The sequence below is a fragment of the Argiope bruennichi genome, chromosome X1, assembly GCF_947563725.1.
Source record: "Argiope bruennichi chromosome X1, qqArgBrue1.1, whole genome shotgun sequence".
NCBI lineage: Eukaryota > Metazoa > Arthropoda > Arachnida > Araneae > Araneidae > Argiope > Argiope bruennichi.
The window spans coordinates 120,687,807-120,759,895 of NC_079162.1; the positions used below are offsets into that span (position 1 = coordinate 120,687,807).

At 27.1% G+C, this 72,089-nt stretch overlaps 2 protein-coding genes across 3 annotated transcripts; both read right to left on the reverse strand.

The window, feature by feature from the left end:
* Positions 1 to 9,884: 9,884 nt before the first annotated feature.
* On the reverse strand, positions 9,885 to 20,134 carry LOC129959028 (acireductone dioxygenase-like). The gene is made up of 4 exons (XM_056071799.1): positions 19,776 to 20,134; positions 15,515 to 15,634; positions 12,254 to 12,433; positions 9,885 to 10,145 (listed from the first exon to the last, which is right to left on the reverse strand). The coding sequence occupies exons 1-4, from the start codon at positions 19,896 to 19,898 to the stop codon at positions 10,026 to 10,028; spliced, it is 543 nt and encodes a 180-aa protein (XP_055927774.1). The 5' UTR covers positions 19,899 to 20,134; the 3' UTR covers positions 9,885 to 10,025.
* An 8,783-nt stretch (positions 20,135 to 28,917) lies between these two features.
* Positions 28,918 to 34,826, reverse strand: LOC129958922 (uncharacterized). Of its 2 annotated transcripts, XM_056071665.1 has the most exons (4): positions 34,800 to 34,826; positions 33,927 to 33,980; positions 29,829 to 30,617; positions 28,918 to 29,538 (listed from the first exon to the last, which is right to left on the reverse strand). In XM_056071665.1, the coding sequence occupies exons 3-4, from the start codon at positions 30,158 to 30,160 to the stop codon at positions 29,130 to 29,132; spliced, it is 741 nt and encodes a 246-aa protein (XP_055927640.1). In that variant the 5' UTR covers positions 30,161 to 30,617; positions 33,927 to 33,980; positions 34,800 to 34,826; the 3' UTR covers positions 28,918 to 29,129. The 2 variants fall into 2 exon arrangements, with proteins under 2 accessions (XP_055927640.1, XP_055927639.1); XM_056071664.1 differs by lacking the exon at positions 34,800 to 34,826 and having other exon boundaries at positions 33,927 to 34,025.
* Between the last annotated feature and the right edge of the window lie 37,263 nt (positions 34,827 to 72,089).

Sequence of the window (72,089 nt, forward strand, 5' to 3'; positions counted from 1 at the left end):
TATAAATATGACTCTCTACTATTTATCTTCACATAAAGACTAATAGATGGCAGCACACAAGATCCATACATCTACATATTTCTAATGTTTCTTCAAAAAGGTACGATTATCGTTTTTCTTATCCTGCATTTGCGCATCTCCCTATTTGGAAATCTTGACGCTTTTTATGACAATGTTATTGACAAAACTAGACATTATTTTTTTTTACTGATATGCGCTTGCCCAATCACATTGAGGAGAATGTTCTGACATATCTAACTGCTCTCCGCTTGTAACCAATCCACTTGAGGAGAGCCTTGACGTAATTTACTTCGCTAAGTTCTCAGCAAATCAACGATAGGAGAGCTCCTGGCGGCGGCGCGAAACTGCAAAGTATTCTCCAGTGGTTCAAAGTATTTTGGTTGTTTTGGAAGCATGATAAATGTATTTTCTCCCAATTCTGTTGGTATTTCTACAAAGCTTACTACTGGATTTAGTTTGATTATAGCCTCGTATTTTATTATTAGTATGTGACTGATTCCACCAAGCCGAAACAAAACTTCAAATTTCCTGATTCTTATCGGCCAGTTTGTCTACTCGGTAACTTAGGTAAACGGTTTGAAAAGATAATTCTCTATAGACTCGTCGAACACTGCAACCGCAATAACATCTTTCCGGATTACCTGTATGACTTCAGAAAAAATCGTAGCTGCACCCAACAACCGTTTAGAGTAGCTAACACAATAACTGCTGGGTTCAATGCAGAATTAATCACCGGTGGCATCTTTCTGTATTTTATAAAAGCTTTCTAGCGAATATGGCACCATGGACTTATCTTCAAACTAATTCACTTCAAACTCCTCTTCTACCTCATATCAATTAATTTTTCTCTCCAACCGTAAATTTCAAGTAAACATTCAGCAAACCCTCTCCAACAAAAGCAAGCTCAAAGCTTGAACCCCATCAGATAGCGCCCTCCACCCTTTACTCTACTGCATCTTTATCACCGACTACCCCAAAACGAACAACATCGTTAACTGTTTCTTCGCGAAGGATACGACAATCCTTGTCCAAGGATCACTCCAAAGTGCGTTGCTCACGAACTTTAACCCTACTTTGCACGATTTTGTTCTTTTTTTGTGAGATAAATCAGGGTGATATAATTCATACTCTATATTAAAGGAACAATTTTTTTAAAAATCCTAACATAAATATATAGTATAAAATAATTAAAAAACAGTATGATGGAAATATCCATCATCATGCAAATTTATATGTTTAACTGAGTACAAAATCTTCAATGTCCCTCACTTCTAAATTTCCTCACGCATTATCGCTTTTATAAGGGGAAAAAAATCTCAGATCAGTTATAAAAAATATTTAAGAAATCGCACTTTTCTTCCAACCACAACAAACAGCGGAATGACAAATTAAAGCCCGCTATAATGATTGTGACATTTGATTTTTTTCCCCTTAACAGCTGCATTCTGTATTACGCAATAGTGGTGAAAAAAGTTGCCAGCAACAACCAATTTACAGCACACCAGTTTTGAGTACAATTTTTTGTTCACTAAATTTTATGATAGAAATTTCCATCATCATGCAAAGAAGCGTTAAGACGTATTAATTCAAACTGAAGATTGGTGCACATGTTGGCGTGTGTCTGTTAATACTAAGAAACCCCAAGCTACTTTGTCCCAGAAAAGTTACACAAAGAAATAGACTAAGGACCTAATTTTCCTCAAAGATGAGCTAATTTGGGACACGAAATTTTGGACTCTTTCGTATCTCTAAACTCACTTTCAAAAACCACGTGAAATATAATACTGACAAATTCTGGGACAGAGTTCATGAAATTATTCCACTTATTGGACGCAAATACCAGCTTTCTGTTAATAATAAAGCCATCCTATACCAGTAAGTAATTCGACCTTTTCTAACCTACGCAGCTCAAATCTGAGATCTGGCAGCAAAAACACATCGAAATAGTATCCAAATATTTCAAATTAACGTACTGTGAATGATTACTAATGCAAGTTGGTACGTCTGCAATGATGTTATTCACATAAATCACAAAAATGAAAACATCGAAACACATTTCAAAGCTCTCCCAAAATTTCTTCTTGAAAATTCTGGATCAACCGTATCCCACAATTCAACAACAGCTTTATTACGCTCATTTGCATACGGTTACGCGATAGCAAATATAAATTTCCTTATGCCACTACAAAATGGACTCTGCCACTAAAGCCACTATGATGTGTCCACAAACTTCAGTGAACTATTGTTCTCCAGTAATACTCATCTGATCATTCTGAGGGAGTTGCCAAGATTTCTGTTGCTACTGGCGTCGTCCGAGAAATGCCGGGTGTGTTTGAAAAAGTGCGCAGCTCTCTACGTCGCAGGTGTAACACCTGCATTACCGCAGGTGGGGGCTCTTTTGAGCAGTTTCTGTAATTTTGCCATACATGTTGCCAATAAAATTATTTAGTACCTCCTCTATCTGCTTGGTGTTTCGTTCTTTCATGTGGCAGTAACGGATACCTCCTAACGGTTCACTGCTTGCTCTCCACCCATGCATTGTATGGTGAAAATTGTTTGTTTAGATATTTCCCATCACCCCTTAAATTTTTTGTTTATGAGTTCTGAAACGCCCTGTACATCGATGAAATAGGCGTTCCTCAAAAAGGAAAACTCGTCGACACTCTGATTTTAATTTCTTATCAACCTTAAGCCTGTTGTTTTAGGTAAGTTCACGAAAGCTTGTCTTTTTTCTTAAAATGTTAGTCTGGTTCAATGTAATCAGCGTAGCAGCTCTTGGACGAAAAAGAATGAAAAACTGCAATGTCAACAACAAACAATTACCTCTTAATTGGCTAAATAATGTGCAATTATCGTAATTTAAATCCAATTTATGATATGAAATCAAATTTACTCATAAAGATAAACAATTTCAGGGTGCGTAGTGAGAAACTGAAGCAAAAATTAAGTACTTTAAACCACTTTGTAAGTACCTTAGCCCCCAAAATTAAGCACCTTTCTATAAGTATGCATACAAAAACTGCGCTTTTTCTAAGCATAGTATTTTTTTCTGTTTTATAATAATGCATAGTTTTTATTGAAAAAAAAAATTCTTAAAAATTAATTTTGAATGCATATTTTTTAAATTTTAATATTTATTTTTGTATTTGAACATCTTCTTCTATTGTAAAATTATGCCTCTTTATGGTAAGCATAGAAATGATAATAATAATAAAAAAAAACTATTAATACCAAAAAATTTAAGTCCATTTTTAAAAGACTAACAATAAAGATCTGTGAGATTTTTCAACATTTCTTAAAATTAAAATAAAATATCAGATAGATACAACATTTCTGAAAATGTCCATAGTGATGTAGAAACTCAGCATAACCACAAATTTTGTATTTAATTTTTATATAAGAAACAACAATTAAGATCCAATATGGCTGAGATGGAAAAAGTAAATTTCTTCCTGCACTGACTCATTTTATTAAGTAATTTTATTTGCAATCTTATGAAGCTAAGAACTAAAACATTCTTATTGCTATCATCATGCGACTGAGAAAACTGCAATGCTAAACTAAATAATTTTTTAATAGAAAATAATAGCAGCCTTCACAAATGATCAGACTAAAAAGAAATTGTCTTATCGCCTCTTATTTCTAAAAGCGTAGTAAAAGTATTTTTTGAACGTTTAACGTTTCTAAAATTTAATAAAAACCTGCTTTTTAACCTGTAAGCAAAATTTCTTGCTTAAAAAATTACAGAAGAAACGTTATATATATTTTAAGAAGAAATGAAAATACTATAACAAGTCCTAGTTTTTATAAATAACGGAAACAAATTCATAAAGTCAAAAAAAAAAAAAAAAAAAAAACCTTAGCTCTGTATTTAGAAGCAAAACGGAAATAAATCAGCCAGACCGTCTCCCCAAAAGTTGGTAGCATATTGCTAGGAAATGCCTTGTGCGGCACTGGCTTACAGTAGTTACGGAATTTTAACACTAGGTGTGAATTAAATATTTTTACTGACTCTATCGAGAGATCGTTGGCAAGAGTTTTGGGATTAATCTCTGGCATGCGGTTGAAAGTATCCAAAAAGAGAATATGAGTTTTAAACGCATTCTTCTTAATTGATTAAAACAAAAACTTGATTCAAAACTACACATATTCACAAAATTACATCCAAAATTTGATATATTTAAGTCACTACATTTTTGAGTTATCGCGTTTATATATTTCGAAAGTACAGACCAATATGCAGTCAGCCCCTTGTTGGATTTGGTTCGAAAATTTACAGATGTTTATACATTAGATATTAAACATGAGCACCGAATTTTAACAATCTAGCCCTCTTCATTTTGTAGTTATCATGCTAATTTATAATCGAACAGTCGCCAGGCAAGCAGATTTCATCTAAACGGATGTTGCGGAAAATTTGATCGAAATCTACAAGTTTGATGTGAAGACCGTATACCCAAATTTCATCAATCTAGCTGAAAGTGTATCTGTGTTATCTTAGTCAGAGACAGACATTTTCCGAAAACGTGTTTTGAATTCAAGGAAGTATGAAACGTGAAGATTCATTAAAATTTCGAGTTCGAATTTTTTGACGATTGCAATATTTTCTCTAAATTTTGTATACGAAAAAGTAAGAATGCCAATTGAAGCATTTAAAAAAAAAAAAAAAATCTTTCTTGAAGCCAGCGCGAGACAATATATCGAATTGCTTCAAAATTTATCAAATGAAGAATTTTATTTAATGAACATGCTTTAATTTTTTTTTTTTTGTTTTGTTTAAATAAATGCAAAGAACATTTTTTTTTTTTTTTTTTTTTTTTGCATTTTTTAACAGCTGTAGAAAAATGTGATTCAAAGATTCGACGAAGCAATATCATTTTGAATTTTTGAATTTCATTATAATAAAAATCTTTGTTATAAACAGTGTCCAAAACTAATTTCTCACAAATTATTTTTAAAAAATTACATTTAACCAAATAAAATTTTTATTATTCAAAAGCTATTCTTTTTTAACCTTTGAAACAGTGTTAAAATCATTTTTATGCGATAATATGCTTCGATGTTATGACACATTAAAATTCGATTTTTTAATTACACTTCGAATTAAAAGTTTGAGGAATCCGTTCTTAGTGTGTCTCTAATGCCCAAAAAATAACTTCCCGAATTTCATGCTCATAACTTCAATGGCTTTATGCTAAGTGTTGCTCAGAGCAAGACTTATATATAAACAGAGATTTCAATGGGAAAAATTTTTCTTTAAGAGTTATAAAAAGAAAAAAAAATCATTATAAAATGATAGAACCTAAACACCGAGGAAAAAACTGTAAAAAACTTTTTTTTTATTTCTTTAAAAATATTTAAGTACCAGATCTAGCAGTTTCTTTCTTTTTTCTTAATCAAAACAAATTTAGCAAGATTAGTCCAACAAATAAAAATGTTCAAATGGATGGGGATATTCAAAAAAATACAGCGAAAGATATCACGATCATTAAAAATTTAAGGATTTAACTTAAAATTTCATCAAACTAGATTAATTATATACCGTAATTATATATAGATTAATTATATACAAACATAATTATATACCGCAATTAATTACAACAGTTGAATACCTGTAATAGGTCGTTCAAGCGACTGTTCAAAAATGACATATTAATGACAATGTTGATTGAATATGTTAGTGTTTTTAAAAAGCAGTAAATAAATTCTTTTACATCTAAAACATTAAAAATTGAATATGGAATGTTTTTCGATTCGCAATAAGTAAATACGCATTTCGTACTGCCCTTTCCAGATAACTATTTCAGTATCTTAATAAATGGCAATGCGCATTGTTGAAAAAAGAAGGGGGGGGGGGAGGCCGGAAAGGGGGGGAAGAAAGTTCTTAAGTGTCATCTTAATACATGCTGGAAGCCCTGGAATACTTCTGCGAATTCTTCCCTTTTGTTGGTTTTCTTTTTCGATACATCAAAGCCTTTACGACCATGATTTCGAATTATCATGAAACAAAACAAAATGAAAAGCTTTCTTCGTCTTCACGAGAAAAGTAAGCACTATTTAAGGTCCTTTTCTGAAAATTAAGCATTTTTAAGGTGCTTCAAAATGGTTTTCAAATTTAAGCACTTTTCATGATGCTGTGCACCCTGAATCTTGATTAAATCTTGCATTTTTTTTAGAAAAACATTCTACCTAGCACCATTTTGTATATAAAGAACCTAAACCATTAACTTCATCTGCAGCAAAACATCCAGTTCATTATCATTTTGTTTATGCATTTGAATTTAGTTCAAGCAATAATAACCTTTTTTTTTTTTTTTTTTTGTATTTTCTAATTTATTTCTTGCTTTATTTGCATCGCTTACAGTTTTCAGCATTACAAAAATAAATTCAACAACTATATTAACACTGGCTGACACTTTGAAACTAATTCAATTACCTTGATTGGTGAATCTGATTTAATTTAAAATTGATGCATGCAATTTGTGTTTATAAATGTTCATGTTAATATTCTTATATATATTAGTCTATAATAATAATAATAATGCTTTATTTCAAATCAAATAAAAGCATGTTAGTGATATTTTACTCTGTAATCTATCTGGAGTTTTCAAAGGCCAATATTAAAAACTAGAAAACGTAATTACTAAGCAATGCTTTACAAATGAAAATACAAGGCCCATTCTCATAAAAATTTTAATGTCATGTCAAAAATTTTAAGAACTTTTAGAAATAGAAATGTATAAATCCGATGTCAAAAAGTAAAACAGAATTCAGAAAATATTTTTAATAAAACCCAAATTACAATTTTTTTGATAAAGATAAATTAAAAGTGGAACTTTTAAGTTATCTTACTTTACTGCTCCACCCTAGTTACGCCACTGTCCTCAATAAAGGAAACAATTTATCTGTGTAAAAACTGAATTTTTTTGACAAACATAAAGAAAACACGTGTAATTTTTTCTTGTACCACTTCTTGAAAGGAAAACATCATTCTAATATACATGACTGTTATTAACAAAGAGTACCGATATTTCACTCAAACCAAAATTCCTACAGCGATTTCAATCGGCCAATGACTCAGTATAATCAACCCAGGAGGAAAATCTTCCTCTTAGCTTGAATTCTGCCTCACTGGATGAAAAAACCGAGAAATTCTACCTATTACAATAGCAACTCTTAAAGAAATCACAGGTTAGGAGCTCAAAGTAAGGATTATTTTCGACTCCGAACAAATGGCAGCTTCATTTCGGAGAGTTGCCTTAACAAACTGAATGTTCTTCGGAAAAACGCAAGATATTCGATTATAGGGTTAGGAGAAACCAATTTCGGGCTCAACACGCGAAGCCGTGGTTCTCACAGTCCGATCACAATATAGCCATAAAAATGGAGCTGAAAGTTACAGCCTTTGTGTTACATTGCATGCAATAAAACTGAAAATGTTTCACACCTGATGATCCTGACTTATCTTTTAATGTACCCCGACCTCATTTTAAGGGCCGAGCTCCCCCCCCTCTAATTTAATGTCCAGTGACTTTAAGATCTCACAATACGGACTGATTGCACAAAATTATATCGTTGGTTTTTAGATGTCTGGAAAGTTGCTAAATGGTAATATCAACTCAGGCACTGCATTTCGCATCAATATTTATAAAATCATCAATTATGAAGTCACAGAATTTTGAGAAATGGAGGATATTATGGGGACAAAAATTAATCTTCTCATACTAGTACAATTTTGTGAAACATATTTTCAGAAGACGATCTAATTAATTCATTGCTGGTTGAGGTGAGACTCCCAATTCATAAATTACCTACAAATTTGGATGACTCAAAACTCACAGCAATTTCACGTTTAATTTTAATAGGGAAATAATCCAGAATTTAAAGAGAATTATAAAATTTCATGTACGAGTATGAGCTATTAAGTCATCTGTCCCTACATGAGAATTTTTTCTTTATTTTACATTAATTATTTAAAAATTTTCAATACCCTTAACACCATATATATAATGATAAAAAAATGTCAAATCACTGGCCATCGTAAATATAGTTTTAAACATTGAGAATAAAGAAGCAAATTTCAAATTGGAATATTCATGGCTATTTATGAAGAAGTAAATACACTAAACTTCTGTTAATATTAAATCTGTCTGTTTTTTTCTTAATTTTCACTCCATAAATGAATGTGAAAATAAAAAATATATATATATAAATGTAATTTCAGATTCAGATTATCCCAAATATTTTGAAATATATCTATACATTTTAACATCAGTTAAAACGGAAGTATTAATTTATTGAATAAGCTAATGCATTGTAAAAAGTAAAGAAAAAAATTATAGGATTGATATACATTTGTGTAAATTGAAACAGCCTCCAGCAAAATTTTCTTATATATCTCATAACATGAGGAACTGTCTATAAGAAGAAATGGAGATTTCCCTTTGGAAAATTTGATATGAAATTAAGCATGAAGATGGCGCTTTATGCAAATCCAATTAGTATGTATATAAAGAAGGTAAATTATTTCATTAAATAATATATTTTGTTTGATGTCAACATTTATAGATTTTGAATAATAAGGAATAATTTGAATATGATGGATGATACAAATACCTGCTTAAATACGAAAAATTATAAAACAGCTCTAGAAAAACTGTCACAGAAAATGGAAGGGTAACAAATAGGACAGACACATTTAAAATTCTTCATTAATCAAGATTCGCACAAAAAAACATTCAAAATTTAATGCCAAGTAAATTCTTCAGGATGAAAAGATGGATTTAGTTTTGCTTAAATAAAATTCTACTCTTAAACACATGTGATGGATCTTTGGAGTTACTAAAATTTGAATCCAGGAATTTTCTGATCAAGAAAACTCTGACATCATGCTTCAGTGACACAAAAATTAATTTAAAGTCAAAAATACAAATTTTGTGAGATTTTGAAGTATTTAATAAGGAATCATAAAAACCAACTAAAGTTAAATTAATATAAAATCTTATGAATAAAAATAAAATTTATGCATTAAAACTATTTCATTGATTCCACTTTCAAATACACTTAACGAAATCAATTAACATCATCTTAGTATGTATTCCAATAATCCGGTAGAACAACAAGATATTTAATCTTGGAGCATCTCTTATGATATAGTTTGCTTAAATGGTAGCTAAATTGTTAATTATTTTTTGTTGTGTTGTGGAAATTCTGGAAATCGAGGGGTAATATTTCTAGAATTCTTCTTAAGCAATAACTTTTTCAATAGAATTACAGAAGAGACCTTTGTTGATTGTACATTACTGGAAAGGAAATTATTTGCTTCTGGATTATATATATCGATGTATGCATATCTTTTTAGGAACAACCAAAACTCAGTTTTAATTTATTGAATCAATGAATGCATTGTAAAAAGTAAAGGATACTTAATTTATATCTATTAACTAAAAATCTATGATTGGATCTTTTTTTAAAAAAATCCTATAATGAAAAAAAAAGCTTTGGATTGCAGTAAACAACCATTTTTGAATAAAAAGGCAGCAATTTAATCTTTCAATTAATTAAAAAATTTTAGTGTTTGATATCGATGGCTCTTACTCAATCCAGTAGATTCTTATTTTCAGACACATAAATCGTAAACTTTAACGAGTAACTGCTATGATATATTTTATAGGTCTAGAAATATTTTTTGGTTTATTCTGTAATAGTTTTGTAATAACCAATGAATTTTTGAAATGCTTATCTCCATGAATTTTTTTATAAATAAAATGCAAATGAAATTTAAACAATCTTATAACAGCAAAATTATAGATGAACATTCACTAAAAACACTAAACCAATTTAATGAAAAATTTTGGCCAGACTTTTTTTTTTAGCAAAATAAAATTTTATTCATCTCAATTGTATTCCAACACTCCCAAGAAAATTATATTGAAATTTAACAGAAAACTTTATACAAAATAATGATCAATCAGGGTGTTTTCTCACACCAATTTACTTTATAACTATGCTGAAGCAGCAATAGTGTTCAAGTATTTTACTCTTGCAGGATTATCATCAGCAGGACGATTATAAGCTTTCCAGACAGGTGTTCCACAGAAGAGCCTCATTACCTTGGCATAGTTCTAAAAAAGATAGAAAATTATTATAAATAAGACATTACTGTAGTAATAAAAGTATTTTGAATACAGAAAATAAATGTTCATTGTTTTATCTAAAAATAGAAATTACTAATCTGCCATTAAAATACAGCGAATATAATCAAGTACAACAAAAAGGGCTTTAGTTGAGATTATGTATTCAAGATTCTTCTTAATGAACTAGCATTTTCTTCTAAAGAGCTGTTAAAGAACAGAATTACAAAATACTGAACTGAGATATAAATTGATTAAAGAATAGTATCATAGATTTTACAATTGCACTTTGCTTCCTCGTCTCTAACATCGGCATATTATATATTCATTAACTGCCAAATTCAAGTTCTATTTATAATGGAAGATAAATGCAGAAAAATAAGTTAGCTTCACTTATTTCTATCATGATTTTCTAAGGGAATAATTTTGTTTGCTAACCATTTTAATTATAATAAAAAAAAATGGAACTATAAAAATGCACAATGCTTATAATAAAAAAATAAATATAAATAATAAATATTTCAATATTCAAAAATGGGCGTATTTTATTCTTTTTAAAAATTTGCATAATAATTAGGACTAAAGTAGTAAACCTGCTATTTGATAGCATCTTCATGAAAAGAAATACAACTTCAAATCAGTTATTAATACCACCAACAAATATCTAGCAATTTTTGACATATTATCCCAATCAAAAGAAATCAAATTTGGTTTACAAAAACATACATCAAGGAAAATACAAATCTACTAATAAGCCAAACAATTTTAAAAGACCAGGAAAAATTTAAATGCATGTTAATTTGATATATATATATATATATATATATATATATATATATAATCCTTACCTTACATACAAAATTGGGGGAAATTCCTTTCTCATTATGACACAAACTATACATTAACAGACTAAATCTAACAACTAAAAGGAATTTCATCAAGTCAGTGAAAATAACACTATGTATTTATTGCATCAATGCATAAAATAAATTATATTTAAGATCATAAATAAATGAGAAACACATGAGAAGTAAAACACATGAACTTGTAAAATGTGATAGAACTGTTTCTCATAAATCCTTGTAGATGTTATATTATAATGCAAACCTGTCAGCAATAGTACACAGCAGCATAAATTTTTATATCCAATCTTTCATCAATTTGGCAAAAGGAAAGTCCTTCTTTCTGCAATCTTATCTTGTTTAAAATTATTTACCAGCACACAAACTTGCCTCTCCTTTGAGACATTCGGTAAGTAACGTGTACTTATAGTAAAGTGATCATACTGAATTTACTGAAAGAGGTTACAGCGCTTCTAGAGACAAAATAAGGAAGTTACAAAAAATAACACATAAAATAAAGGAGATTGGTCAAGATGTACAGTTAGCAAAATGTACATATACCATAATAAAAGCACAGGAAAAAGCTTCATGGTGTTATTTGTAAAACTGGTGGAGATATTTGTTATTAAAATTACGAATTTTCTGTGACCTGAAAAAGGGTTAGTTTTAAAACTGAAAAAAGCATCCTCAGAAGCCCCCCCCCCCCCAGAGAGAATTTTTCAGATCATTATCATTATTTACATATATATATTTACTTTCTTTATTGCTTAAATTTCACTTTGTTAGTGCTTAACTTTAAAAAAAAAAAAAAACAGTACGGTAATACCGGTAAATACATTTTTCAATTTTAGACGAATCCTTTTTTTACATTATGAAAAATACATAATTTTAATCGCAATGTCTTCACTAATTTTACAGATAAATCTATGAAACTTTTTCTTGTATTTTTATTCTGGTATAGTGTACATTTTTCTAATTGGACCTTTTTGCGATTTCCTTCATTTTATGAGTTATTTTTTGTAACTTCCTTATTTCACCACTAACAGTGCTGTAACCAGTCTCTATAAATTCAACATAATCACTTTACTATAGATACACAATTACTATTTGGTTACATGAAATGTTGTTAAAAGCCCTTTTTGAATTTAAGGCCTTTTACTAATTGCCCTATACATATTATTTTTATAGCTACAGGTATTTTTTATAATTATTAAATAATAGTATTTGTCACTGATGTGCGGAAATAATTATACATACATTATTGTCAGGAGTAAATCTGTGGTAAATACCAGCAGGTAAAACAAGAAGATCGCCTTTTGCTGCTTTAATACGAATCCACTTATCATTCTTATCCCGAACATCAAAATATCCACTGCCCTTTAGGAACAAACGTATTTCTTCATCTGTATGCAGATGCTCCGTATAAAATGCTTTGATCTGTAAAAATAACAAGATCAGTCACAATAATTAACTTCACTTTTGTATATATTTTTAAACTTTTACATATTCTTTATATTATTTAAAATAAATTTAAGCAAAAAAAAAAAAAAAATCATTTTGCCAATATCTGGAATATACATTTACATAACAAGATACTCGTAAAAATCACATGTATGGACATGAAACCGGTGTTATATGATAAAGATGTTGCTGACCTTATTTTAAAACAAAATCAAAAAAATATTTCATATTTTTTTTATAAATTACTTTAGTGTTAAACAAAAATATGTATACCATTGGAAAAAACATTAACAGATCACACAAAGGAGAACTATTGCAACCTATGTCTTATTATATCTATTTATCTCCAGTTTAAAACAGATTTTGATTGAAAGCTTTTATTATTGTTAAAAAATGAAATATTTTAATAAAAAAGTTAAACAATAAAGCAATGAATCACACATTCCGGCTACAAGTTTATAAATTGAAGGCAGAACAAGGAGGAATAGTAAAAATACTTATATTGCGGTACTCGGAGTACTTACTATAAATTGTGATAATAATAACAGTATGTTGAATATTAAGTTGCTCAATATTTTAGTTACTGCGTTACATGATAAAATGGTATTAGATTAGTTACTTGAGAAAAATAACAGTGGTCTCAAAAAAAAAATCACAGATAACACTGACTATGAGAAAAAGCTCTTAAAAGGGAAAATGACATTATGGAAAAAGAAACCAAGGTAATGCTAGCAGTTAACAAAATGGCAGGGGGTGGGGTTGTCAAATATAGTAATCAAGCAAAGTATACAGATATTTTGTTTGTGGTATACAGGGACTGATAATCTTCAAGAGAAGTCTGGATTTGTTTCTCGGAAATATAATTTTTGTTCAAGAATCAGGCACATTCAATGGCCATGTTTTGCAGCTGAAAAAGCTTAAATGAAACAGATGCATCAAAAACAGAAAAAGTTAAAAGATAGAAGTGAGATGGGAGTGGGAGCCACTTCATTATTCAGATTAAATTCTAGGGAATCATTGGAAAATTAAGAACAAATATTCTTCTTTAGATTTAGATATAGAAGAAGCAGCCAATGCAATGAGTGTAAAAAATGGGGGGTGAGGATAATCAAATAAATAAATTCAATTTATCAACATAATTTTTTAAACTTATGGATGACTTACTGAATTGCATGGTGTATGTCACTATAAAAGATGATTATAAGAATCAAATTTTGTATTTGAATCTGCATCTTGTTGAGGAAAACTTGGGATATATTTATTATCCATGAATAGCTTTATAAAATCTACTTCTAATCAGTGTACTTTGGATTAGTACAATGTTAAGGCAATTACAGTTACAACTAGAAGAAACTTAAATGAAATTTTTGATGTATATAATGACATTTTATATAATAAACTTGGAGAAATAAATAAGTATGAACTCAGACTCAAAATCGAAGTTAAATCTATATTTTGTAGGGTTAGAACATAATCTTTTAAAAGGTTGGGTTGAAAATGAAATTGACAGCTGAGGAAAAGAGGAAATAAAATTGAAACCTTTGCCTAAGCAATGCAGCTTATTAGAGTATCTGTAGTAAAATTGCAACAACAACAATAGTAATAAGTGGTGTGAAATATAATCATAGGAGTGTTTTAATGTTTAATCCTTTTTGGTACAATCCATTTAGATATATTGGCATCATTTTAATTTAATGGAATCATTGCAAATGCATATAACTATCCTGGTTCATAATATGCCTCAAAATATATTTCAGTCTTTTTATTGTTAAAAAGCATAGTTCAATCTTTGAAGCAGTAATATAAATGGCCACATAGAAAGAAAAACATTAACTTATTCTATTACATTGTGACCAATTTTTACAGCAAAAAAGAGGATATAAATAAAATGAACATTTCATTCATTTCAACAAAATTGGAAAATATATTATAGTATGATAAATAAAAAATAAAAATATTTGTAACTTTCTATATTGTTATTATGTTTACATGCTAAATTATTATCATTTAAATGCGTATTTCTTCACTGAATAAATATTTTTTGTTAATGCATCAACTTCTAACCATATATTGGCAATATTTGAACAAGGTTGTCTGTACAGAGCACATGTGTCTCATAATAGCATCTAGCCACACAGTATTGAGCCTAGATAAAGCATCATGTGAACTGCATATATGTCACATTATATGGAACAGATTGGCTTGGCTTGGATCGAACATGGAGATTTACTGATTAGTCTTCAAACATCGAAAGGGAGGACACTTTTCAAAGAAAGTAAGAACATACAAATGAAAGACTGGTCTTCTTAAATTGAGGTATAATTGGTCAACTTAATTACATATATTTACAGGAATGCTGCAATACTTATAAATAGACATAAAATTGCAATTCTTTAAGAATTTGTGTTCCTTAAAATTACTAAGCCTTAAACAATTCAGTTAAACTAAAAAAAAAAAAAAAAAAGGATAAGGATTATATAGAATAATAATAGGATCAAAGAAATTTTGAGAGTGCCTTCTTTTAGATTCTTCCTTCGTCATAAATGAAAATTATAAAAAAAATCATTTGTATTTAAAGAATTTCCTTCAGATTTAATTACAACTAATTTTTATTAACAATCTTCCATTTCTTCAGTTATTTTGAAATTTTCTTACCACAAAACATTTTTCACAGTTGAAAAATGTTAAAAACCCATTTCTAACATCTCTGAAAAGGGGGGGAATTATGCTTTGTCATCACACAAGCACAGAAGAAGTGAACTGCGACTGAGAGAAAATGCAATTACTCACAAAGCCTTTTCATAACACAAAAAGACATACTTCCAATAGTTAAATGTTATGTACAAAACTAAATATATTAGTGATTTAATTCATACAATGAAAAAAGAGCAGCGGATATTACAGTTTTAAAAATGCCTGTGCAAAAGCAGCCCTTGTTAAGTATGATCTAGAATATATGCAAGCAATAACATTAGTTAAAGATATAAACTAAATAACTCAGCAGAGCAAAATATGAAACCATGCTTTACAATTAAAAAAAAAAATAATAAGTTTTACCTTTTCATCATACTCAGGCAAGGTGTCCTTTGAAATTTCAACTAAATCTTCATAATCATAGCCCCTACTTTTCCTCAGTTCATCATATTGCTTTTCTTTATCAAGATTGTCAACATCAATCTAGAATATATAATATGCCCTAAATATTAAAATATATACCTACAAAAAATGTCTAGTAGCTACAGATTTGAATATAAAATAGTTTGTCAGTATTTGTAAAGTTCTATTTACTTTTACAAATAAATAACTTTCATCAAAATTTATACTACAAAAAATATACGGATGATCTGTGTCATTTAACAAAGGAAGAAAAGAGGGGAAGTTTTCTAAAAAGGTGAATCCATGAATACTAATGTTTAATACTAAGTGCTTAACAGCTGTAGATTTTAACCATTTTTTTTTTAGTTTTTTTAATTCTTTGCAACTAGATAAAAAAAAAGTTGTCCCCACAGCAAATAATATTTAGATTCAGGAAGGAAATTGGCAATCAGTTAAGTTCAGTGAATTACATTTAAACAATGAAACATTTTCATTCTTTAAATTCCATAGTCTTAGCCTCGTTAAATACAGATGCCTATTATATATTATGTTAATAATTACATTATTCAAATCATAAATTGTTTCAGGGAATTTTAGAATGTTCACCATCTTATGATAATTATATGAGTTATTCACAGCTTGGAAAAAAATGCTTGGGAACTTTGTATTCTTTTTGTCTGTTGAAAATATGCATCATTCTATTTTTTTGTCAGCATCAGCTATTTTGAAAACACATCAAATGGTTCATAAATATCACATCCTGAAATTTTCTTATATACTCCTTCATGAATGTCTAAATGACACCCCTCCCCATTATAAAATTTTTGATGTTATTTAAAATAGTGAGTATCATGAGTGCACAAATTTTTAGTTTCCAAGGCCCTCATATAAGCGCTCTGAGCTTTATGGAAGAGAAAACTGGTACTTGTGCATTAATTGCATGCTATTGGGGAAAGATAATTATGAAAAAACATATAATTTAGCGATCTTTGATGATTTTGGGGATCAATTAATACATAAATATCAGAAAACCGCATATGTATTTTAATTAACTCTTTGACGGATTTTATTTAAAATTTGATAAGAATCTATACACTTTAGAAGCTAAGACTATACTACAAAATTTCATTTACCTAAGTTGTGAATTTTCGAATTATTACATTTTCATGTTTCCAAAAGCGCAGACAATCAATCCATAGACAGATTTGATCTCAAATTTAATTGGGCCTATATTTTAAGTATTAAATTTGTGCAGCAATTATTATTTATCTAGCTCTATCCATTTTGTAATTATTGTTTTTACTTGTATTTCCATAGTCAGACTTCCTCAGAATGGATTTCGTTAAATAGAAATCTAAAAATTTTGTATTAAGTCTGAATAGCAAATTTCACCCGCCTAGCTCAAAATGGTTCCGAGTTACCATGGTCACAGATAGATGGACAGACGAGCATAATTACATAAATGTATTTTTCTGAATTAGGGATATCTGAAATGTGAAGATTCATTAAAATCTTCAGTTTGAATTTTTGACGATTGTAATACTTTCTCTTTACATGAAAGAGACAAACTAATATGCTTTACTTTCTTTCTTGTACATGAAAAACTAAAAAAGAGGTTAAATATTTTTGTAGAACAACATATATTTTAAAATTATTCTATGACAATGTTTTATGTTATGTTTAACACCAGAAAATATATATGTGACAATTATGAGAAGGCAAATGAAATAAATGTTGCTTAATACAGCAATGAAGTTGATATACAAGAAAAAAGTAAAAAGGGGGAAAAAACGAACATTTTGAAGGCATTATAGAGAAAGAAAAGCTGATTAACATATAGTCTATGTTAATCAGCTGATAGCTAACTATCTACTGATACATACAACTATTCACTAATAGCTAATGCATTTGTCTATGTTGGATATAACTATGCTCAGAGCTTTCAAAGCATATTAGTTTACAATAAAAATAATATTATATTAGGATTTTCAGTTGTTTTTCCAAAAAGAAGCAGCATCAAAATTAAGCAAGCTGTTCATAAATTTCAAGAATATTATCCAGAGGATATTGAATCTGAATTTGGTGATGAAATAATACTTTTTATATAAATCAAGAAAAAACTTTAAAAAAAAAAAAAACATGAAGAAAAAGTAATGCCTGCAATAGATTTTTACAATCTGACACATGATAATATGATACACTCAGCTTTATGGAATGTAATGACAGCACAAAAATTTACAGATGTCTTACGGTCACTAATATAAGAAGTAAACAAAATTTATTAAAACTAAAGCTACTGAAAGACTTTATATATTATCAACAATTCAAGAAAGCCTAAGCTCTCTGGCTATTATGGCCAATGAACATGATGTATTACAAAAACAAATCTACAATATTTTAACAAAGTTTGTAATAAAAAATGGAGAGAAGTTAGATACGAAATTAGACCTAATATAATGAAAAATCAAATCTAAAATATAAATTTTCATAATTTTGCAAAATAATATCATTTTTCTTTAACTTAATAAAGTCTGATCCCCTAATTAAAGAAACTTTAGAATGTGTTAAAAAGTTGACATCTTTTTACCATTCAGTTAAAAATTAAATATACTTTCTTATTGCAAAATTTTTTCTTAAAAAAGTCTTATATAGAAAAATATTTATGTAACTCAATAATTTTAAATATTTAATTAAATAACAAATTTTCAATTATTATTTTTAATAATAGGAAACATAAGAAAATAAATTTGAAATAAATTAACAATTAATTAATTTAAGCAAGATAAACAACAGAAATTCAATTATTGATAATATGCGTTTTTACTTCAAAAATATAAATATGAAATAAAAGTATATATATATATATAAATAGTACGTTGAGAGTTAAGATGGGAAAAAAAAGGGGGGGGGGTGTAGACTGATTTGCCTATGGATCCCTATTGGACTTAATCTAGCTCTGCGACAGATTACTGCTGGAAGTTGCAATGTATAAAAAATTTTCACATACATCTTCCAATGTATATAATATGAAATCAATGAAAAAAAAAAACTTTTACATAAGTTAAATGAATCAACTTATCTAATTCTTTCTTTAATGTACTTAATCCAACATCAATATGTAGTTTTTCATGTACCATTAAAATTTATCTATTTTGATTTGTTAAATATTTCTTTATTCAATATACTAAAATATTTCAAATCTTATTCTTTAACTAACAATTGATATAGAATTCATGTAATTTCCATTTTGAGTTATCTCCTTAGTTTTACATTGATATTCTTTAGAATTATGTTCACTCACTATATAACAACACCAAGTTACTTTTAAACATATTATAAAGTTAAAAAAAATTAGGAATCATTTCATCATGACGTGGCATTTATCAAAAATGCATGCATTTAAAATACTTTAAATTAACGAATTTCAAAGAAATAATCAGCCCCCAAATGCTTTTTTCATATTCCCCCCCCCACATTTTCAAACTAAAAGAAATAAGAAAGGAGCAATTATCAAATTTCTTTATTCTAAACAGATATATTTTTAACAAGTATTATAATTACATATATTATATAAATCATATACTTTCTTTCAAACAGCTAATCATTTAAGAGATATAAATTTTAATGTTATAATCATTAGAATATAAATAAAAAAATATTACACGGTAAATTTTAACTAAAAAATTGAGGATGCATATTAATGATACAAACTCTATCATCCTCAAACTTAGAAATAAATCTACAATTAAAACTTAATATTACAGTGACATATGAGCAAAATTTTACTACATTACTTAGTTAAAATTCTCATTATATGCTATCACACAAAATGGAATAATCATTGCATCAAAACTGAACTAAAGAAATTCACCACAACACTCATATAAAAATTTAAAATCAACCAAAATATTGAGTAATTTAAATTTACTTGCCGTGCAGTATGATTACTTTAAAAGTTTAATAAAAATTTCGACTAAACGACTGTTTAAATAAAATTCGCAAAAACAGCATCCTATCAAATAAAAATTAGTACCAAATTCTTTTGATAACAATAAATTTCTGCTGTGAAATGCGGTATTTCACCAACATATAATTTTTTTTATGAAAATTTGTAACTATCAGCTAATCTGCAGCAATTTTATTGGCAAACATATGGCAGGCTAAAAGGTGCATTACAGAAATTTCGCGCAGTTTGAAGATCAACATATTAAAATAAACTCACTCGCCAATATTCTACTCCCGACAAATCATATAAATTTTCGATTGCGATAAACTGAGGAGGATTTAAATGATGTTCAGTTCTCGGGTCTTCTGAGGATTCATCCATGTACCAGGCTTCAGGCATTTTGAAAGACAATATCAAAAGACGCAACTGTGTAGAACTGTTCAGAGATACTAAGCTGTCAATAGTGGATTGATCTCATAACTCAAAGGTTGTCAAGATATAAATGCTTCACATCAAAGATCAAGGACGCATTGCATAACTATTTCAACAGAGAATTGTTTATGCTTCATGCAGAGTTTTAAAAAGTGATAAAAGCACTATTATAAAAATGTTTGGTTCACTGTGATAATAAAACAATAAGAGCGGAAGGTGTCAATGTTTAAATTTTTAACATAAAATAATATTTAATAAACAAAATAAGTAATTCAAAAACAAAACCTAGTTTATACTTCGCTGTTGCCAAATAATTCTTGCAAAAAAATATATTAACAAAAGGCAGAAGAAGTCACAAGCATGGCTATGCAAAAATAATTCTGGAATTTTTATTTTGGTTTTATATCTCATTCAGGTATTAAATTTTTTCAAACTTTTTCTCAGTACGGGTGGTGTTTATGAATTTTTACAAGACTTGTCAATGTATCGCTTACGATCTGCATCATCGGGAGGCATATTCCCATTCCCTACCCTATTTCAATTATGAAAGAAAATCGGGCAAAATCATTGGTTTACACCGCCGCGTATTCTGATTCTGGGGATTTTTTTTAAAACTATTTATTTACTTCTTTAGTGGAATAAATCATTTTCTGAAAAAATTTGAATTAAATATATATGTTATTTCGTTAAAATGTTTACTTTTGTTCTCTATTCTACCAATAAATGGCGCCAGCCGTAAACAGAATATATCAATCAGTCATGTCACAAGCAATTAAAAATGATCTTTATGGAATAGTGCATCGTCAAATGCGAATATCGGAAAGTCAAGTTCACTCCCATGTAGGGATGATGAATATTTTACGAGCGGTTATTACGTAACAAATATTATAAAGTCACAACTACCAGTGATCAATACTTTTCAAAGAGGGGTGTGATTCAAATCCTTCATAGAAATGCATAATCCACTATTTTTTTAATAACAAATAATTTTGCTATTAATATTTTTAAATATTTGTTTCAAATATTTCAATCATATTATTAATTATTAATAAGTATTAAATACAAAATTTATTAATTGTAATAAATATTTAATTTATTAATTTAAATAACGTGTGATTGAATAAATTTATCTATTTCAGCATACCTCTTAAATTGATTTTTTTTCAAAACTATTTATTTAATTTCTTTACTGGAGTACACCATTTTCTCAAAAATTTGAATTAAATATATATGTAATTTCTTTAGTGTTCACTTTAGTTCTATATTCTACCAATAGATGGCGCCAGTAGTAAACGGAATATATGCAATGTCAAGTCACAATTAAAAAGGATTTGTATGGAATAGTGCATCATCAAATGCGAATATCGGAAAATCAAGATCACTCTCATGAAGTGGAGCGGCGACTTCACACTTTCCAGTGAAGTCACCGCTCCGATAAATTTCAGTGATACGCAATTCAATGATACGATAATTCCAATAACCGGTCCGTTCACTTTCCATTCACAGATTTCTGTTCGAGAGCTTCCATTGGACAGGTCGTATTGATTGTTACTTTCCAGTGAAGTCACCGCTCCGGTAAATTTCAGTGATATCGTATCGATTGTCACTTTCTATCGTGATCCAAAACCTGTAATCGAAATATCATCAGTAAGATCGTATCAAGGATTTGAATCACTCCCCTCTTTGAAAAGTATTGATGACTGATATTTGTGACTTTTTGATATTGGTTACGTAATAACCGCTCGTAAAATATTCGTCATTCCTAATCCTTCATAGGATCTTACTGGTGATATTTCGATTACAGGTTATGGATCACGATAGAGAGTAACAATCGATACGATCTGCCCAAAGGAAGCTCTCGAACAAAACAGAAGAGGAGAAATCTGTGAATGGGTTGAAAAGTGAACGGACCGGCTATTCTTGGAAATATCGTATCATTGAATTGCATATCTCTAAAATTTATCGGATCAGTGACTTCACTGGAAAGTGTGAAGACGCCACTCCACTTCATGAGAGTGATCTTGACTTTCCGATATTCTCATTTGATGATGCACTATTCCATACAAATCATTTTTAATTTTTGTAACATGAGCGGTGCCTGCTTGCACCAGTTTCACTTCAACTCTCAGGGAGAAGTCTTTACAAAAAAAGCTTAAGTGCGCCTCCCCCACATTCCAAACATACATATGGTTTAGCGCATACTGCGCCATCTATGTTCAGTATTAATCTTTACTGTATGAATAAATATACAAATAAAAATAAAATAATAAAATAAAAACAAAATATTACAAATAATAAAATCCCATAAACACTCATGAAGTGGAGTGGCGACTTCACAATTTCCAGTGAAGTCACTGATCCGATAAATTTCAGTGATATGCAATTCAATGATACGATAATTCAAAGAATAACCGGTCCGTTCACTTTTCAACCAATTCACAGATTTCTCCTTTTCTGTCTTGTTCGAGAGCTTCCATTGGACAGATCGTATCGATTGTTACTTTCTATCGTGATCCAAAACCTGTAATCGAAATATTACCAGTAAGACCATATCAAGGATTTGAATCAAGGAACCCCTCTTTGAAAAATCTTGATCACTGGTATTTGTGACTTTATGATATTGGTAACGTAATAACCGCTCGTAAAATATTCGTCATCTCTACTGAAATCGGGTAATTTTTTTACCTTAATTATTTGTGTGAGCAGTTTTATGTAGCAAATTCCCATAATTTGACGAAACATTTTATTTTTGATAATATAATAATGATATTTAAGTTGATAATCAATAAAAGAGTTTGTTAAAATATTAATAAAAGTCAATATTATTATATTTAGATTACTAAATTTTGAAAACTTTAAATTAAAAATAACTTAATATGCCCTCTTTTTTAAATAAATTTTAAATTATTTAAGACGATTAAGGTTTCAATCAGCTCCAATAATCAATATTATCATGTACAAAGTGTTCCATTCTTCTTTCTAGTCAGGTGATAGTTATTGGCATTTTATCATGATCTTTCGTGGCGGAGCAAGAAAAGATATTTCGTTTTTTTACACAGAAAACAATGAAAGGAGTTGCTTAAACGAAAAAAAAAAAAAAAAAAAAAAAGAGGCGGCCCAAATCGCAAATATTCCTATTACTTTCGTTTTTAGATAACATTAAATAGTTATTTAGACCGTACGATATAATTTTCGATATTAATGCGTTCTGTATGGAGTGCGGTCTTCCTCAGATCGTTCTAATAATTTAATTACGATTCAAAATTCCTAGGTCCATATAAAAACAGACATAGGATAAATTCTAAACCTGATGTCATTTTTACTAAATGAATATGAATCCCTTTCTGAATCGCGAAATTTTAATAATCCTATTCTGGTGAAATCGATAATAGTGATCTCTGTGTCTTATCTTTCTTTAGAGAATTTCTGATTAAAAATTTATTAAAATTTCAAGAGGATCATCCATCACTAACGGCAACATATCTTTAAATTATTCAGTCTAAAATTTGGGATTCCAAGACACCTGGTTTAATGGTTGAGACCATTGCGAAACTGGGAAATAATTATTTCGCATTTTCATATACTATTTAGTACCTTTGTTTCAGGTTAGCTTTTGTTGTATGAAATTATACCAGTTTTGGCAAAAAAGAAATTAGGAAATTTTGCGATTCTTCTTGGTATTTGTACTTTTAATTGAATATTTCCACATCTAATGAGTTAAATATCGGTTTGAATTGAAATTAATCAAAAATGCAATCATTATGAAATTAAAAATATTTTTTTTTCTGAACCAAACTATAGTCTGTGAAGTTTCTGTAGACGTTTCAAGGACACTCGTTTTCCCTAATATTCTCTCTTTCTCCGTTGCCATGGTTTCGACAAAGCATTTTTTTTCTCCAGCCAGTACGTTTCAGTAAGGACGTTAAGCTGGCAGTACCTTAGCAGCCGTGTAAAAAAAAAAAAAAAAAAAAAAAAAAAAAGAAAAGAAAAGAAAAGAAAGAGTGACACTGTTATCTGCCTCAGCGTTACGACGCAGACAACCAGTAACGAGGTAGAAAACGTGATCTTGAACCGCCTACAGAAAATACATAGACTATAATAAAAGATGCATTGTATATAGAGAGCGCTAATGCCTGAGAGTGACCCTTGAGAAAGCATTCAGGCCGGATTCATCATTTCTTTCTTTTTGAATTAAACGTAATATTTATTTCTAATCTGTTTGAATTGAGTGTTCTTAAAATGCGGAGTCATAGAATTCAAGGTGTATTTTTTATGAAGATTATATTAACTTATATATAGAAATTTTCACGGAGAAATTAATAGTTAAAACCTTGCTGTTTTGTGTAATATGGCATTTTTTGCAGTAATTTTTTTTTTTCAGTTGAAAGGAATGCTACTGGAAAAAAGAAAATGTTCATTGATTACATTTCTTTCCTTCATTATAATAAATATTCTGTTATTTGACTATGTTCCTTTTCATTATTGTAATATTGTATTATTTTGATTTTTTTCACCATATTCAGATAATTGAGGATTTTAATTTTACCTAATTAATTGGGTCCAATTGAAATATTCTGGCCATCGACCGTGCAGTTGTCCCTGAAGCTGTTGTAATAATCCATGGACTGAGTGTATTCTCTATAGATGCCAGTTATTACGTTGAAATAAATTCCACACTGACGGTCCTAGAATGTTGAATTTTGGACTGATTATTCGTACATTAGCATGAGAGTAATTTGAAAAATTAGCCCAAAATTTAAGTTTAAATGATCCTGCTATTTAATTCTTTCTATAAACACAGTTACTAGAAGGATGCTAGCGATTCGAAAAACGATGATTATATTCTTTCACAACCAGGACGGCATTACGATTAAATACAGAACAAATATTCAGCGTATTTAAACTTTCCTTATTACTGAATATATCATTGTTTTAGAGAGCAAGCAAATAATTTTACTTTCTTTGACGGCATTATAGTGCTTCTTCGAGATATAATAAATGTTCAATTTCTCAAGTTTTTTTTTTTTTTTTTTTTTTATAGAATCAAAGTTGCAACTGACGACTAATTAAAGTGAGCAATCTTATGCATTATTAGTAAATTTCTTTGAGGTTAAGATAATTGGATGATGTACTACTAGAAAAATAATTGAATGTGACAATTTTTATTTCTTGAATAACTATTTCAGAAACAAACGTTTTCATTGAAATTGGCGATTAGTCCCTCTAAAAATAAAAATGAGCATATCTCTGCAAATTTTGCAGATAAAACATAAAAAGTGCGTGGATAGATGAATGAAAGAAACGTAATTTTTTCCTAGAGTTAGTATTTAGGGAAATAAAAGAAATGAGAATTCACTTTTCATGGGTCATCATTGAATATATATATATATATATTCTTTAGTTTCCCATAAAATTGCATTTGTTTGTGTGTGTATATATATGTACGCACATGCAAATTTTACAAAAAATCAAAATGTTCATCTGCATTTTGAAAATTCGTCATTTAGAGAGAAGCGGGGGGGACAGTTTATCAATTCTGACTCTTAAGTTCGTCTCGATAAATAAATAATAATAATAAAAGGACTGGGTTTGTTTGTATTTTTCAGTTCACAAACTCGATTCATGAATCTGACTACTTAATCGTATTAAGCAATTTCAGCTTTAAAGAGACTTAAGGATTAAAATTATTGAAATTAAAAGTAAAGAATTATTTTAAAATGCTCTGTTCAGAAGAATGAAATTAAATATTTTGCGGATTCTTTGTCTGGATATGTTGCTGAATGCAACTCTCCTAAGACATTTTTATATTAACCCTCTATTTATTGAGGGAACTCTTAAATCTCCTCATTTTTCTCATGGCATACAGCATTAATATAAATACTTTGAGACCCACTGGGTCATTATCGTCCAGTTTCACGAAGTTTCATTTTCAGTTCATGGATGGCGGCACAAGTGTGCGGCACTATTTGAATATATGTCTCATTACGAGAAAGATATGAAATGAATGCTTTTAGGGAAGTTGAGGCAAGACAGCATTCAAAGTGTGTAGAATGTAATATATTCTTGGCTGTAAATGATAATTTTTTTTTTTCTAAAATCATAAGAAAATCTGCTTTCTGATCGCAAGAAAAAGTAATAAGTAAAAAATATTGAAATATTTTTTCTATATTTTAAGCAAAATTATTTAATAAATTTATTGTTTAATTTTTTATATCTTCCAAATTACCATTGAAATTTCAAATATTACTTTAATATTTGACATTTTAATTGTAATAATACAATATTTACATTACATCGGTCTTCATCGCGAATTCGTTTAAAATGCTGAAAGAGCAATTTATAATTAGTCAATGTTGATCTAATTTTTCATCAGAATGTTTGCTTCTATTTTACGCTGCTCTCTTGCTGCTAACAGACATATGTCTCTTTGCTCTCATTCTAAAATGGATTATGATGAATAACTTTAACAAAGGCAAGATAGTGAAAAATAATTTACGATAAAGAACAACAACAACAGCAAAAGAAAAACAAAAAATCAAGACGATTAAAAATTCCGGACATTGCTTTTTAAAGTGAAAAGTAACATTCACTTGAAGAAGCATAGTCCGAATTTGTTAATTAACTTGTCTCTTTATTTCCTTCATTGTCTTAAATCATTATCAAATCACTTATTTGATCAAATACACATTGTGTAATATTGTTTATATATATAAAGAAACATGTACAGTGGTACCTTGCGTAATAAAAGCGTAATTCGTTCCAGAGTATCCGCCACTACCCATTCCGAGTTGAGTTGTCTCATCCTGATTCTATCCCCCTTCCAAGTTGAGTTGTATCCGCTTGCTGTTACCCCCTCCCTACCCCATTCAGAGTTCAGTTGTTTCCCCGCTGCTGCTTTCCCTTCTCCCCCTTCTGCGTTGAGTTGTTTCCCTCCTGATGCTTCCCCCTTCCAATTCTGAGTTCAGTTCCTTTCTCCTATTGCTCCCCCTTTTCCTTTCCCCTCCCAAATATTCATTTGAAGTCCTTCATTACAGCATAATTATTTTAATTCATTTGATTAATCTAATGAATTTGTTTTAATTGAAAATTTGAACGATTCCGACGCGCAGACATGACAAAATTTCAACTACGCGCAGTCAGATTCGAATCCTGGTCCATTGACTCTGCGACCAGCGAGCTAACCACTAGACCAGTTGGGGATTTGAAAAGAGCAGAAAATATAATCTATTTGAATATTACGTCACGTATTTTTTCCAACATTAGATTCTTTTTTCATTTAAATGTTAAATATTTTTCATTATTTAAACATATTTATCAATCACTCGCTTTTTGCTAACTTTAAAGTTTAGTTGCTGCCTTTGAACATTTTCACTTTTGATTTTATTGCACTGAATAGACATTTATGTGTGTGTACAATAATTTACCTTTAAATACTCTTTTTAAATATTGTTTAAATTTATATCATTGTTTTTATTAAATTTTTGCGTTGTATTTTAGAGCTTTTAAATTTATAACACACACAGTTCCTATATTTGTGTTTTTAAAAAAACTGATTTTTGGCACAGGCTTGCTGCGCGATGTACAATATGGCGTCCATTTTACGTATTATTTTATGTTTCAATTTATTTTTGCTATTGATATATTTAACTTCGGTGGCTGTACCTTTATAAAAAAAAGCTTTGATGGAAAATTTTGACTTTTTTTTTTATCCATATAATGACTATTTGTTTTACTTGGAAGTTGAAAACAAGATTTAATAAATAACATACGAGTCCAAAATTTTAAGCTATTTTACTTTGAAGCTAAGAGTTATAAGATATGCAAATTTAAAATATATCTGTAGAACATGTATGTATAAAATCTATAAAATATATTTATAGAAAAAATTTTGATTTTTTTTCTCAAGAAAATTAAAAGCAAGACTTCAGTAAAAGTGTCAATAAGATAATTAAATAATATTTCATTGGAATTTATAATTTTACTAATGTTTATTCCCCAGTTATATATTTAATTGCATCTGCTGCAAAGTAATATTTTTAAACCATGTCAATGATCATTGCTTTTCTTAACTGCAAATCTTTTACCTATTTTTAACTTTGTAATATCTAATATTTAGATGTTTTCTTCTATTCAATCATAATTGTTATTGTTTAACAAATTTAATTTTGTCTCCATCTGAATTTTGTACGCTGAATACTTCTTTTGAAAAAATAAATGTATAAGGTCTTCTCATACATTTAAAAAAAAAGATTGTAAACAACGTAATTCATGTAGAAACACTGTTAAATGATATGCAGTAAAACTTTCAATGTCTTCAGTTTCCGTTAAGCCCATTTTTATACTGCGAGTTGTAAAGAAACCACAAAAAATCGTCATATGTATGTTGCAAGTGATGAGGTTAAAAATGTCGTAAATCCGAGAACATTAGAGTAGTAATTAATTAGTATTAATTACGAATTTTGATTCTAAAACAGTTTATGAAGTTGAGAGAAAGAACTCGAGAAATGTCCGAAGTATACATGTTTTTTTCTTTTATTCATACAGAGATGGAAAAAGGAGGCATCGTTCCTGATATAATGATTACTATATTATAAATGGAACTAAATAAACGAGAATATCAAAATTTTGTGTGAACGGAATTGGAATTTTGAATTAAATATATTATCATTTTTTTTTTAAATGAAAAAAAAAAAGGTCAAAGAAATAAACATATTGTTCTACTTTGGATTCCAGAACATTCTGCAATTTCACGAAAATCAGAAAACTATCTTGTATTGCAAAATCAGCCTATACGTCTATTGAATTGTTTCATAAGAAAATCTTTCCCGAATTTAACATATTCAAAGAAGAAAGAATATTTCATGGATATGAAGTACCATGAAGACTTTGGAGACATTTCGAATTTGAAAACCATTATTAAATGGATAAAAAAGGAAAATATCAATGCAAGAATTTTTATTGAAACATTAATAACACGAAGCCCACACATAATAATTAAAATTAACAGATATAATGATTAAAAATTGAGTTAGAAAATATCATTTCATTGTTTCATGCAAATCAATACTCAAGATTAAAAAAAAAGTTTTAAAAAAATTCTGCTACAGTTTAAATTAACCAGTAAAGAACTATTGCCAAGAAAGAAAAATAATACACTTTTTTGGGGGGGGAGGGGATTCTTTTGTGGCATTTTCTTTTTCATTCCTCTAAATTAATATACGATATTAAAGAACAAGTCAAACCTAGGATTAAGATATCATAAGGCAATTTGCTGTTGTTGTTGATCAGTGCTTGCCTTATTGAGCACCTAGACAAATGCTTTAACGACCTAGGTTCAGGGGGATGGTCAGTTTCCCACCAAATAGAAGTTCTGCAAATTTGAAATGATCCCTCGTTTAAATTCGTAAATTTTTTCAAAGAAGTGATCATTTCATCTCTGCTAATTACAGCATCTGGTAAGGATCGCCACAGAAAAGCAAGAGCTTTCATTTTGTGCGGAGTTTCTATTTCCTTATTAATGATGAAATATGCCTGAAGAATTAAGAACATCCGATGCTTGTTTCTATCAGTCGATACTTCATAACTGCTGCCATGTACGTCCGCAGCCCTGAAATAGAAATGTATTTTCTTTTAACATGTTTATAGAAGGTGATATATTATCAGTAATTTACATCGAGAGTAACCAAAAATCAAGCAAAAAAATTCTACGGTTCGGATTAAGGTCTTATGAGATATATATATATATACATGATATATAGTTTGACTATTGAATTCGACAAATTGGTGAAACTTTTTTCTTGGTCACCGTTACAACGAACAAGTACCGAATAGAGTTTATTAATAAGTAACGAGTAAGAAAATAACTTTATTTTAAAAAAAATGTTCAAAGAAACTTACCATGTAAATTTCATGGCTTTACAATACTCATCATACACGCTTTCGCAAATTTTCCATTGCAGTCCATATCTTAATAATGTTGGTATTGATGCATACTGTTCATTATTAAAAAACTGGCTTATTAAGTTTGTTTCAGTGATGATATCCCAAGAATTTGACCTTAAACTCTGAAAAATATTTTGTGTTTTCCTCATTAGTAATAAAAATTTTAAGAAAGACAAGTTTCTCACACCATCCATATTGTAAACAAAGAGGATCATCTCAACAGACAAGCATACTGTTTCTATCAAATCGAAGATGAGAAAAAGCAACGGAATTTTCAAGTGCTGCATAAATCTTGTTAAAAATTCTTTTTGCTTCTTCAATGTCTGCACAACGGCACATGCCCCGCCATAGTTTTAAATATTTTTGAATTCTAACTAATTTGATTCATTCTAGAAATATCTATCTTTCGTATTTTATAAATATTTCTTCCTCAAATATCTGCCGGTCTTCGTCATAATATTCCCAATACACAACAGATACAGAATCAACTTGGAATCTGCTCTTATTCTTTGTTTTCACAAAATTCTTTAAATCAACTACAAAGGCAATTGGTGCAAGTTTTTCGATTCACACAAATCTAAAGGCACAAGTTCTTCTTGTACAACAAAGCCGCAGGAAAGTACAGGATTCTTCATAATGAGGATTTTTCTTTCTTTTTTTTTTTTTTTTTTTTTTTTTGAAAACAAGTTGACTGCGATTCTAAAAATATGAAGGTACTGCTTTTCTTCTCCTTACAGGAAAGCACTAAATAAATAAAGTACAGTAATGGAAGAAATTAATTTGTATGAAGTGTCACACACACACACACACACACTAAGGAAAAACAAACACAAAAAATTAAATGAAAATATTTGAATACTAAATATGATGAATTGATAATACGTGAGGAAAAAATCAATACTACACAAGAATAAATTACATTATTTTTATAAAAAATAAATAAATAATTCATTCAAATTAAATTGCAAATATGCGTTAAAAGAAAATTGTTTTTTATTTGTAAAATCGAAAATAAATGAATTAGTATACAAAAAAGAAGAATTAGGGGAAAAATGAATCTGTTGTACGGCCAAAATTCATTCTTTGGATATTTCACGCTGAATTAAAAGAGATAAAATTTACAATTGTAACATCGGGAAATTTAGAAATCGTAACATCGGGAAAACACAATAATTTTGAAAACTCTTCTTTAATTTGTATTTCTATATTGGGATTATTATTCATTTTAAAATATTAGTAACTAAATATATCGTCTCATTAAAAATAAATAGATTAATTATATGAGGTGATATATTTATTAAAGTGAAAAAAATCACAAATAAAAACTTTTTTCTAGAAGCAGTGGGAATAGAAGTTCTTGGACATTTTTTGTTGTTAATTATGGAATCTAAGTTGTCGCATATTTCGCTTACAGAAGTATCCTTCTCTCAAGCAATTTTGAGGTTATGTCTAATATAACAGTAGCACCAGATTTGTCAGTAGTGTGTTCGACTTCAAAGCAAATCACTAAATTTCCCAAAAATAGAACACTCCGATATTTGTCTTGTCTTCACCAATTTAGACTGAGCCATTTTTTACTCACAGCAAAGCACGCAAGCACAAACTAACATGTTAAAAGAAAATACATTAATTTCAGGGCTGCGGAAGTACATGACAGCAGTTATGAAGTATCGTTTAATAGAAGCAAGCATCAAATGTTCTTAATTCTACAGGCATATACCATCATTAATAAGGAAATAGAAACTCCGCACAAAATGAAAGCTCTTGCTTTTCTGTGGCGATTCTTACCAGATGCTGTAATTAGCAGAGATGAAACGATCACTTCGTTGAAAAAATTTACGAATTTAGACGAGGGATCATTTCAAATTTGCAGAACTTCTATTTGGTGGGAAACTGACCATCCCCCTGAACCTAGGTCGTTAAAGCATTTGTCTAGGTGCTCAATAAGGCAAGCACTGATCAACAACAACAGCAAATTGCCTTATGATATCTTAATCCTAGGTTTGACTCGTTCTTTAATATCGTATATTAATTTAGAGGAATGAAAAAGAAAATGCCACAAAAGAATCCCCTCCCCCCCAAAAAAGTGTATTTTTTTTTTCTTTCTTGGCAATAGTTCTTTACTGGTTAATTTAAACTGTAGCAGAATTTTTTTAAAACTTTTTTTTTAATCTTGAGTATTGATTTGCATGAAACAATGAAATGATATTTTCTAACTCAATTTTTAATCATTATATCTGTTAATTTTAATTATTATGTGTGGGCTTCGTGTTATTAATGTTTCAATAAAAATTCTTGCATAGATATTTTCCTTTTTTATCCATTTAATAATGGTTTTCAAATTCGAAATGTCTCCAAAGTCTTCATGGTACTTCATATCCATGAAATATTCTTTCTTCTTTGAATATGTTAAATTCGGGAAAGATTTTCTTATGAAACAATTCAATAGACGTATAGGCTGATTTTGCAATACAAGATAGTTTTCTGATTTTCGTGAAATTGCAGAATGTTCTGGAATCCAAAGTAGAACAATACGTTTATTTCTTTAATTTTTTTTTTCATTTCCAAAAAAAAAAAAAAAAAATGATAATATATTTAATTTAAAATTCCAATTCCGTTCACACAAAATTTTGATATTCTCGTTTATTTAGTTCCATTTATAATATAGTAATCATTATATCAGGAGCGATGCCTCCTTTCTCCATCTCTGTAAGAATAAAAGAAAAAAACATGTATACTTCGGACATTTCTCGAGTTCTTTCTCTCAACTTCATAAACTGTTTTAGAATCAAAATTCGTAATTAATACTAATTAATTACTACTCTAATGTTCTCGGATTTACGACATTTTTAACCTCATCACTTGCAACATACATATGACGATTTTTTGTGGTTTCTTTAAAACTCGCAGTATGATACAACAAAAGAAAACTAACTTGCATTATTATTAAATCGAACATCCTTAATAACCTCATTTATTGTTCATATGTTGTCAGAATTTCATTAGTTTTTAATTTCTGTTTTGAAAATTCAGTTTTATTAAATTGCAATATAAAGTTTTCTCTCTATGTACATTACATATTCATTTGAAATTGTGTCAAATGTAACAAGTTCAAGAAAAATTCACGTAATTGTTAGAATAAAAAACTGATATTCAAGACATATTTCATTTTTTAAATTACTGAAGTAAATTACATTCTGTCTTTTTATTTCAACATTTGTCTAAAAGTTCTATGAATATTTAAGAAATTATTTGCAAATTATTATTATTTCCTTTTATTTTAGCATGATGAGTGATTTTAATACTTGGAGACAAAATATTCTTATAATACTGCAAATATGGCTCTATTGAAATTTTGCTTTGCCAAATATTTAAATTCATATATCCTCTTTTTTAATAGATTTGTCTGTTATATTTTATAAGATACCAAGGAACATAAATAATTTATATCAATAAAAAAATATTAATATCAGAATGTAACTGAGATTATAGTTAAAATTCAAATTGTTATAACAATTTATCATGCTTCTCTTAATCTCCCTATAACACTTTACAATTTTTAATATTTTGTAGTCTAAAAAAAAATATTTTCACAGTTTTTAATTTACAAAAAGCCGAGAAAAAAATTATTCAAAGGAGAAACTTAATTTGTCTTAATATCGCATAGAAATGATTGAAAATTTCTCATCAAAACAAATAGCCTTAAAAGTATTTTCTTTAATGCCAACATTTTAGGCGAAAGTAGCAATTAGAAGTAAGCTATTAACATGAGAGCAATAAGATTTAATATTCTGCTGCACCTGCAGCAAGCATAAAGAATGAAAAATACAAATAGAAAGTGGAATGAAGCAAAAAACATTGATTTTATAGCATAAGTTCAAGACTTGTTGTAGCAAGACACATTTCTTGAATTCATGAACAAAGGTCCAATTTATAATTCATATTACATTTTTTCTGATTCCTTACATTAGAAAATATTTAAATATGAAAACAAAGTAGAAATTAAATAAAAAAAAACTTGAAAATATGAAAGACAAACAAAAATATACTCACCTGATTATTGTCTTAAGATTAGTTTAGCTCCATCTTTGTATTTCAACTACGTCCCTTTCATAAATTTCATACCAATAAAAGGAAATGCAAAAAATGTTCAAATTCGACATGCAGTATTGTTAAAGAAATGTTAAACACAAACACATTAGGCCATTAATGAATATTTTTAAAAATTCATACAATTAAAATTGTACACATACCATCCCAATCTGAATTTTTCAAAATACAGATTAATTATTAAGTTCATCAGAGAGAAAGCAGGTTTCATTCTGCATTGACATTAATATGTAAAAAAGATTTTAGATATAACTAAAATCCAAATATAATAATAACTGAGCATACTTTTCTTGATATGCCAAAAAAATAAACTTTAAATTTGAAAATACCTTATATCCTAAAAAAGCCATATTTTCAGTTTTTAATTTTATAAAAGGCTAAGAAAAGAATATACTGGAATGAGAAACATAATCAGTCTTAAAACACACAGAAATGTTCAAATATTTCAAATGAAAAGACACAGTCTAAGAAGTACTTTTTTAATACAAACATTTTAAGTGAACGGTAAACTATTAAATGAGAATAATGAGATATCTAATATTCTGTTGCAGCAGCAACAAGAATAAATAATATTAGATCTCATACAAAATGCAAATAGAAAGTGGCAAAAAGCAAAAAGCATTGATTTTATACCATAAGTTCATGACTTGTTGTATAAAGAAACATTTCTTTAATTCAAGAACAAGGGTATAATTTATAATTCATGTTACATTTTTCTGATCCCTTACATTACACCACATTCAAATATGAACACAAAGAGGTAATTAAATAACAAAAAAACTTGAAAATATGAAAGACAAACATATATATACATACCTGATTAATTTCTTTAGATCAGTTTAGCTCCTTCTTTGCATTTAAAATAAGTCCTTTTCATACCTAAAAATGGAAATTCAAAACACAAAGTCATAAGGCCATAAATTATTATTTTTAAAAATTCATAGAATTAAAAGTTGAAATATCAAATGACAGTCTCGGTTTTTCGAAATTCAGATGAATTATTAAGTTCATCAGAGAGAAAGCAGATTTCATTCTGCATTGACATCATTATGTAATAGAGATTTTAGATATAAATAAAATTGAAATATAATAAGAACTGAGAAAACAGTAAACTATTAAAATGAGAATGATGAGATCTAATATTCCGTTGCAGCAGCAACAAGCATAAAGAATGAAAAATACAAAGTGGCAAGAAGCACAAAACATTTATTTTATGGCATAAGTTCATGACTTGTTGTAGCAAGACACATTTCTTGAATTCATGAAGAAAGGTCCAATTTATAATTCATATTACATTTTTTCTCATTCCTTACATTGGAAAACATTTAAATATGAACCCAAAGTGGTAATTAAATAAAAACACTTGAAAATATGAAAGACAAACAAAAATATACTCACCTGATTATTGTCTTAAGATTAGTTTAGCTCCATCTTTGCATTTCAACTAAGTCCCTTTCATAAATCTCATACCTATAAAATGAAATGCAAAAAATGTTCAAATTCATCATGCAATACTGTTAAAGAAAAGTTAAACACAAACACATTAGGTCATAAATAAATATTTTAAAAAATTCATACAATTAAAAAAGTACACATCCAATCCCAATCTGAATTTTTCAAAATACAGATTAATTATTAAGTTCATCAGAGAGAAAGCAGATTTCATTCTGCATTGACATTAATATGTAACAGAGATTTTTGATGTAATTAAAATCCAAATGTAATAATAACTGAGCATACTTTTCTTGATATGCCAAAAAAATAAACTTTACATTTGAAAATACCTTATATCCTAAAAAAGCCATATTTTCAGTTTTTAATTTTATAAAAGGCTAAGAAAAGAATATACTGGAATGAGAAACATAATCAGTCTTAAAACACACAGAAATGTTCAAATATTTCAAATGAAAAGACACAGTCTAAGAAGTACTTTTTTAATACAAACATTTTAAGTGAACGGTAAACTATTAAATGAGAATAATGAGATATCTAATATTCTGTTGCAGCAGCAACAAGAATAAATAATATTAGATCTCATACAAAATGCAAATAGAAAGTGGCAAAAAGCAAAAAGCATTGATTTTATACCATAAGTTCATGACTTGTTGTATAAAGAAACATTTCTTTAATTCAAGAACAAGGGTATAATTTATAATTCATGTTACATTTTTCTGATCCCTTACATTACACCACATTCAAATATGAACACAAAGAGGTAATTAAATAACAAAAAAACTTGAAAATATGAAAGACAAACATATATATACATACCTGATTAATTTCTTTAGATCAGTTTAGCTCCTTCTTTGCATTTAAAATAAGTCCTTTTCATACCTAAAAATGGAAATTCAAAACACAAAGTCATAAGGCCATAAATTATTATTTTTAAAAATTCATAGAATTAAAAGTTGAAATATCAAATGACAGTCTCGGTTTTTCGAAATTCAGATGAATTATTAAGTTCATCAGAGAGAAAGCAGATTTCATTCTGCATTGACATCATTATGTAATAGAGATTTTAGATATAAATAAAATTGAAATATAATAAGAACTGAGAAAACAGTAAACTATTAAAATGAGAATGATGAGATCTAATATTCCGTTGCAGCAGCAACAAGCATAAAGAATGAAAAATACAAAGTGGCAAGAAGCACAAAACATTTATTTTATGGCATAAGTTCATGACTTGTTGTAGCAAGACACATTTCTTGAATCCATGAAGAAAGGTCCAATTTATAATTCATATTACATTTTTTCTCATTCCTTACATTGGAAAACATTTAAATATGAACCCAAAGTGGTAATTAAATAAAAAAACTTGAAAATATGAAAGACAAACAAAAATATACTCACCTGATTATTGTCTTAAGATTAGTTTAGCTCCATCTTTGCATTTCAACTAAGTCCCTTTCATAAATCTCATACCTATAAAATGAAATGCAAAAAATGTTCAAATTCATCATGCAATACTGTTAAAGAAAAGTTAAACACAAACACATTAGGTCATAAATAAATATTTTAAAAAATTCATACAATTAAAAAAGTACACATCCAATCCCAATCTGAATTTTTCAAAATACAGATTAATTATTAAGTTCATCAGAGAGAAAGCAGATTTCATTCTGCATTGACATTAATATGTAACAGAGATTTTTGATGTAATTAAAATCCAAATGTAATAATAACTGAGCATACTTTTCTTGATATGCCAAAAAAATAAACTTTACATTTGAAAATACCTTATATACTAAAAATGCCATATTTTCAGTTTTTAATTTTATAAAAGGCTAAGAAAAGAATATACTGGAATGAGAAACATAATCAGTCTTAATAACACACAGAAATGTTCAAATATTTCAAATGAAAAGACACAGTCTAAGAAGTACTTTTTTAATACAAACATTTTAAGTGAACGGTAAACTATTAAATGAGAATAATGAGATATCTAATATTCTGTTGCAGCAGCAACAAGAATAAATAATATTAGATCTCATACAAAATGCAAATAGAAAGTGGCAAGAAGCAAAAAGCATTGATTTTATACCATAAGTTCATGACTTGTTGTATAAAGAAACATTTCTTTAATTCATGAACAAGGGTATAATTTATAATTCATGTTACATTTTTCTGATCCCTTACATTACACCACATTCAAATATGAACACAAAGAAGTAATTAAATAACAAAAAAACTTGAAAATATGAAAGACAAACATATATATACACACCTGATTAATTTCTTTAGATCAGTTTAGCTCCTTCTTTGCATTTAAAATAAGTCCTTTTCATACCTAATAATGGAAATTCAAAACACAAAGTCATAAGGCCATAAATTATTATTTTTAAAAATTCATAGAATTAAAAGTTGAAATATCAAATGACAGTCTCGGTTTTTCGAAATTCAGATGAATTATTAAGTTCATCAGAGAGAAAGCAGATTTCATTCTGCATTGACATCATTATGTAATAGAGATTTTAGATATAAATAAAATTGAAATATAATAAGAACTGAGAAAACAGTAAACTATTAAAATGAGAATGATGAGATCTAATATTCCGTTGCAGCAGCAACAAGCATAAAGAATGAAAAATACAAATAGAAAGCGGCAAGAAGCACAAAACATTTATTTTATGGCATAAGTTCATGACTTGTTGTAGCAAGACACATTTCTTGAATTCATGAAGAAAGGTCCAATTTATAATTCATATTACATTTTTTCTCATTCCTTACATTGGAAAACATTTAAATATGAACCCAAAGTGGTAATTAAATAAAAAAACTTGAAAATATGAAAGACAAACAAAAATATACTCACCTGATTATTGTCTTAAGATTAGTTTAGCTCCATCTTTGCATTTCAACTAAGTCCCTTTCATAAATCTCATACCTATAAAATGAAATGCAAAAAATGTTCAAATTCATCATGCAATACTGTTAAAGAAAAGTTAAACACAAACACATTAGGTCATAAATAAATATTTTAAAAAATTCATACAATTAAAAAAGTACACATCCAATCCCAATCTGAATTTTTCAAAATACAGATTAATTATTAAGTTCATCAGAGAGAAAGCAGATTTCATTCTGCATTGACATTAATATGTAACAGAGATTTTAGATATAATTAAAATCCAAATGTAATAATAACTGAGCATACTTTTCTTGATATGCCAAAAAAATAAACTTTACATTTGAAAATACCTTATATACTAAAAAAGCCATATTTTCAGTTTTTAATTTTATAAAAGGCTAAGAAAAGAATATACTGGAATGAGAAACATAATCAGTCATAATAACACACAGAAATGTTCAAATATTTCAAATGAAAAGACACAGTCTAAGAAGTACTTTTTTAATACAAACATTTTAAGTGAACGGTAAACTATTAAATGAAAATAATGAGATATCTAATATTCTGTTGCAGCAGCAGCAACAAGAATAAATAATATTAGATCTCATACAAAATGCAAATAGAAAGTGGCAAGAAGCAAAAAGCATTGATTTTATACCATAAGTTCATGACTTGTTGTATAAAGAAACATTTCTTTAATTCATGAACAAGGGTATAATTTATAATTCATGTTACATTTTTCTGATCCCTTACATTACACCACATTCAAATATGAACACAAAGAGGTAATTAAATAACAAAAAAACTTGAAAATATGAAAGACAAACATATATATACACACCTGATTAATTTCTTTAGATCAGTTTAGCTCCTTCTTTGCATTTAAAATAAGTCCTTTTCATACCTAATAATGGAAATTCAAAACACAAAGTCATAAGGCCATAAATTATTATTTTTAAAAATTCATAGAATTAAAAGTTGAAATATCAAATGACAGTCTCGGTTTTTCGAAATTCAGATGAATTATTAAGTTCATCAGAGAGAAAGCAGATTTCATTCTGCATTGACATCATTATGTAATAGAGATTTTAGATATAAATAAAATTGAAATATAATAAGAACTGAGAAAACAGTAAACTATTAAAATGAGAATGATGAGATCTAATATTCCGTTGCAGCAGCAACAAGCATAAAGAATGAAAAATACAAATAGAAAGTGGCAAGAAGCACAAAACATTTATTTTATGGCATAAGTTCATGACTTGTTGTAGCAAGACACATTTCTTGAATTCATGAAGAAAGGCCCAATTTATAATTCATATTACATTTTTTCTCATTCCTTACATTGGAAAACATTTAAATATGAACCCAAAGTGGTAATTAAATAAAAAAACTTGAAAATATGAAAGACAAACAAAAATATACTCACCTGATTATTGTTTTAAGATTAGTTTAGCTCCATCTTTGCATTTCAACTAAGTCCCTTTCATAAATCTCATACCTACAAAATGAAATGCAAAAAATGTTCAAATTCATCATGCAATACTGTTAAAGAAAAGTTAAACACAAACACATTAGGTCATAAATAAATATTTTAAAAAATTCATACAATTAAAAAAGTACACATCCAATCCCAATCTGAATTTTTCAAAATACAGATTAATTATTAAGTTCATCAGAGAGAAAGCAGATTTCATTCTGCATGGACATTAATATGTAACAGAGATTTTAGATATAATTAAAATCCAAATGTAATAATAACTGAGCATACTTTTCTTGATATGCCAAAAAAATAAACTTTACATTTGAAAATACCTTATATCCTAAAAAAGAAATATTTTCAGTTTTTAATTTTATAAAAGGCTAAGAAAAGAATATACTGGAATGAGAAACATAATCAGTCTTAATAACACACAGAAATGTTCAAATATTTCAAATGAAAAGACACAGTCTAAGAAGTACTTTTTTAATACAAACATTTTAAGTGAACGGTAAACTATTAAATGAGAATAATGAGATATCTAATATTCTGTTGCAGCAGCAACAAGAATAAATAATATTAGATCTCATACAAAATGCAAATAGAAAGTGGCAAGAAGCAAAAAGCATTGATTTTATACCATAAGTTCATGACTTGTTGTATAAAGAAACATTTCTTTAATTCATGAACAAGGGTATAATTTATAATTCATGTTACATTTTTCTGATCCCTTACATTACACCACATTCAAATATGAACACAAAGAGGTAATTAAATAACAAAAAAACTTGAAAATATGAAAGACAAACATATATATACACACCTGATTAATTTCTTTAGATCAGTTTAGCTCCTTCTTTGCATTTAAAATAAGTCCTTTTCATACCTAAAAAAGGAAATTCAAAACACAAAGTCACAAGGCCATAAATTATTATTTTTAAAAATTCATATAATTAAAAGTTGAAATATCAAATGACAGTCTCGGTTTTTCGAAATTCAGATGAATTATTAAGTTCATGAGAGAGAAAGCAGATTACATTCTGCATTGACATCATTATGTAATAGAGATTTTAGATATAAATAAAATTGAAATATAATAAGAACTGAGAAAACAGTAAACTATTAAAATGAGAATGATGAGATCTAATATTCCGTTGCAGCAGCGACAAGCATAAAGAATGAAAAATACAAATAGAAAGTGGCAAGAAGCACAAAACATTTATTTTATGGCATAAGTTCATGACTTGTTGTAGCAAGACACATTTCTTGAATTCATGAAGAAAGGTCCAATTTATAATTCATATTACATTTTTTCTCATTCCTTACATTGGAAAACATTTAAATATGAACCCAAAGTGGTAATTAAATACAAAAAACTTGAAAATATGAAAGACAAACAAAAATATACTCACCTGATTATTGTTTTAAGATTAGTTTAGCTCCATCTTTGCATTTCAACTAAGTCCCTTTCATAAATCTCATACCTATAAAATGAAATGCAAAAAATGTTCAAATTCATCATGCAATACTGTTAAAGAAAAGTTAAACACAAACACATTAGGTCATAAATAAATATTTTAAAAAATTCATACAATTAAAAAAGTACACATCCAATCCCAATCTGAATTTTTCAAAATACAGATTAATTATTAAGTTCATCAGAGAGAAAGCAGATTTCATTCTGCATTGACATTAATATGTAACAGAGATTTTAGATATAATTAAAATCCAAATGTAATAATAACTGAGCATACTTTTCTTGATATGCCAAAAAAATAAACTTTACATTTGAAAATACCTTATATACTAAAAAAGCCATATTTTCAGTTTTTAATTTTATAAAAGGCTAAGAAAAGAAGATACTGGAATGAGAAACATAATCAGTCTTAATAACACACAGAAATGTTCAAATATTTCAAATGAAAAGACACAGTCTAAGAAGTACTTTTTTAATACAAACATTTTAAGTGAACGGTAAACTATTAAATGAGAATAATGAGATATCTAATATTCTGTTGCAGCAGCAGCAACAATAATAAATAATATTAGATCTCATACAAAATGCAAATAGAAAGTGGCAAGAAGCAAAAAGCATTGATTTTATACCATAAGTTCATGACTTGTTGTATAAAGAAACATTTCTTTAATTCATGAACAAGGGTATAATTTATAATTCATGTTACATTTTTCTCATCCCTTACATTACACCACATTCAAATATGAACACAAAGTGGTAATTAAATAACAAAAAAACTTGAAAATATGAAAGACAAACATATATATACACACCTGATTAATTTCTTTAGATCAGTTTAGCTCCTTCTTTGCATTTAAAATAAGTCCTTTTCATACCTAAAAAAGGAAATTCAAAACACAAACTCATAAGGCCATAAAATATTATTTTTAAAAATTCATAGAATTAAAAGTTGAAATATCAAATGACAGTCTCGGTTTTTCGAAATTCAGATGAATTATTAAGTTCATCAAAGAGAAAGCAGATTTCATTCTGCATTGACATCATTATGTAATAGAGATTTTAGATATAAATAAAATTGAAATATAATAAGAACTCAGCAAACAGTAAACTATTAAAATGGGAATGATGAGATCTAATATTCCGTTGCCGCAGCAACAAGCATAAAGAATGAAAATACAAATAGAAAGTGGCAAGAAGCACAAAACATTTATTTTATAGCATAAGTTCATGACTTGTTGTAGCAAGACACATTTCTTGAATTCATGAAGAAAGGTCCAATTTATAATTCATATTACATTTTTTCTCATTCCTTACATTGGAAAACATTTAAATATGAACCCAAAGTGGTAATTAAATAAAAAAACTTGAAAATATGAAAGACAAACAAAAATATACTCACCTGATTATTGTCTTAAGATTAGTTTAGCTCCATCTTTGCATTTCAACTAAGTCCCTTTCATAAATCTCATACCTATAAAATGAAATGCAAAAAATGTTCAAATTCATCATGCAATACAGTTAAAGAAAAGTTAAACACAAACACATTAGGTCATAAATAAATATTTTAAAAAATTCATACAATTAAAAAAGTACACATCCAATCCCAATCTGAATTTTTCAAAATACAGATTAATTATTAAGTTCATCAGAGAGAAAGCAGATTTCATTCTGCATTGACATTAATATGTAACAGAGATTTTAGATATAATTAAAATCCAAATGTAATAATAACTGAGCATACTTTTCTTGATATGCCAAAAAAATAAACTTTACATTTGAAAATACCTTATATACTAAAAAAGCCATATTTTCAGTTTTTAATTTTATAAAAGGCTAAGAAAAGAAGATACTGGAATGAGAAACATAATCAGTCTTAATAACACACAGAAATGTTCAAATATTTCAAATGAAAAGACACAGTCTAAGAAGTACTTTTTTAATACAAACATTTTAAGTGAACGGTAAACTATTAAATGAGAATAATGAGATATCTAATATTCTGTTGCAGCAGCAACAAGAATAAATAATATTAGATCTCATACAAAATGCAAATAGAAAGTGGCAATAAGCAAAAAGCATTGATTTTATACCATAAGTTCATGACTTGTTGTATAAAGAAACATTTCTTTAATTCATGAACAAGGGTATAATTTATAATTCATGTTACATTTTTCTGATCCCTTACATTACACCACATTCAAATATGAACACAAAGAGGTAATTAAATAACAAAAAAACTTGAAAATATGAAAGACAAACATATATATACACACCTGATTAATTTCTTTAGATCAGTTTAGCTCCTTCTTTGCATTTAAAATAAGTCCTTTTCATACCTAAAAAAAGAAATTCAAAACACAAAGTCACAAGGCCATAAATTATTATTTTTAAAAATTCATAGAATTAAAAGTTGAAATATCAAATGACAGTCTCGGTTTTTCGAAATTCAGATGAATTATTAAGTTCATGAGAGAGAAAGCAGATTTCATTCTGCATTGACATCATTATGTAATAGAGATTTTAGATATAAATAAAATTGAAATATAATAAGAACTGAGAAAACAGTAAACTATTAAAATGAGAATGATGAGATCTAATATTCCGTTGCAGCAGCAACAAGCATAAAGAATGAAAAATACAAATAGAAAGTGGCAAGAAGCACAAAACATTTATTTTATAGCATAAGTTCATGACTTGTTGTAGCAAGACACATTTCTTGAATTCATGAAGAAAGGTCCAATTTATAATTCATATTACATTTTTTCTCATTCCTTACATTGGAAAACATTTAAATATGAACCCAAAGTGGTAATTAAATAAAAAAACTTGAAAATATGAAAGACAAACAAAAATATACTCACCTGATTATTGTCTTAAGATTAGTTTAGCTCCATCTTTGCATTTCAACTAAGTCCCTTTCATAAATCTCATACCTATAAAAGGAAATGCAAAAAATGTTCAAAATCATCATGCAATACTGTTAAAGAAAAGTTAAACACAAACACATTAGGTCATAAATAAATATTTTAAAAAATTCATACAATTAAAAATGTACACATCCAATCCCAATCTGAATTTTTCAAAATACAGATTAATTATTAAGTTCATCAGAGAGAAAGCAGATTTCATTCTGCATTGACATTAATATGTAACAGAGATTTTAGATATAATTAAAATCCAAATGTAATAATAACTGAGCATACTTTTCTTGATATGCCAAAAAAATAAACTTTACATTTGAAAATACTTTATATACTAAAAAAGCCATATTTTCAGTTTTTAATTTTATAAAAGGCTAAGAAAAGAATATACTGGAATGAGAAACATAATCAGTCTTAATAACACACAGAAATGTTCAAATATTTCAAATGAAAAGACACAGTCTAAGAAGTACTTTTTTAATACAAACATTTTAAGTGAACGGTAAACTATTAAATGAGAATAATGAGATATCTAATATTCTGTTGCAGCAGCAGCAACAATAATAAATAATATTAGATCTCATACAAAATGCAAATAGAAAGTGGCAAGAAGCAAAAAGCATTGATTTTATACCATAAGTTCATGACTTGTTGTATAAAGAAACATTTCTTTAATTCATGAACAAGGGTATAATTTATAATTCATGTTACATTTTTCTCATCCCTTACATTACACCACATTCAAATATGAACACAAAGTGGTAATTAAATAACAAAAAAACTTGAAAATATGAAAGACAAACATATATATACACACCTGATTAATTTCTTTAGATCAGTTTAGCTCCTTCTTTGCATTTAAAATAAGTCCTTTTCATACCTAAAAAAGGAAATTCAAAACACAAACTCATAAGGCCATAAAATATTATTTTTAAAAATTCATAGAATTAAAAGTTGAAATATCAAATGACAGTCTCGGTTTTTCGAAATTCAGATGAATTATTAAGTTCATCAAAGAGAAAGCAGATTTCATTCTGCATTGACATCATTATGTAATAGAGATTTTAGATATAAATAAAATTGAAATATAATAAGAACTCAGCAAACAGTAAACTATTAAAATGGGAATGATGAGATCTAATATTCCGTTGCCGCAGCAACAAGCATAAAGAATGAAAATACAAATAGAAAGTGGCAAGAAGCACAAAACATTTATTTTATAGCATAAGTTCATGACTTGTTGTAGCAAGACACATTTCTTGAATTCATGAAGAAAGGTCCAATTTATAATTCATATTACATTTTTTCTCATTCCTTACATTGGAAAACATTTAAATATGAACCCAAAGTGGTAATTAAATAAAAAAACTTGAAAATATGAAAGACAAACAAAAATATACTCACCTGATTATTGTCTTAAGATTAGTTTAGCTCCATCTTTGCATTTCAACTAAGTCCCTTTCATAAATCACATACCTATAAAATGAAATGCAAAAAATGTTCAAATTCATCATGCAATACAGTTAAAGAAAAGTTAAACACAAACACATTAGGTCATAAATAAATATTTTAAAAAATTCATACAATTAAAAAAGTACACATCCAATCCCAATCTGAATTTTTCAAAATACAGATTAATTATTAAGTTCATCAGAGAGAAAGCAGATTTCATTCTGCATTGACATTAATATGTAACAGAGATTTTAGATATAATTAAAATCCAAATGTAATAATAACTGAGCATACTTTTCTTGATATGCCAAAAAAATAAACTTTACATTTGAAAATACCTTATATACTAAAAAAGCCATATTTTCAGTTTTTAATTTTATAAAAGGCTAAGAAAAGAATATACTGGAATGAGAAACATAATCAGTCTTAATAACACACAGAAATGTTCAAATATTTCAAATGAAAAGACACAGTCTAAGAAGTACTTTTTTAATACAAACATTTTAAGTGAACGGTAAACTATTAAATGAGAATAATGAGATATCTAATATTCTGTTGCAGCAGCAACAAGAATAAATAATATTAGATCTCATACAAAATGCAAATAGAAAGTGGCAAGAAGCAAAAAGCATTGATTTTATACCATAAGTTCATGACTTGTTGTATAAAGAAACATTTCTTTAATTCATGAACAAGGGTATAATTTATAATTCATGTTACATTTTTCTGATCCTTTACATTACACCACATTCAAATATGAACACAAAGTGGTAATTAAATAACAAAAAAACTTGAAAATATGAAAGACAAACATATATATACACACCTGATTAATTTCTTTAGATCAGTTTAGCTCCTTCTTTGCATTTAAAATAAGTCCTTTTCATACCTAAAAAAGGCAATTCAAAACACAAAGTCATAAGGCCATAAATTATTATTTTTAAAAATTGATAGAATTAAAAGTTGAAATATCAAATGACAGTCTCGGTTTTTCGAAATTCAGATGAATTATTAAGTTCATCAGAGAGAAAGCAGATTTCATTCTGCATTGACATCATTATGTAATAGAGATTTTAGATATAAATAAAATTGAAATATAATAAGAACTGAGAAAACAGTAAACTATTAAAATGAGAATGATGAGATCAAATATTCCGTTGCAGCAGCAAGAAGCATAAAGAATGAAAAATACAAATAGAAAGTGGCAAGAAGCACAAAACATTTATTTTATAGCATAAGTTCATGACTTGTTGTAGCAAGACACATTTCTTGAATTCATGAAGAAAGGTCCAATTTATAATTCATATTACATTTTTTCTCATTCCTTACATTGGAAAACATTTAAATATGAACCCAAAGTGGTAATTAAATAAAAAAACTTGAAAATATGAAAGACAAACAAAAATATACTCACATGATTATTGTCTTAAGATTAGTTTAGCTCCATCTTTGCATTTCAATTAAGTCCCTTTCATAAATTTCATACCTATAAAAGGAAATGCAAAAAATGTTCAAATTCATCATGCAATACTGTTAAAGAAAAGTTAAACACAAACACATTAGGTCATAAATAAATATTTTAAAAAATTCATACAATTAAAAAAGTACACATCCAATCCCAATCTGAATTTTTCAAAATACAGATTAATTATTAAGTTCATCAGAGAGAAAGCAGATTTCATTCTGCATTGACATTAATATGTAACAGAGATTTTAGATATAATTAAAATCCAAATGTAATAATAACTGAGCATACTTTTCTTGATATGCCAAAAAAATAAACTTTACATTTGAAAATACCTTATATCCTAAAAAAGCCATATTTTCAGTTTTTAATTTTATAAAAGGCTAAGAAAAGAATATACTGGAATGAGAAACATAATCAGTCTTAATAACACACAGAAATGTTCAAATATTTCAAATGAAAAGACACAGTCTAAGAAGTACTTTTTTAATACAAACATTTTAAGTGAACGGTAAACTATTAAATGAGAATAATGAGATATCTAATATTCTGTTGCAGCAGCAGCAACAAGAATAAATAATATTAGATCTCATACAAAATGCAAATAGAAAGTGGCAAGAAGCAAAAAGCATTGATTTTATACCATAAGTTCATGACTTGTTGTATAAAGAAACATTTCTTTAATTCATGAACAAGGGTATAATTTATAATTCATGTTACATTTTTCTGATCCTTTACATTACACCACATTCAAATATGAACACAAAGTGGTAATTAAATAACAAAAAAACTTGAAAATATGAAAGACAAACATATATATACACACCTGATTAATTTCTTTAGATCAGTTTAGCTCCTTCTTTGCATTTAAAATAAGTCCTTTTCATACCTAAAAAAGGCAATTCAAAACACAAAGTCATAAGGCCATAAATTATTATTTTTAAAAATTGATAGAATTAAAAGTTGAAATATCAAATGACAGTCTCGGTTTTTCGAAATTCAGATGAATTATTAAGTTCATCAGAGAGAAAGCAGATCTCATTCTGCATTGACATCATTATGTAATAGAGATTTTAGATATAAATAAAATTGAAATATAATAAGAACTGAGAAAACAGTAAACTATTAAAATGAGAATGATGAGATCAAATATTCCGTTGCAGCAGCAAGAAGCATAAAGAATGAAAAATACAAATAGAAAGTGGCAAGAAGCACAAAACATTTATTTTATAGCATAAGTTCATGACTTGTTGTAGCAAGACACATTTCTTGAATTCATGAAGAAAGGTCCAATTTATAATTCATATTACATTTTTTCTCATTCCTTACATTGGAAAACATTTAAATATGAACCCAAAGTGGTAATTAAATAAAAAAACTTGAAAATATGAAAGACAAACAAAAATATACTCACATGATTATTGTCTTAAGATTAGTTTAGCTCCATCTTTGCATTTCAATTAAGTCCCTTTCATAAATTTCATACCTATAAAAGGAAATGCAAAAAATGTTCAAATTCATCATGCAATACTGTTAAAGAAAAGTTAAACACAAACACATTAGGTCATAAATAAATATTTTAAAAAATTCATACAATTAAAAAAATACACATCCAATCCCAATCTGAATTTTTCAAAATACAGATTAATTATTAAGTTCATCAGAGAGAAAGCAGATTTCATTCTGCATTGACATTAATATGTAACAGAGATTTTAGATATAATTAAAATCCAAATGTAATAATAACTGAGCATACTTTTCTTGATATGCCAAAAAAATAAACTTTACATTTGAAAATACCTTATATCCTAAAAAAGCCATATTTTCAGTTTTTAATTTTATAAAAGGCTAAGAAAAGAATATACTGGAATGAGAAACATAATCAGTCTTAATAACACACAGAAATGTTCAAATATTTCAAATGAAAAGACACAGTCTAAGAAGTACTTTTTTAATACAAACATTTTAAGTGAACGGTAAACTATTAAATGAGAATAATGAGATATCTAATATTCTGTTGCAGCAGCAGCAACAAGAATAAATAATATTAGATCTCATACAAAATGCAAATAGAAAGTGGCAAGAAGCAAAAAGCATTGATTTTATACCATAAGTTCATGACTTGTTGTATAAAGAAACATTTCTTTAATTCATGAACAAGGGTATAATTTATAATTCATGTTACATTTTTCTGATCCTTTACATTACACCACATTCAAATATGAACACAAAGTGGTAATTAAATAACAAAAAAACTTGAAAATATGAAAGACAAACATATATATACACACCTGATTAATTTCTTTAGATCAGTTTAGCTCCTTCTTTGCATTTAAAATAAGTCCTTTTCATACCTAAAAAAGGCAATTCAAAACACAAAGTCATAAGGCCATAAATTATTATTTTTAAAAATTGATAGAATTAAAAGTTGAAATATCAAATGACAGTCTCGGTTTTTCGAAATTCAGATGAATTATTAAGTTCATCAGAGAGAAAGCAGATTTCATTCTGCATTGACATCATTATGGAATAGAGATTTTAGATATAAATAAAATTGAAATATAATAAGAACTGAGAAAACAGTAAACTATTAAAATGAGAATGATGAGATCAAATATTCCGTTGCAGCAGCAAGAAGCATAAAGAATGAAAAATACAAATAGAAAGTGGCAAGAAGCACAAAACATTTATTTTATAGCATAAGTTCATGACTTGTTGCAGCAAGACACATTTCTTGAATTCATGAAGAAAGGTCCAATTTATAATTCATATTACATTTTTTCTCATTCCTTACATTGGAAAACATTTAAATATGAACCCAAAGTGGTAATTAAATAAAAAAACTTGAAAATATGAAAGACAAACAAAAATATACTCACATGATTATTGTCTTAAGATTAGTTTAGCTCCATCTTTGCATTTCAATTAAGTCCCTTTCATAAATTTCATACCTATAAAAGGAAATGCAAAAAATGTTCAAATTCATCATGCAATACTGTTAAAGAAAAGTTAAACACAAACACATTAGGTCATAAATAAATATTTTAAAAAATTCATACAATTAAAAAAGTACACATCCAATCCCAATCTGAATTTTTCAAAATACAGATTAATTATTAAGTTCATCAGAGAGAAAGCAGATTTCATTCTGCATTGACATTAATATGTAACAGAGATTTTAGATATAATTAAAATCCAAATGTAATAATAACTGAGCATACTTTTCTTGATATGCCAAAAAAATAAACTTTACATTTGAAAATACCTTATATCCTAAAAAAGCCATATTTTCAGTTTTTAATTTTATAAAAGGCTAAGAAAAGAATATACTGGAATGAGAAACATAATCAGTCTTAATAACACACAGAAATGTTCAAATATTTCAAATGAAAAGACACAGTCTAAGAAGTACTTTTTTAATACAAACATTTTAAGTGAACGGTAAACTATTAAATGAGAATAATGAGATATCTAATATTCTGTTGCAGCAGCAGCAACAAGAATAAATAATATTAGATCTCATACAAAATGCAAATAGAAAGTGGCAAGAAGCAAAAAGCATTGATTTTATACCATAAGTTCATGACTTGTTGTATAAAGAAACATTTCTTTAATTCATGAACAAGGGTATAATTTATAATTCATGTTACATTTTTCTGATCCTTTACATTACACCACATTCAAATATGAACACAAAGTGGTAATTAAATAACAAAAAAACTTGAAAATATGAAAGACAAACATATATATACACACCTGATTAATTTCTTTAGATCAGTTTAGCTCCTTCTTTGCATTTAAAATAAGTCCTTTTCATACCTAAAAAAGGCAATTCAAAACACAAAGTCATAAGGCCATAAATTATTATTTTTAAAAATTGATAGAATTAAAAGTTGAAATATCAAATGACAGTCTCGGTTTTTCGAAATTCAGATGAATTATTAAGTTCATCAGAGAGAAAGCAGATTTCATTCTGCATTGACATCATTATGGAATAGAGATTTTAGATATAAATAAAATTGAAATATAATAAGAACTGAGCAAACAGTAAACTATTAAAATGAGAATGATGAGATCTAATATTCCGTTGCAGCAGCAACAAGCATAAAGAATGAAAAATACAAATAGAAAGTGGCAAGAAGCACAAAACATTTACTTTATAGCATAAGTTCATGACTTGTTGTAGCAAGACACATTTCTTGAATTCATGAAGAAAGGTCCAATTTATAATTCATATTACATTTTTTCTCATTCCTTACATTGGAAAACATTTAAATATGAACCCAAAGTGGTAATTAAATAAAAAAAACTTGAAAATGTGAAAGACAAACAAAAATATACTCACATGATTATTGTCTTAAGATTAGTTTAGCTCCATCTTTGCATTTCAACTAAGTCCCTTTCATAAATCTCATACCTATAAAATGAAATGCAAAAAATGTTCAAATTCATCATGCAATACTGTTAAAGAAAAGTTAAAGACAAACACATTAGGTCTTAAATAAATATTTTAAAAAATTCATACAATTAAAAAAGTACACATCCAATCCCAATCTGAATTTTTCAAAATACAGATTAATTATTAAGTTCATCAGAGAGAAAGCAGATTTCATTCTGCATTGACATTAATATGTAACAGAGATTTTAGATATAATTAAAATCCAAATGTAATAATAACTGAGCATACTTTTCTTGATATGCCAAAAAAATAAACTTTACATTTGAAAATATCTTATATACTAAAAAAGCCATATTTTCAGTTTTTAATTTTATAAAAGGCTAAGAAAAGAATATACTGGAATGAGAAACATAATCAGTCTTAATAACACACAGAAATGTTCAAATATTTCAAATGAAAAGACACAGTCTAAGAAGTACTTTTTTAATACAAACATTTTAAGTGAACGGTAAACTATTAAATGAGAATAATGAGATATCTAATATTCTGTTGCAGCAGCAACAAGAATAAATAATATTAGATCTCATTCAAAATGCAAATAGAAAGTGGCAAGAAGCAAAAAGCATTGATTTTATACCATAAGTTCATGACTTGTTGTATAAAGAAACATTTCTTTAATTCATGAACAAGGGTATAATTTATAATTCATGTTACATTTTTCTGATCCCTTACATTACACCACATTCAAATATGAACACAAAGTGGTAATTAAATAACAAAAAAAACTTGAAAATATGAAAGACAAACATATATATACACACCTGATTAATTTCTTTAGATCAGTTTAGCTCCTTCTTTGCATTTAAAATAAGTCCTTTTCATACCTAAAAATGGAAATTACAAACACAAAGTCATAAGGCCATAAATTATTATTTTTAAAAATTCATAGAATTAAAAGTTGAAATATCAAATGACAGTCTCGGTTTTTCGAAATTCAGATGAATTATTAAGTTCATCAGAGAGAAAGCAGATTTCATTCTGCATTGACATCATTATGTAATAGAGATTTTAGATATAAATAAAATTGAAATATAATAAGAACTGAGAAAACAGTAAACTATTAAAATGAGAATGATGAGATCAAATATTCCGTTGCAGCAGCAAGAAGCATAAAGAATGAAAAATACAAATAGAAAGTGGCAAGAAGCACAAAACATTTATTTTATAGCATAAGTTCATGACTTGTTGTAGCAAGACACATTTCTTGAATTCATGAAGAAAGGTCCAATTTATAATTCATATTACATTTTTTCTCATTCCTTATATTGGAAAACATTTAAATATGAACCCAAAGTGGTAATTAAATAAAAAAACTTGAAAATATGAAAGACAAACAAAAATATACTCACATGATTATTGTCTTAAGATTAGTTTAGCTCCATCTTTGCATTTCAATTAAGTCCCTTTCATAAATTTCATACCTATAAAAGGAAATGCAAAAAATGTTCAAATTCATCATGCAATACTGTTAAAGAAAAGTTAAACACAAACACATTAGGTCATAAATAAATATTTTAAAAAATTCATACAATTAAAAAAATACACATCCAATCCCAATCTGAATTTTTCAAAATACAGATTAATTATTAAGTTCATCAGAGAGAAAGCAGATTTCATTCTGCATTGACATTAATATGTAACAGAGATTTTAGATATAATTAAAATCCAAATGTAATAATAACTGAGCATACTTTTCTTGATATGCCAAAAAAATAAACTTTACATTTGAAAATACCTTATATCCTAAAAAAGCCATATTTTCAGTTTTTAATTTTATAAAAGGCTAAGAAAAGAATATACTGGAATGAGAAACATAATCAGTCTTAATAACACACAGAAATGTTCAAATATTTCAAATGAAAAGACACAGTCTAAGAAGTACTTTTTTAATACAAACATTTTAAGTGAACGGTAAACTATTAAATGAGAATAATGAGATATCTAATATTCTGTTGCAGCAGCAGCAACAAGAATAAATAATATTAGATCTCATACAAAATGCAAATAGAAAGTGGCAAGAAGCAAAAAGCATTGATTTTATACCATAAGTTCATGACTTGTTGTATAAAGAAACATTTCTTTAATTCATGAACAAGGGTATAATTTATAATTCATGTTACATTTTTCTGATCCTTTACATTACACCACATTCAAATATGAACACAAAGTGGTAATTAAATAACAAAAAAACTTGAAAATATGAAAGACAAACATATATATACACACCTGATTAATTTCTTTAGATCAGTTTAGCTCCTTCTTTGCATTTAAAATAAGTCCTTTTCATACCTAAAAAAGGCAATTCAAAACACAAAGTCATAAGGCCATAAATTATTATTTTTAAAAATTGATAGAATTAAAAGTTGAAATATCAAATGACAGTCTCGGTTTTTCGAAATTCAGATGAATTATTAAGTTCATCAGAGAGAAAGCAGATTTCATTCTGCATTGACATCATTATGGAATAGAGATTTTAGATATAAATAAAATTGAAATATAATAAGAACTGAGCAAACAGTAAACTATTAAAATGAGAATGATGAGATCAAATATTCCGTTGCAGCAGCAACAAGCATAAAGAATGAAAAATACAAATAGAAAGTGGCAAGAAGCACAAAACATTTATTTTATAGCATAAGTTCATGACTTGTTGTAGCAAGACACATTTCTTGAATTCATGAAGAAAGGTTCAATTTATAATTCATATTACATTTTTTCTCATTCCTTACATTGGAAAACATTTAAATATGAACCCAAAGTGGTAATTAAATAAAAAAAACTTGAAAATATGAAAGACAAACAAAAATATACTCACATGATTATTGTCTTAAGATTAGTTTAGCTCCATCTTTGCATTTCAACTAAGTCCCTTTCATAAATCTCATACCTATAAAATGAAATGCAAAAAATGTTCAAATTCATCATGCAATACTGTTAAAGAAAAGTTAAAGACAAACACATTAGGTCTTAAATAAATATTTTAAAAAATTCATACAATTAAAAAAGTACACATCCAATCCCAATCTGAATTTTTCAAAATACAGATTAATTATTAAGTTCATCAGAGAGAAAGCAGATTTCATTCTGCATTGACATTAATATGTAACAGAGATTTTAGATATAATTAAAATCCAAATGTAATAATAACTGAGCATACTTTTCTTGATATGCCAAAAAAATAAACTTTACATTTGAAAATACCTTATATACTAAAAAAGCCATATTTTCAGTTTTTAATTTTATAAAAGGCTAAGAAAAGAATATACTGGAATGAGAAACATAATCAGTCTTAATAACACACAGAAATGTTCAAATATTTCAAATGAAAAGACACAGTCTAAGAAGTACTTTTTTAATACAAACATTTTAAGTGAACGGTAAACTATTAAATGAGAATAATGAGATATCTAATATTCTGTTGCAGCAGCAACAAGAATAAATAATATTAGATCTCATACAAAATGCAAATAGAAAGTGGCAAGAAGCAAAAAGCATTGATTTTATACCATAAGTTCATGACTTGTTGTATAAAGAAACATTTCTTTAATTCATGAACAAGGGTATAATTTATAATTCATGTTACATTTTTCTGATCCCTTACATTACACCACATTCAAATATGAACACAAAGTGGTAATTAAATAACAAAAAAAACTTGAAAATATGAAAGACAAACATATATATACACACCTGATTAATTTCTTTAGATCAGTTTAGCTCCTTCTTTGCATTTAAAATAAGTCCTTTTCATACCTAATAATGGAAATTCAAAACACAAAGTCATAAGGCCATAAATTATTATTTTTAAAAATTCATAGAATTAAAAGCTGAAATATCAAATGACAGTCTCGGTTTTTCGAAATTCAGATGAATTATTAAGTTCATCAGAGAGAAAGCAGATTTCATTCTGCATTGACATCATTATGTAATAGAGATTTTAGATATAAATAAAATTGAAATATAATAAGAACTGAGAAAACAGTAAACTATTAAAATGAGAATGATGAGATCAAATATTCCGTTGCAGCAGCAAGAAGCATAAAGAATGAAAAATACAAATAGAAAGTGGCAAGAAGCACAAAACATTTATTTTATAGCATAAGTTCATGACTTGTTGTAGCAAGACACATTTCTTGAATTCATGAAGAAAGGTCCAATTTATAATTCATATTACATTTTTTCTCATTCCTTATATTGGAAAACATTTAAATATGAACCCAAAGTGGTAATTAAATAAAAAAACTTGAAAATATGAAAGACAAACAAAAATATACTCACATGATTATTGTCTTAAGATTAGTTTAGCTCCATCTTTGCATTTCAATTAAGTCCCTTTCATAAATTTCATACCTATAAAAGGAAATGCAAAAAATGTTCAAATTCATCATGCAATACTGTTAAAGAAAAGTTAAACACAAACACATTAGGTCATAAATAAATATTTTAAAAAATTCATACAATTAAAAAAGTACACATCCAATCCCAATCTGAATTTTTCAAAATACAGATTAATTATTAAGTTCATCAGAGAGAAAGCAGATTTCATTCTGCATTGACATTAATATGTAACAGAGATTTTAGATATAATTAAAATCCAAATGTAATAATAACTGAGCATACTTTTCTTGATATGCCAAAAAAATAAACTTTACATTTGAAAATACCTTATATCCTAAAAAAGCCATATTTTCAGTTTTTAATTTTATAAAGGGCTAAGAAAAGAATATACTGGAATGAGAAACATAATCAGTCTTAATAACACACAGAAATGTTCAAATATTTCAAATGAAAAGACACAGTCTAAGAAGTACTTTTTTAATACAAACATTTTAAGTGAACGGTAAACTATTAAATGAGAATAATGAGATATCTAATATTCTGTTGCAGCAGCAGCAACAAGAATAAATAATATTAGATCTCATACAAAATGCAAATAGAAAGTGGCAAGAAGCAAAAAGCATTGATTTTATACCATAAGTTCATGACTTGTTGTATAAAGAAACATTTCTTTAATTCATGAACAAGGGTATAATTTATAATTCATGTTACATTTTTCTGATCCTTTACATTACACCACATTCAAATATGAACACAAAGTGGTAATTAAATAACAAAAAAACTTGAAAATATGAAAGACAAACATATATATACACACCTGATTAATTTCTTTAGATCAGTTTAGCTCCTTCTTTGCATTTAAAATAAGTCCTTTTCATACCTAAAAAAGGCAATTCAAAACACAAAGTCATAAGGCCATAAATTATTATTTTTAAAAATTGATAGAATTAAAAGTTGAAATATCAAATGACAGTCTCGGTTTTTCGAAATTCAGATGAATTATTAAGTTCATCAGAGAGAAAGCAGATTTCATTCTGCATTGACATCATTATGGAATAGAGATTTTAGATATAAATAAAATTGAAATATAATAAGAACTGAGCAAACAGTAAACTATTAAAATGAGAATGATGAGATCAAATATTCCGTTGCAGCAGCAACAAGCATAAAGAATGAAAAATACAAATAGAAAGTGGCAAGAAGCACAAAACATTTATTTTATAGCATAAGTTCATGACTTGTTGTAGCAAGACACATTTCTTGAATTCATGAAGAAAGGTTCAATTTATAATTCATATTACATTTTTTCTCATTCCTTACATTGGAAAACATTTAAATATGAACCCAAAGTGGTAATTAAATAAAAAAAACTTGAAAATATGAAAGACAAACAAAAATATACTCACATGATTATTGTCTTAAGATTAGTTTAGCTCCATCTTTGCATTTCAACTAAGTCCCTTTCATAAATCTCATACCTATAAAATGAAATGCAAAAAATGTTCAAATTCATCATGCAATACTGTTAAAGAAAAGTTAAAGACAAACACATTAGGTCTTAAATAAATATTTTAAAAAATTCATACAATTAAAAAAGTACACATCCAATCCCAATCTGAATTTTTCAAAATACAGATTAATTATTAAGTTCATCAGAGAGAAAGCAGATTTCATTCTGCATTGACATTAATATGTAACAGAGATTTTAGATATAATTAAAATCCAAATGTAATAATAACTGAGCATACTTTTCTTGATATGCCAAAAAAATAAACTTTACATTTGAAAATACCTTATATACTAAAAAAGCCATATTTTCAGTTTTTAATTTTATAAAAGGCTAAGAAAAGAATATACTGGAATGAGAAACATAATCAGTCTTAATAACACACAGAAATGTTCAAATATTTCAAATGAAAAGACACAGTCTAAGAAGTACTTTTTTAATACAAACATTTTAAGTGAACGGTAAACTATTAAATGAGAATAATGAGATATCTAATATTCTGTTGCAGCAGCAACAAGAATAAATAATATTAGATCTCATACAAAATGCAAATAGAAAGTGGCAAGAAGCAAAAAGCATTGACTTTATACCATAAGTTCATGACTTGTTGTATAAAGAAACATTTCTTTAATTCATGAACAAGGGTATAATTTATAATTCATGTTACATTTTTCTGATCCCTTACATTACACCACATTCAAATATGAACACAAAGTGGTAATTAAATAACAAAAAAAACTTGAAAATATGAAAGACAAACATATATATACACACCTGATTAATTTCTTTAGATCAGTTTAGCTCCTTCTTTGCATTTAAAATAAGTCCTTTTCATACCTAAAAATGGAAATTACAAACACAAAGTCATAAGGCCATAAATTATTATTTTTAAAAATTCATAGAATTAAAAGTTGAAATATCAAATGACAGTCTCGGTTTTTCGAAATTCAGATGAATTATTAAGTTCATCAGAGAGAAAGCAGATTTCATTCTGCATTGACATCATTATTTAATAGAGATTTTAGATATAAATAAAATTGAAATATAATAAGAACTGAGAAAACAGTAAACTATTAAAATGAGAATGATGAGATCAAATATTCCGTTGCAGCAGCAAGAAGCATAAAGAATGAAAAATACAAATAGAAAGTGGCAAGAAGCACAAAACATTTATTTTATAGCATAAGTTCATGACTTGTTGCAGCAAGACACATTTCTTGAATTCATGAAGAAAGGTCCAATTTATAATTCATATTACATTTTTTCTCATTCCTTACATTGGAAAACATTTAAATATGAACCCAAAGTGGTAATTAAATAAAAAAACTTGAAAATATGAAAGACAAACAAAAATATACTCACATGATTATTGTCTTAAGATTAGTTTAGCTCCATCTTTGCATTTCAACTAAGTCCCTTTCATAAATCTCATACCTATAAAATGAAATGCAAAAAATGTTCAAATTCATCATGCAATACTGTTAAAGAAAAGTTAAAGACAAACACATTAGGTCTTAAATAAATATTTTAAAAAATTCATACAATTAAAAAAGTACACATCCAATCCCAATCTGAATTTTTCAAAATACAGATTAATTATTAAGTTCATCAGAGAGAAAGCAGATTTCATTCTGCATTGACATTAATATGTAACAGAGATTTTAGATATAATTAAAATCCAAATGTAATAATAACTGAGCATACTTTTCTTGATATGCCAAAAAAATAAACTTTACATTTGAAAATATCTTATATACTAAAAAAGCCATATTTTCAGTTTTTAATTTTATAAAAGGCTAAGAAAAGAATATACTGGAATGAGAAACATAATCAGTGTTAATAGCACACAGAAATGTTCAAATATTTCAAATGAAAAGACACAGTCTAAGAAGTACTTTTTTAATACAAACATTTTAAGTGAACGGTAAACTATTAAATGAGAATAATGAAATATCTAATATTCTGTTGCAGCAGCAACAAGAATAAATAATATTAGATCTCATACAAAATGCAAATAGAAAGTGGCAAGAAGCAAAAAGCATTGATTTTATACCATAAGTTCATGACTTGTTGTATAAAGAAACATTTCTTTAATTCATGAACAAGGGTATAATTTATAATTCATGTTACATTTTTCTGATCCCTTACATTACACCACATTCAAATATGAACACAAAGTGGTAATTAAATAACAAAAAAACTTGAAAATATGAAAGACAAACATATATATACACACCTGATTAATTTCTTTAGATCAGTTTAGCTCCTTCTTTGCATTTAAAATAAGTCCTTTTCATACCTAATAATGGAAATTCAAAACACAAAGTCATAAGGCCATAAATTATTATTTTTAAAAATTCATAGAATTAAAAGCTGAAATATCAAATGACAGTCTCGGTTTTTCGAAATTCAGATGAATTATTAAGTTCATCAGAGAGAAAGCAGATTTCATTCTGCATTGACATCATTATGTAATAGAGATTTTAGATATAAATAAAATTGAAATATAATAAGAACTGAGAAAACAGTAAACTATTAAAATGAGAATGATGAGATCAAATATTCCGTTGCAGCAGCAAGAAGCATAAAGAATGAAAAATACAAATAGAAAGTGGCAAGAAGCACAAAACATTTATTTTATAGCATAAGTTCATGACTTGTTGTAGCAAGACACATTTCTTGAATTCATGAAGAAAGGTCCAATTTATAATTCATATTACATTTTTTCTCATTCCTTACATTGGAAAACATTTAAATATGAACCCAAAGTGGTAATTAAATAAAAAAACTTGAAAATATGAAAGACAAACAAAAATATACTCACATGATTATTGTCTTAAGATTAGTTTAGCTCCATCTTTGCATTTCAACTAAGTCCCTTTCATAAATCTCATACCTATAAAATGAAATGCAAAAAATGTTCAAATTCATCATGCAATACTGTTAAAGAAAAGTTAAAGACAAACACATTAGGTCTTAAATAAATATTTTAAAAAATTCATACAATTAAAAAAGTACACATCCAATCCCAATCTGAATTTTTCAAAATACAGATTAATTATTAAGTTCATCAGAGAGAAAGCAGATTTCATTCTGCATTGACATTAATATGTAACAGAGATTTTAGATATAATTAAAATCCAAATGTAATAATAACTGAGCATACTTTTCTTGATATGCCAAAAAAATAAACTTTACATTTGAAAATATCTTATATACTAAAAAAGCCATATTTTCAGTTTTTAATTTTATAAAAGGCTAAGAAAAGAATATACTGGAATGAGAAACATAATCAGTCTTAATAACACACAGAAATGTTCAAATATTTCAAATGAAAAGACACAGTCTAAGAAGTACTTTTTTAATACAAACATTTTAAGTGAACGGTAAACTATTAAATGAGAATAATGAGATATCTAATATTCTGTTGCAGCAGCAACAAGAATAAATAATATTAGATCTCATTCAAAATGCAAATAGAAAGTGGCAAGAAGCAAAAAGCATTGATTTTATACCATAAGTTCATGACTTGTTGTATAAAGAAACATTTCTTTAATTCATGAACAAGGGTATAATTTATAATTCATGTTACATTTTTCTGATCCCTTACATTACACCACATTCAAATATGAACACAAAGTGGTAATTAAATAACAAAAAAAACTTGAAAATATGAAAGACAAACATATATATACACACCTGATTAATTTCTTTAGATCAGTTTAGCTCCTTCTTTGCATTTAAAATAAGTCCTTTTCATACCTAAAAATGGAAATTACAAACACAAAGTCATAAGGCCATAAATTATTATTTTTAAAAATTCATAGAATTAAAAGTTGAAATATCAAATGACAGTCTCGGTTTTTCGAAATTCAGATGAATTATTAAGTTCATCAGAGAGAAAGCAGATTTCATTCTGCATTGACATCATTATGTAATAGAGATTTTAGATATAAATAAAATTGAAATATAATAAGAACTGAGAAAACAGTAAACTATTAAAATGAGAATGATGAGATCAAATATTCCGTTGCAGCAGCAAGAAGCATAAAGAATGAAAAATACAAATAGAAAGTGGCAAGAAGCACAAAACATTTATTTTATAGCATAAGTTCATGACTTGTTGTAGCAAGACACATTTCTTGAATTCATGAAGAAAGGTCCAATTTATAATTCATATTACATTTTTTCTCATTCCTTACATTGGAAAACATTTAAATATGAACCCAAAGTGGTAATTAAATAAAAAAACTTGAAAATATGAAAGACAAACAAAAATATACTCACATGATTATTGTCTTAAGATTAGTTTAGCTCCATCTTTGCATTTCAACTAAGTCCCTTTCATAAATTTCATACCTATAAAAGGAAATGCAAAAAATGTTCAAATTCATCATGCAATACTGTTAAAGAAAAGTTAAACACAAACACATTAGGTCATAAATAAATATTTTAAAAAATTCATACAATTAAAAAAGTACACATCCAATCCCAATCTGAATTTTTCAAAATACAGATTAATTATTAAGTTCATCAGAGAGAAAGCAGATTTCATTCTGCATTGACATTAATATGTAACAGAGATTTTAGATATAATTAAAATCCAAATGTAATAATAACTGAGCATACTTTTCTTGATATGCCAAAAAAATAAACTTTACATGTGAAAATACCTTATATCCTAAAAAAGCCATATTTTCAGTTTTTAATTTTATAAAAAGCTAAGAAAAGAATATACTGGAATGAGAAACATAATCAGTCTTAATAGCACACAGAAATGTTCAAATATTTCAAATGAAAAGACACAGTCTAAGAAGTACTTTTTTAATACAAACATTTTAAGTGAACGGTAAACTATTAAATGAGAATAATGAAATATCTAATATTCTGTTGCAGCAGCAACAAGAATAAATAATATTAGATCTCATACAAAATGCAAATAGAAAGTGGCAAGAAGCAAAAAGCATTGATTTTATACAATAAGTTCATGACTTGTTGCATAAAGAAACATTTCTTTAATTCATGAACAAGGGTATAATTTATAATTCATGTTACATTTTTCTGATCCCTTACATTACACCACATTCAAATATGAACACAAAGTGGTAATTAAATAACAAAAAAACTTGAAAATATGAAAGACAAACATATATATACACACCTGATTAATTTCTTTAGATCAGTTTAGCTCCTTCTTTGCATTTAAAATAAGTCCTTTTCATACCTAATAATGGAAATTCAAAACACAAAGTCATAAGGCCATAAATTATTATTTTTAAAAATTCATAGAATTAAAAGTTGAAATATCAAATGACAGTCTCGGTTTTTCGAAATTCAGATGAATTATTAAGTTCATCAGAGAGAAAGCAGATTTCATTCTGCATTGACATCATTATGTAATAGAGATTTTAGATATAAATAAAATTGAAATATAATAAGAACTGAGAAAACAGTAAACTATTAAAATGAGAATGATGAGATCAAATATTCCGTTGCAGCAGCAAGAAGCATAAAGAATGAAAAATACAAATAGAAAGTGGCAAGAAGCACAAAACATTTATTTTATAGCATAAGTTCATGACTTGTTGCAGCAAGAATATTTTTTTGAATTCATGAAGAAAGGTCCAATTTATAATTCATATTACATTTTTTCTCATTCCTTACATTGGAAAACATTTAAATATGAACCCAAAGTGGTAATTAAATAAAAAAACTTGAAAATATGAAAGACAAACAAAAATATACTCACATGATTATTGTCTTAAGATTAGTTTAGCTCCATCTTTGCATTTCAACTAAGTCCCTTTCATAAATCTCATACCTATAAAATGAAATGCAAAAAATGTTCAAATTCATCATGCAATACTGTTAAAGAAAAGTTAAAGACAAACACATTAGGTCTTAAATAAATATTTTAAAAAATTCATACAATTAAAAAAGTACACATCCAATCCCAATCTGAATTTTTCAAAATACAGATTAATTATTAAGTTCATCAGAGAGAAAGCAGATTTCATTCTGCATTGACATTAATATGTAACAGAGATTTTAGATATAATTAAAATCCAAATGTAATAATAACTGAGCATACTTTTCTTGATATGCCAAAAAAATAAACTTTACATGTGAAAATACCTTATATCCTAAAAAAGCCATATTTTCAGTTTTTAATTTTATAAAAAGCTAAGAAAAGAATATACTGGAATGAGAAACATAATCAGTCTTAATAGCACACAGAAATGTTCAAATATTTCAAATGAAAAGACACAGTCTAAGAAGTACTTTTTTAATACAAACATTTTAAGTGAACGGTAAACTATTAAATGAGAATAATGAAATATCTAATATTCTGTTGCAGCAGCAACAAGAATAAATAATATTAGATCTCATACAAAATGCAAATCGAAAGTGGCAAGAAGCAAAAAGCATTGATTTTATACCATAAGTTCATGACTTGTTGTATAAAGAAACATTTCTTTAATTCATGAACAAGGGTATAATTTATAATTCATGTTACATTTTTCTGATCCCTTACATTACACCACATTCAAATATGAACACAAAGTGGTAATTAAATAACAAAAAAACTTGAAAATATGAAAGACAAACATATATATACACACCTGATTAATTTCTTTAGATCAGTTTAGCTCCTTCTTTGCATTTAAAATAAGTCCTTTTCATACCTAATAATAGAAATTCAAAACACAAAGTCATAAGGCCATAAATTATTATTTTTAAAAATTCATAGAATTAAAAGTTGAAATATCAAATGACAGTCTCGGTTTTTCGAAATTCAGATGAATTATTAAGTTCATCAGAGAGAAAGCAGATTTCATTCTGCATTGACATCATTATGTAATAGAGATTTTAGATATAAATAAAATTGAAATATAATAAGAACTGAGAAAACAGTAAACTATTAAAATGAGAATGATGAGATCAAATATTCCGTTGCAGCAGCAAGAAGCATAAAGAATGAAAAATACAAATAGAAAGTGGCAAGAAGCACAAAACATTTATTTTATAGCATAAGTTCATGACTTGTTGTAGCAAGACACATTTCTTGAATTCATGAAGAAAGGTCCAATTTATAATTCATATTACATTTTTTCTCATTCCTTACATTGGAAAACATTTAAATATGAACCCAAAGTGGTAATTAAATAAAAAAACTTGAAAATATGAAAGACAAACAAAAATATACTCACATGATTATTGTCTTAAGATTAGTTTAGCTCCATCTTTGCATTTCAACTAAGTCCCTTTCATAAATTTCATACCTATAAAAGGAAATGCAAAAAATGTTCAAATTCATCATGCAATACTGTTAAAGAAAAGTTAAACACAAACACATTAGGTCATAAATAAATATTTTAAAAAATTCATACAATTAAAAAAGTACACATCCAATCCCAATCTGAATTTTTCAAAATACAGATTAATTATTAAGTTCATCAGAGAGAAAGCAGATTTCATTCTGCATTGACATTAATATGTAACAGAGATTTTAGATATAATTAAAATCCAAATGTAATAATAACTGAGCATACTTTTCTTGATATGCCAAAAAAATAAACTTTACATGTGAAAATACCTTATATCCTAAAAAAGCCATATTTTCAGTTTTTAATTTTATAAAAAGCTAAGAAAAGAATATACTGGAATGAGAAACATAATCAGTCTTAATAGCACACAGAAATGTTCAAATATTTCAAATGAAAAGACACAGTCTAAGAAGTACTTTTTTAATACAAACATTTTAAGTGAACGGTAAACTATTAAATGAGAATAATGAAATATCTAATATTCTGTTGCAGCAGCAACAAGAATAAATAATATTAGATCTCATACAAAATGCAAATAGAAAGTGGCAAGAAGCAAAAAGCATTGATTTTATACCATAAGTTCATGACTTGTTGTATAAAGAAACATTTCTTTAATTCATGAACAAGGGTATAATTTATAATTCATGTTACATTTTTCTGATCCCTTACATTACACCACATTCAAATATGAACACAAAGTGGTAATTAAATAACAAAAAAACTTGAAAATATGAAAGACAAACATATATATACACACCTGATTAATTTCTTTAGATCAGTTTAGCTCCTTCTTTGCATTTAAAATAAGTCCTTTTCATACCTAATAATGGAAATTCAAAACACAAAGTCATAAGGCCATAAATTATTATTTTTAAAAATTCATAGAATTAAAAGTTGAAATATCAAATGACAGTCTCGGTTTTTCGAAATTCAGATGAATTATTAAGTTCATCAGAGAGAAAGCAGATTTCATTCTGCATTGACATCATTATGTAATATAGATTTTAGATATAAATAAAATTGAAATATAATAAGAACTGAGAAAACAGTAAACTATTAAAATGAGAATGATGAGATCAAATATTCCGTTGCAGCAGCAAGAAGCATAAAGAATGAAAAATACAAATAGAAAGTGGCAAGAAGCACAAAACATTTATTTTATAGCATAAGTTCATGACTTGTTGTAGCAAGACACATTTCTTGAATTCATGAAGAAAGGTCCAATTTATAATTCATATTACATTTTTTCTCATTCCTTACATTGGAAAACATTTAAATATGAACCCAAAGTGGTAATTAAATAAAAAAACTTGAAAATATGAAAGACAAACAAAAATATACTCACATGATTATTGTCTTAAGATTAGTTTAGCTCCATCTTTGCATTTCAACTAAGTCCCTTTCATAAATCTCATACCTATAAAATGAAATGCAAAAAATGTTCAAATTCATCATGCAATACTGTTAAAGAAAAGTTAAAGACAAACACATTAGGTCTTAAATAAATATTTTAAAAAATTCATACAATTAAAAAAGTACACATCCAATCCCAATCTGAATTTTTCAAAATACAGATTAATTATTAAGTTCATCAGAGAGAAAGCAGATTTCATTCTGCATTGACATTAATATGTAACAGAGATTTTAGATATAATTAAAATCCAAATGTAATAATAACTGAGCATACTTTTCTTGATATGCCAAAAAAATAAACTTTACATTTGAAAATACCTTATATCCTAAAAAAGCCATATTTTCAGTTTTTAATTTTATAAAAGGCTAAGAAAAGAATATACTGGAATGAGAAACATAATCAGTCTTAATAACACACAGAAATGTTCAAATATTTCAAATGAAAAGACACAGTCTAAGAAGTACTTTTTTAATACAAACATTTTAAGTGAACGGTAAACTATTAAATGAGAATAATGAGATATCTAATATTCTGTTGCAGCAGCAGCAACAAGAATAAATAATATTAGATCTCATACAAAATGCAAATAGAAAGTGGCAAGAAGCAAAAAGCATTGATTTTATACCATAAGTTCATGACTTGTTGTATAAAGAAACATTTCTTTAATTCATGAACAAGGGTATAATTTATAATTCATGTTACATTTTTCTGATCCCTTACATTACACCACATTCAAATATGAACACAAAGTGGTAATTAAATAACAAAAAAAACTTGAAAATATGAAAGACAAACATATATATACACACCTGATTAATTTCTTTAGATCAGTTTAGCTCCTTCTTTGCATTTAAAATAAGTCCTTTTCATACCTAAAAATGGAAATTACAAACACAAAGTCATAAGGCCATAAATTATTATTTTTAAAAATTCATAGAATTAAAAGTTGAAATATCAAATGACAGTCTCGGTTTTTCGAAATTCAGATGAATTATTAAGTTCATCAGAGAGAAAGCAGATTTCATTCTGCATTGACATCATTATGTAATAGAGATTTTAGATATAAATAAAATTGAAATATAATAAGAACTGAGAAAACAGTAAACTATTAAAATGAGAATGATGAGATCAAATATTCCGTTGCAGCAGCAAGAAGCATAAAGAATGAAAAATACAAATAGAAAGTGGCAAGAAGCACAAAACATTTATTTTATAGCATAAGTTCATGACTTGTTGTAGCAAGACACATTTCTTGAATTCATGAAGAAAGGTCCAATTTATAATTCATATTACATTTTTTCTCATTCCTTACATTGGAAAACATTTAAATATGAACCCAAAGTGGTAATTAAATAAAAAAACTTGAAAATATGAAAGACAAACAAAAATATACTCACATGATTATTGTCTTAAGATTAGTTTAGCTCCATCTTTGCATTTCAACTAAGTCCCTTTCATAAATTTCATACCTATAAAAGGAAATGCAAAAAATGTTCAAATTCATCATGCAATACTGTTAAAGAAAAGTTAAACACAAACACATTAGGTCATAAATAAATATTTTAAAAAATTCATACAATTAAAAAAGTACACATCCAATCCCAATCTGAATTTTTCAAAATACAGATTAATTATTAAGTTCATCAGAGAGAAAGCAGATTTCATTCTGCATTGACATTAATATGTAACAGAGATTTTAGATATAATTAAAATCCAAATGTAATAATAACTGAGCATACTTTTCTTGATATGCCAAAAAAATAAACTTTACATGTGAAAATACCTTATATCCTAAAAAAGCCATATTTTCAGTTTTTAATTTTATAAAAAGCTAAGAAAAGAATATACTGGAATGAGAAACATAATCAGTCTTAATAGCACACAGAAATGTTCAAATATTTCAAATGAAAAGACACAGTCTAAGAAGTACTTTTTTAATACAAACATTTTAAGTGAACGGTAAACTATTAAATGAGAATAATGAAATATCTAATATTCTGTTGCAGCAGCAACAAGAATAAATAATATTAGATCTCATACAAAATGCAAATAGAAAGTGGCAAGAAGCAAAAAGCATTGATTTTATACCATAAGTTCATGACTTGTTGTATAAAGAAACATTTCTTTAATTCATGAACAAGGGTATAATTTATAATTCATGTTACATTTTTCTGATCCCTTACATTACACCACATTCAAATATGAACACAAAGTGGTAATTAAATAACAAAAAAACTTGAAAATATGAAAGACAAACATATATATACACACGTGATTAATTTCTTTAGATCAGTTTAGCTCCTTCTTTGCATTTAAAATAAGTCCTTTTCATACCTAATAATGGAAATTCAAAACACAAAGTCATAAGGCCATAAATTATTATTTTTAAAAATTCATAGAATTAAAAGTTGAAATATCAAATGACAGTCTCGGTTTTTCGAAATTCAGATGAATTATTAAGTTCATCAGAGAGAAAGCAGATTTCATTCTGCATTGACATCATTATGTAATAGAGATTTTAGATATAAATAAAATTGAAATATAATAAGAACTGAGAAAACAGTAAACTATTAAAATGAGAATGATGAGATCAAATATTCCGTTGCAGCAGCAAGAAGCATAAAGAATGAAAAATACAAATAGAAAGTGGCAAGAAGCACAAAACATTTATTTTATAGCATAAGTTCATGACTTGTTGTAGCAAGACACATTTCTTGAATTCATGAAGAAAGGTCCAATTTATAATTCATATTACATTTTTTCTCATTCCTTACATTGGAAAACATTTAAATATGAACCCAAAGTGGTAATTAAATAAAAAAACTTGAAAATATGAAAGACAAACAAAAATATACTCACATGATTATTGTCTTAAGATTAGTTTAGCTCCATCTTTGCATTTCAACTAAGTCCCTTTCATAAATCTCATACCTATAAAATGAAATGCAAAAAATGTTCAAATTCATCATGCAATACTGTTAAAGAAAAGTTAAAGACAAACACATTAGGTCTTAAATAAATATTTTAAAAAATTCATACAATTAAAAAAGTACACATCCAATCCCAATCTGAATTTTTCAAAATACAGATTAATTATTAAGTTCATCAGAGAGAAAGCAGATTTCATTCTGCATTGACATTAATATGTAACAGAGATTTTAGATATAATTAAAATCCAAATGTAATAATAACTGAGCATACTTTTCTTGATATGCCAAAAAAATAAACTTTACATTTGAAAATACCTTATATACTAAAAAAGCCATATTTTCAGTTTTTAATTTTATAAAAGGCTAAGAAAAGAATATACTGGAATGAGAAACATAATCAGTCTTAATAACACACAGAAATGTTCAAATATTTCAAATGAAAAGACACAGTCTAAGAAGTACTTTTTTAATACAAACATTTTAAGTGAACGGTAAACTATTAAATGAGAATAATGAGATATCTAATATTCTGTTGCAGCAGCAACAAGAATAAATAATATTAGATCTCATACAAAATGCAAATAGAAAGTGGCAAGAAGCAAAAAGCATTGATTTTATACCATAAGTTCATGACTTGTTGTATAAAGAAACATTTCTTTAATTCATGAACAAGGGTATAATTTATAATTCATGTTACATTTTTCTGATCCCTTACATTACACCACATTCAAATATGAACACAAAGTGGTAATTAAATAACAAAAAAAACTTGAAAATATGAAAGACAAACATATATATACACACCTGATTAATTTCTTTAGATCAGTTTAGCTCCTTCTTTGCATTTAAAATAAGTCCTTTTCATACCTAAAAATGGAAATTACAAACACAAAGTCATAAGGCCATAAATTATTATTTTTAAAAATTCATAGAATTAAAAGTTGAAATATCAAATGACAGTCTCGGTTTTTCGAAATTCAGATGAATTATTAAGTTCATCAGAGAGAAAGCAGATTTCATTCTGCATTGACATCATTATGTAATAGAGATTTTAGATATAAATAAAATTGAAATATAATAAGAACTGAGAAAACAGTAAACTATTAAAATGAGAATGATGAGATCAAATATTCCGTTGCAGCAGCAAGAAGCATAAAGAATGAAAAATACAAATAGAAAGTGGCAAGAAGCACAAAACATTTATTTTATAGCATAAGTTCATGACTTGTTGTAGCAAGACACATTTCTTGAATTCATGAAGAAAGGTCCAATTTATAATTCATATTACATTTTTTCTCATTCCTTACATTGGAAAACATTTAAATATGAACCCAAAGTGGTAATTAAATAAAAAAACTTGAAAATATGAAAGACAAACAAAAATATACTCACATGATTATTGTCTTAAGATTAGTTTAGCTCCATCTTTGCATTTCAACTAAGTCCCTTTCATAAATTTCATACCTATAAAAGGAAATGCAAAAAATGTTCAAATTCATCATGCAATACTGTTAAAGAAAAGTTAAACACAAACACATTAGGTCATAAATAAATATTTTAAAAAATTCATACAATTAAAAAAGTACACATCCAATCCCAATCTGAATTTTTCAAAATACAGATTAATTATTAAGTTCATCAGAGAGAAAGCAGATTTCATTCTGCATTGACATTAATATGTAACAGAGATTTTAGATATAATTAAAATCCAAATGTAATAATAACTGAGCATACTTTTCTTGATATGCCAAAAAAATAAACTTTACATGTGAAAATACCTTATATCCTAAAAAAGCCATATTTTCAGTTTTTAATTTTATAAAAAGCTAAGAAAAGAATATACTGGAATGAGAAACATAATCAGTCTTAATAGCACACAGAAATGTTCAAATATTTCAAATGAAAAGACACAGTCTAAGAAGTACTTTTTTAATACAAACATTTTAAGTGAACGGTAAACTATTAAATGAGAATAATGAAATATCTAATATTCTGTTGCAGCAGCAACAAGAATAAATAATATTAGATCTCATACAAAATGCAAATAGAAAGTGGCAAGAAGCAAAAAGCATTGATTTTATACCATAAGTTCATGACTTGTTGTATAAAGAAACATTTCTTTAATTCATGAACAAGGGTATAATTTATAATTCATGTTACATTTTTCTGATCCCTTACATTACACCACATTCAAATATGAACACAAAGTGGTAATTAAATAACAAAAAAACTTGAAAATATGAAAGACAAACATATATATACACACCTGATTAATTTCTTTAGATCAGTTTAGCTCCTTCTTTGCATTTAAAATAAGTCCTTTTCATACCTAATAATGGAAATTCAAAACACAAAGTCATAAGGCCATAAATTATTATTTTTAAAAATTCATAGAATTAAAAGTTGAAATATCAAATGACAGTCTCGGTTTTTCGAAATTCAGATGAATTATTAAGTTCATCAGAGAGAAAGCAGATTTCATTCTGCATTGACATCATTATGTAATAGAGATTTTAGATATAAATAAAATTGAAATATAATAAGAACTGAGAAAACAGTAAACTATTAAAATGAGAATGATGAGATCAAATATTCCGTTGCAGCAGCAAGAAGCATAAAGAATGAAAAATACAAATAGAAAGTGGCAAGAAGCACAAAACATTTATTTTATAGCATAAGTTCATGACTTGTTGTAGCAAGACACATTTCTTGAATTCATGAAGAAAGGTCCAATTTATAATTCATATTACATTTTTTCTCATTCCTTACATTGGAAAACATTTAAATATGAACCCAAAGTGGTAATTAAATAAAAAAACTTGAAAATATGAAAGACAAACAAAAATATACTCACATGATTATTGTCTTAAGATTAGTTTAGCTCCATCTTTGCATTTCAACTAAGTCCCTTTCATAAATCTCATACCTATAAAATGAAATGCAAAAAATGTTCAAATTCATCATGCAATACTGTTAAAGAAAAG

Bases quoted from the DNA above. Each gene is read 5' to 3' on its own strand.
- LOC129959028 (XM_056071799.1), bottom strand. From the start codon at position 19,898: ATGCCTGAAGCCTGGTACATGGATGAATCCTCAGAAGACCCGAGAACT. The intron at 12,434-15,514 runs GTAAAACTTATT...TTATTTTTACAG, and splicing joins TGCCTGAGTATGATGAAAAG to ATCAAAGCATTTTATACGGA. The intron at 10,146-12,253 runs GTATGTATAATT...TATCTTTTTTAG, and splicing joins GATTTACTCCTGACAATAAT to AACTATGCCAAGGTAATGAG.
- LOC129958922 (XM_056071665.1), bottom strand. From the start codon at position 30,160: ATGCAGCACTTGAAAATTCCGTTGCTTTTTCTCATCTTCGATTTGATA. The intron at 29,539-29,828 runs GTAAGTTTCTTT...TTTCTATTTCAG, and splicing joins AAAGCCATGAAATTTACATG to GGCTGCGGACGTACATGGCA.